Source organism: Phacochoerus africanus, chromosome 2 (assembly GCF_016906955.1).
Source record: "Phacochoerus africanus isolate WHEZ1 chromosome 2, ROS_Pafr_v1, whole genome shotgun sequence".
In the NCBI taxonomy this organism is placed as follows: domain Eukaryota; kingdom Metazoa; phylum Chordata; class Mammalia; order Artiodactyla; family Suidae; genus Phacochoerus; species Phacochoerus africanus.
Window position 1 is genome coordinate 30816055 of NC_062545.1, and position 60948 is coordinate 30877002.

The following is a 60948-nucleotide window of genomic DNA, read 5'->3' on the forward strand; positions in this document are numbered from 1 at the left end:
GAAGCTTATTATAATTTGTCAATAATTAGACTCCTCCAAAGAAATATTTTACATGTATTAAGGACTTAACTCCCCAAAGTCTTCTGATTACATTACCCACTATAAGAATAAAATCTGGGCAGTTTATCATTGTCAATAGGTTTATCCCAAGCGAATAATCTTCCTGAAAAATAATATCACACATTTATGGTAGTAACTTGGTTCTATTAAGATACCTGATGACTTAGAATTTCTAATTTCTAAATTATCCATGTTAGATAGAGGTACAATTAAGAAAGTTTCGTCAGGAGTTCCTGTTGTGGTGCAGCAGGAGTGAATCCGACTAGGAACCATGAGGATTCGGGTTCCATCCCTGGCCTCCCTCAGTGGGTTAAGGATCTGGCATTGCCATGAGCTGTGGTGTAGGTCACAGATGCAGCTCGGATCTGGCATTGCTGTGGCTGTGGCATAGGCTGGTGGCTACATCCCTGATTAGACCCCTAGCCTGGGAACCTCCACATGCCGCAGGTGCGGCCCTAAAAAGCAAAAAAAAAAAAAAAAAAAAAACAGAAGAAGAAAGAAAGTTTTTGTCAATTTGAACACTCTGGGATAAGACAAGAGGTTGGAATAAAAGATTAAAAAGTTGGATCATTTAAAATCTAAAATAAATGCCTAATTAATTTATGAAAAATAGGCAGTATATATTATTGCTTCATCCAATCAGTGGGAATACTTAAATGACAGCTTTTCCAAACAGTTATTTTCTATATTTTTACTTGTGTTTTTGACCACTTTACTCTCTAGAATCAGGAAACAGTTATAACACTTAAAAGGACCATCCATAATACATTTCAAAGTTTACTATCTTGAAACTGTAACTCCCTTCGGGGAGTTTAATATGGCCTTCTTGTATTCTTGCCTTTATTGATATTTTATAAGGGTTACATCCATGAGTGAGGTCTCAGAAATCTGGTAACCAACCAATTTTTCATGACACATGTATAACTCTCTTAGCAATGTGGTCCTAAAACCAGGAAAGTGAAATTTCCGCCATTGTCTTTGGCTACAGCTATGAGTTTCCTTTCAAAGAGACCACAGAGCAGGACCCAACCACTTTAATAATCCTGATAGAACCAGAGAGAGTGAAAATAATAAGCAGAGACAGAGAAGCTTGGGACAAGTTAAACGGTAGGGAAGGAAGTCCACACACATGAAGGCAAAGACCATCAGTCACCAGCATCAATTTTACCCTGGTTTATAAACCAGGATATTGGGGAGAGTGAGGGTTGAGAATAGGAGCTGGGAGGAGGGTTGTTTTTAATATAGTGTTTTTCCTTTCGGTTTTTCCTTTTAATCCTGCGGTGTTGAAAGCACAGCTTTCTCAAAGACAATCTGACCTATAGTCAACATTATAAATCATTCCCTAACCTCATAAGCTGAGGGTCTGCAATGAAGACCTGTAATCAACACTGTAACTCATTCTTCTAACCACAGAAGTTAAAAAAAAGAAAAGAAAAAAAAAGAAAAGAAAAGAAAAAAAGACCCTCTAATATCCTTATGGTCACTTCTAGGAAACAAATATAAAGATAAGGTAGGGTAGGTCTTTTTTTTGGCCTCAGAAAACTTTATATATATCAACACTACTTGAAGCTATTACTTGTTAGTTCAGTGCTCAATACCCTTTTTTTTTAGGGTTCAATATTTTGAACATGAATCCCACAGACACTTTCTGAAATCAATAAAAAATGTAGGGCACAAAGTAATGAGAATATTGTGAACAGCATCGTCAACAAATGGGCTCCCCCTCAAAATTTAAAACAGAATGAAAATGCTGCTTTTAAAATTCCAATTCACGTAATCTGAGATTTTCCAGTTATCTGCAATGATTCCTGCGGGTTAGCCTTCACATCAAACTACCAGCTTACTAGTAAATAGGCGGCTTTCTGCATATCACTTACACCACCAGCCGTGAATCTGTAGGATAGGATGTAAAAAGCTAAGATACAGAGTAGCCCAAGCAAGGGGCCAGAAAACTGTCAAAGACAACAGCTATGAGTTAGAACATAATTAAGAGCAGTTCCTGTTGTGGCTCAGTGGTAACGAACCCGACTAGTACCTATGAAGATGCAGGTTCGATTCCTGGCCTTGAGTTGTGGGTTAAGGATCCAGCATTGCCATGAGTTGTGGTATAGGTGGCAGACTTGGCTTGGATCCCGCATTGCTGTGGCTGTGGTGTAGGCCAGCAGCTGCAGCTCCAATTCGACCCCTAGCCTGGAAACTTCTGTATGCTGTGGGTGTGGCCCTTAAAAAAATAATAATAATATAATTAAGAAAACATGTGACAGAATTATGAAACAACTGTATGGTTCCGGATTTCAGAAACTTTCAGCGTCATTACATTGCATGTGGATCAGAACATTCTAAATGACTGGATCTGGGTGTTGCGTCTTTAAATGGACAATACAAAATAAGAATCCACTGAAGACCAGTTGGTTTAAAAATCAAGAGTTTTGAAGAACGGTTGCAAAAACTGATGTTTGTGACAACGTGGCAAAGAAAAGCTGAAGATAGACTCTTGGTGGTATATGTCAAAAATTTGAAGAGTAGACTAGTTTCTGTAACTTCAGAAAACACAACCGGGAAGTTTTGCTCATGTAATATTTTACTCCACATCGAGCAAAAATAAAGTGGTAAAAAGAAACAGAGGTGGATGACTATTACCTCGAGCATCCAAGCAGAGATTGTGTGATCATGTGCCAAAGGGGATGATGAAGAAATTCTTAACTTTTCACCCAATACTCTGATTTTTAGATCTCAAGGCCTGATCCTTTGCCAAACATAACTTCTTATTTAAAACGTTTAGAGATCAAAAAGCCAGAAATCACATAAAAATCTACGTCCAGCAAATGACAAGATGCCTGTCTATCCTTTAATATCCATTAAGCTTATTCTGGGCTTATGACCTAGTTCAGGGCACATTAAATATTTTTATAGATTATACACTTAAGATAAAATAATAAGAAAAGGCAATAGAATTAGACAGCACTCATATTTTTAAACATGTTGATAACAGCTTAGTAATAATACTTCCTAGCAGGTGAAGACTGTATTATATGCAGTATGAGAAAAAGATTAAATATAAACAGTGGTACAAAATTTGAAGTTGGCAAGAGTGGTACTATCACTAAAATGCATGGGAGATTTCCAGATGCACAAATTTGCTTAGATTGGACCACACACACAGAGGGATAATTCAAATTCCCTTGTTCTTTATACTCTCTTCCCCGTGTCACTAATTAATCCACTGAGTCATCATTTATCTAAATATTTTTGCCCTCGATACAAAAAGGCATAATTTAAGTCCATCTCCTTGGACTCTACATGTTTAAAATCATTAATGTCCTACTACACCAGGCTGTAATTTTAATAATATTTTCCATTGTGGAGTTCCCGTCATGGCTCAGCAGAAATGAATTTGACTGGTATCCTTGAGAACAGGAGCTGGGAGGGTTAAGTGGGTTAAGGATCCAAAGTTGCTGTGAGCTGCAGTATAGGTCACAGACACAGCCTACATCTGGCATGGTTGTGGCTGCTGCTATGGTGTAGGCTGGTGGCTACAGCTCCGATTGGAACCCCTAGCCTGGGAACCTCCATATGCTGTGAGTGTGGCCCTAAAAAGACAAAAAAAAAAAAAAAGAAAAGAAAAGAAAAGAAAATTCCATTCTATTGTGCTTAAGGAATGACTTGTTGGGAATGAATTAGAAGTCTTGAAACTAACCTATGTTCTTTTTGCATGATTTTTGTAAAAGCCCCTTGTACTGGTGATTACATTCCCTCATCACACATTAGTAACAACTCCCAGAGCTGGATTAGTGCTGAGAACAAAAATAACCATCATTAATGTTTGGGATCTACATAGTATTTCCCATTTGCTTCTGTCCTCTCTCTTGATTAATTTTTTCTGCATAGCCCTTAGCAACCCTTGTTATACAAGTCTGAAACCTTGATCCAAAACCCTTCAGACCATTGGTGCTTCAGAATTCCATTTTTTAGAATTTTTATGAAGGCTTTTTGTTGCACTCCCACCCGGTATTGTGACAGCTCCCTGTAATCAAACATTAATATTTCTTCAATGCCGTGCATGGGAATTCATACAAAGACGGATAAACAAAGACTACAAATAGCTTCACCTTGTCCCAGGTCATGTTCTGCTACCAGAGAAGTTCAAGTCAGGTCAGGTTTGGCTGCCAACTCAGTTGGGAAATACCTTTCAGTTTGAAGAGCTTTTTGAATTTCAGAATCTCAGATAAAAGATTGTGGACTGGTAAATATTTATTCTTTGCCTATTTTCTGTCCAGCCTCCCAACTAAGATTCAAGAGCTGCAGGGGCCTGAATGTAGTTTGTTTATCTTCCTCAATGTGTCCCCAAAGTCCAGAATAATGAAAGACACAAAATCTCAATAAACAGTTGTTGAGTGAATGAGTGAAGAAATGAATGGATGAGATGGTCTGGCACAGAGCTCTGGATAATAGAAGAACTCAGTAATTTATACCAGCTCCTCTCTCTTAGGGACTTTAAATAGTAATACACAGAGTGGGATACAGGCAGTGGGCTGAGGCAGAAACTAAGACAAAAGGAAACTACCAACAGAAAGAAAAGGCATTAGCAAAAGCAATGTGGCAATAAAAGGTGGAAGTAAGCAGAAGCCATTAGGTAAAAAGAAGAGAAGGTCATTCATTAGTCGGAGGTATTAGAAATAATAGACAGTGAAAGAGATGGCAGAGTCCACTCTTAGACTCTAAGACTTGGTGTCAGTCATACTCTACAACCTGTCCATTAGCTAAATTGCTATTGTTTGACGCTGCTCCTTGCAACTTGAAACAACACCTTAGCTGAACTACATAACTTTTCTGAGCCTTAAATCTTCACCTATTAAATGATGAGTTTGAAGAAAGCATGCCGGATTTTCCTTCCAAATGAAAGTGTGTACGGCAGTGATTCTCAAACATTCGTATACAAAATCACCTGGGTGATTGCCTAAACTCAGATCAGTGGATTCCACTCCCGCAGCTGTGGTTTTTTGTTTTTGTTTGTGTGTTTGTTTTGTCTTTTTAGGGCATCTGGAAGTTCCCAGGCTAGGGGTTGCAGCTGCCAGCCTATGCCACAGCCATACATCTGCGACCTACACCACAGCTCACAGCAACGAGGATGCTTAACCCACTGAGCAAGGCCAGGGATCAATCCGAATCCTTGTGGACACTAGTGGGGTTTGTTACTGCTGAGCCACAATGGGAACCCCCCAGAGTTTTTGAAACAAGAAGATTTGGGGGTGGCACTTGGGAATTTGCTTTCCCAGGATGATGTGAATGTGCTGGTCTGGGGACCACAGTCTGAGGACCTCTGGTCTACGACACAAGCAGTATTTATCTCACAAAACACATGTGAGCTATTATCCAAATTCCAGTGCCCTCCACAAATGGTTTGAGTTCATCCCTCTGTAAAGGCATAGGCAAGCTTCCCACCCTCTCTTGATATTCAATTTGATTTCCAAATCGGAAATTCAAAAAACAACAGAATTTCTTTTCACCGTGAAGCTGATTTAACCATAAAGCTAACGTCTTTGAAATTAAATGAAACTCATGTTTAATACTGTCTCACAGACACCCAGAGACAGGCTTAACAGAAGGACAGAAGAGAAATATCAGCATTTTTATTCCCTTCGGACCTACTTGTGGCTGCTGCTTATTTTCTGGCAGTTAGAAATCTTTAATTTCAACTGACACACACACAGCCAATCTACGTCCAACTGAGTTTAAGACTCTAACAAGGTTGCTCCCTTCCCTGGCAACAAGTTTTTATGAATTGAAAACTTTGCAGAATGATTTTGATTGCGGTTACCACTGCAAAAAGAAGCTACACGGCTTGATTTTTTTAACACTCAGATGAAAATTAGCATTAGCAACAAAGATTTCCAATGTGGCAGATTCAAAAATAAAGCGTCAGAAAACCTAGAACCACCAAATAAATAGAACGACTTCTTTGGGCATAATTACACCTCAAAGAAAGTAAATGCTATCATTCACTTGCAAAGACAAGAAAATAGGTGTAAATCGCTGTAAGTGCTCCATGGCTCACTGGAAAATGGCTTGGAAAAATATTTTATTATCAAATGACACCTTGGCAAAGCTGTCCACCCAGCTCTCCTGTGGGATGTAGAGATAGCTTGGGGCAATATTGCGGGTGATTGATCCATGGGTGATTAATTATCGCATACAAATACGGGTGTGATACAGCATATAAGAGGCACTCAGGGTGCACATCTGGATCATCTGATGCTCTTCTTAGAAATGAACAGTGGATCCCTGAAGACTGAACTATGCACGGTACCACCCTCAGGTAAAAGAAGATAGAAAAGTAAGGATTAAAAGGTTGACAATGATTTCTTTGTTTTTTCTAAAGCCCATTTATTTTTCTTCAAGCTAAAAGGGCTCTGCCTCTAGGCTGGTGTAAAGCAGCCTTTCCAGGAAGCTACATTCATCACACCAAAGAAAAGCACCACAAAGGAGACAGCATGATAAATACCTCGTTTTGGGATTCCAGGATAGAGTGTCCAGAAATGAGAAATAAGACTTTATTTATCTCTTTGAAGCCTAGGCTCCAGCTCAAATAATATGTTCGGCAAAGTTTGCTTCAAAATATCCAATCTATTCACTGGTTTAAGGCATTAGGTATATTAATTACTTGATGCTTCATCATATTCTAAAAAGGTTTATAGAGTTATCCTCTGATCTAAGACACACATGCAAGTTATTTGTTATGGTGATTGCTTGCTTGGCAGAGACTCTGCCCTTGACCCAGTCCTATAGATCAATGTCAGGCCAAGTGAGATCTCCAGCAAGGGACAGCATGAACCCTCTCACCAAGGTCAGGCTTTTGAAGCTAAAAGTTGGCCCCAGATTCTGGGATCAGACTGACTTGGATTTGAACGTTATCTCCAAACTTAAAGTTGCATGACCTTAAGTAACTTAACCTCTGGAAGTCTGAATTCCCTCAGGCCTAAAAGGAAGCTAATTATAAATTATGTCTCAAAGGATATTTGTGCGTGGAAGTAAGGTATGATAGATAAAGAGTTTATGTCTGGCACATAGTAAGTGCTCAATAAATATCAGTTTTCATTACTATTATTTATATAATTATTTTGTATAGTAGAACTTCTCTAAATGAGCTTCCATTAACTAATTTGCCAGACTAATTCATATTATTCATTCCTTCTATTAAGTGCATAGATTGATTGGTGCTCATTGCATTCTGAATGCTCCCAACAATAAGCTCCCTCAGAAAAAGCGTGTGTGATACCATTTCTGCCAGATGAATTTTAAACCTACCAAAGGCCATTAGATTTATTCCTAAATTCGATTGTGACTGTTGCAATTGTTATTGGAATTTTGTAATTTAATAAATAGTATGTAAAGTAAAAAAGCATAAGAGCAAAAGCAAAGAGTTGTTATCTCTATGGAAGCTAAGTTAAATGCTTTGGAAAGATACATAGAAAAAAGATGATTTCTGAGAGTTCTGGTCCATGGCTCAGCAGTTATCGAACCTGACTAGTATCCATGAGGACACAGGTTAGATCCCTGGCCTCGCTCAGTAGGTTAAGGATCCAGCATTGCCGTGAGCTGTGGTGTAGGTCACAGATGCAGTTGGGAATCCCATGTTGCTGTGGCTGTGGTATTGGCCAGCAGCTACAGCTCCAAATCGACCCCTAGCCTGGGAACCTCCATATGCTGTAGGTGCAGCCCTAAAAAGACAAAAAAAAAAAAAAGACTTCTGCCAAATTGTGTCAAAACTACAGAAAGTTAAAGGAAAAGAGCACAATAATCTAGAAAGTATTGCATGTGCATTGCCACATAAGTATATTTCATATCGTTCTACATTTTATCTTTTTTTTTTTTTTTCCTTTTCTAGGGCCGCTCCTACAGCATATGGAGGTTCCCAGGCTAGGAGTCCAATTGGAGTGGTAGCCACTGGCCTACACCACAACTCACGACAACGCTGGATCCTTAACCCACTGAGCAAGGCCAGGGATCAAACCTGCAACCTCATGATTCCTAGTCGGATTCATTAACTACTGTGCCACGACGGGAACTCCCATTCTACATTTTAAAGAAATGGAAGTGGAAATCATAAAGAAAGCATTTTGGTTGTTGCTTATGAAAGAAAGATACTAGAGTGCTCAAATCAGCAGACCAGTGTGTCAAGAAAACATTCTAGTCCTACATCAAAAGACTGATAATGGAATGTCGGCATATATTTTTAACTTAAAATAAAATGTTTGGTATATGAATATACCTCCCTAGCGATATTTTTAAAAGTAACTAATACAACACCAAGGGTGAACCTTAATGTAAACTATGAATTTGGGGTGACTATGATGGGTCATTGTAGTTTCATCAATTAACTGTAACCAAGGTACCACTCTGGTGGGGAATGCTGATATTGGAAGAGGCTATGGATATATAGGGCCAGAAAGTATATGAGAAGTCTATGTACCTTCCTCTCAGTTTTGCTATGAATCTAAAACTGCTCTTTAAAAAATAACTCAAAAGTGTTAAAAAGAAAAAAAGAAAAGAAACTTGACCATCGCCGGTACCAGCTGAATTAGATACAATATTATTCAAACACCCTTACTCACAAGGCCCCTTCGTAGAGATCTAAATTTAAAAGATTAAGGAAAGGGAGCCACTTAAGCAAGTAGGTAGGGATTTGGTTTTTGTGATTTACCCACAACCTTATTTAGTCACATCCTATAGCACTTCCTGTAGTACATGAGATCCGGGCCAAAAAGTGTTGCCATGAGGTAGCAAGAGGGGGGCATTTGCAGTAGAAGTTCTCAAGTGTTGCTCTACGAGCTGGTATCCTTGAGATTATCAGAGCTCCTAAAAGTACAGATTCCTAAGACCCATGTCCAGTACTTGGATTTAATAGATCTGGGGTAGGACCCAGGAAACTAAGAGTTTTGTTAAGTTTCCTAGATGCTTTGATAGGTAGCCATCAATCTTGAAAAAGATAGATGTTGAGCAGTAATATATAATCTAAGTATAATGCAAGCCACATTTTCTAGCTATGTTTTCAAAAGGATTTTCTGGTAGCCTCATTTTAAAAAGAGAAAAAAGAAAATTTCTTAATAAGTCATTAAGTAATTTTATTTAAATCAATAAGTTCTAATATTTCAACAGTAATCAATACAAAAATTATTGATAAAATGTTTTACATCATTCTCATTTGTATTAAGTCTTTGAAATCCGTGTGTGTTTTACAGCCACAGCACATCTCAATTTGGACCAGACGCACTGGAAGTGCTCAGCTGCTACCAGTGGCTACTTGCTGCCATATTGGAAGAGCAGATACAGATTATTTAAAGGGATAAATCTTCTTAGTGATGTGGGATGTCTTGGTGATCATACTATATTTTAATGGTTCACAGCTACTCAGTGCTGGAGGAAAGAAGGTGATTAGAAAGGTCGTCAGGAGAATGAAACGGCATGGAAGATAAGGGATGAATATGACACAATTCTGTTAACCATAGGTTTTTGAACTGTAAGTTATAAAAACACATATTCAAAGGAAAACCAATAAAACTAATGGCTGTGTAAACAAGAAGAAGGGAAAACAAGAAGGGAAAAAGCTGGAGAACTCAATCTGACAAGAATAAAAAACTGTCTACCACACAACTCCAGTTTTTACATCCTAAAATAGATCTCCTACAGAGTTCATGTTCACCTTTTGGAAACCTGTGAGACAGTAGAATATGGGATAGAAATAACTCTAGAGAAAAAATAAACTGCCCAGTATAAAAGCAACCTGTAGAAGCATTTCAAATGTTTTAAGCTATGTACACACTTTTTGCATTTATCACGCTATAATGTTAGTAAAAACACATTTTGGAGGGTGAAATAAGTCTGAACAAAGAGCTTAATATAGAACTGATTCATATTATCCTTTGGGAATTCAACTAATGTTTTTTTAAGATTTCAACAGTAAAGTTGTTCTAACCAGGAATATCACAGCCCAAAGTGCTGTAAATCAAACAAAACATTTGTGAAGGAAAGCTCCTTAATTCCTCACCAAACACTTGCATCAATGAAAAAAACAATCAGAATAGAACAAATTCAATGTCAGAGGTTAATGGAGATGTGTGAGGTATCAGGTTGCCAACTTTTATTATATAGTATATAAAAAATTCTATAGGAGCCCAGTGTTTCATCTCAAACCTAAAGCTGCACCTAAATTTTACATATGAATCTAACATATGAAATACATTTTTTTTCATTTTCCTTTTACCTAATGACCTCAGATGGTACAAAATCAGCTTTTGAAACAACTATAGAGGAGTTGATAAAATTCTAATAATTCTGTTTAAAACTGCTTTCTTTAACATGAAAATTTATAAATTCATAAAATGATGCTATTGATCCTTCATCTAGAGACACGGTTTTTATTTGTTCATCCAATAGAGGAGCTGGATTTTCACTGCTGTGTCATCTGTACCTTTGCCCAGGTTAGAAGTGGCTAAGGAAATTCAAGATCCAAATTATAAATAAGCAGTAACTTGACAACATGAGCATCTAATTTGTATATTTATGTATTCAAGTCACAATGGCTGTATATTAATGATTGACAAATTAATAGATTTTTCTGTAAATCCTTTAAGGATAAACCCCAAATGTGTTTGAAATCACAGCAACTAACTTTTAGCAAAGTAAACAGATACTCAAGGTATCTCTTGGATAGCTTTAATAATTGGCTATTAATTGACAATTTTCAATTAATAGATTCCACTCAAAATAGCAATCGGTGAAATAAGTGAAATATTATACTGAGAACAAGTGTTAATTTATTAATATGCTATAGTTTGTGCTCATTTTTTAGATTAGTTTTTATTTTTTCATTCAGCTAGTGCTTGCATTTTCCAATGTGCAAAGCCTTTTGCTAGGTGCTGCACTAAGTTTAAATAATAATAAAGAACAATTTGTTTATGTTCAGTCTATGAGCACTGTGCATACTCACAAATACAACCACAAGACCAAGGCACACACATTCAAAAAACTATACCTACTGATCCTTGAGTGACCAGCCTGCTACTGTCCCATCACAGGTCACTGTGAGATTTTCTCCTTGAATTTCTACCATTGTAGAATTGATATAAAATTGCTTTCCAAGTTCTGAAGCATCTCAGGTTTATTTTTTTCCCCTTCTGTTTATTTTAGCTTCCTCTGGCCATGTAAATAGTGTCTCTCATTTCTCCTCCATAAATGGATTCTCCTTTAGAACTATTTTGCTACAGGCGAACTGGTGGTGGCCTGCTTGTTAAGCCTATTTTACGAATCAATATCATGCAAGAATCACAGGACGTGCAAAATAAATGTAACGACAAAGGAGATATTAGGTTGAAGGTGTAGACGCCAAAGAAGTAGAAAAAGTGAGTTACCATCATCACCTTTTCATGAACATTTGACTGGCTGGAACTTGGTATTGAGGAAAGGGCAATATCAGTCTTTAAACTTCTCCAAAATGTATCCTAATTCTTGTTCCTGTCTTTGTGCTGATCACCATGGACTTGGACCATGTGACGTCAGGCTGCTACGTTTTCTGTGTGAAGGTGGTAAGAAATGGCCACAATATGATATATTGACAATATCCTGAAGGTAAAAACGACAGGATATGCTGACAGAATTGAATGTGGAGTATGTAGGAAAGAGGAGGCAAGGCTGGCTCCCAAGTTTTTAGCCTGAGCCATTAAGAGGATCAAGTTATTTCCTGCAAAGAGGAGGAATCAAGAATGGAGCAATTTTTTTTTTTTTTTTTAAGGAAATATCAAAAGTTTGGCTAGAGAAGCCTGTTAGACATTCAAGTAGAGATGTCAAGTGAGCAGCTGGGCCATGCTTTTGGAGTTCAGGGGAAATTTCTGCCACAGAGATGTAAATTTGGAAGCCCTCCACGTCTCTATGGATGAGACCACCAGGAGAGTGAGTGTGAATAGAGGAGAGATCCAGGGAATGAAACCTGAGTTCTCTAATAGGAGGTCAGAGACAGGATGAAGAATTGGTAATGCAGACCAAGAAGGAGGAGCCAGTAAAGTAGCAAGAAACAGAAGAAAGTACTTCAGAGAGGAGGGAGTGATCAACTGTCAACTGCTCCAGAAAAAATCAGGAAAGATAAGGACTGAGACGTGGCCATTAAGTTTAACAACATGTAACCCACCAATGACCTTGACAAGAGAAGTTTCAGAGGAATTTTGAGTGAATTCTGATTACAGAATCTGATCTCTGAATCCTGATTACAGTGGTTTTAAGCTGAACCGGAAGCAGAACCGAAGATGAGGAGTACAGACAACCCTTGTATGGTGGTTTTGCCATACATGGGAATTGAGAAATGGGGACAGTATCTAAAGGGGATGTGGGATCACATGCTTTGCTCATTCACCCTCCTCTCACCTCAAGTCTTCATCACCTCCTTCCCTCAGGCTGATTCTGGCTAGTGACCTTGTTTTCTTATTTCAATGAGAGAAAATAGAAACAATCAGAAACATCAGGTTGCCAGCACAATTTCTAACCTCCTACCTGCATCCTTACCTATTCAACATGAAGCCAGTTGATTTGGTTGAGTACTTTTCTGCAATGGTATTTAGCTATGTGGGTGCAGGAATAGACCAGGAGAAGTACTCTACTAACCAGGGTTGGGGTTTTGCTAGGTGAAGATGATAAAGGGTGCCAGGGACAAGGACAAATTAATTATACATTTAAAACTGACACATTCCGGGAGTTCCAGTCGTGGCGCAGTGGTTAACAAATCCGACAAGGAACCATGAGGTTGAGGGTTCAGTCCCTGGCCTGGCTCAGTGGGTTAACGATCCGGTGTTGCTGTGAGCTGTGGTGTGGGTGGCAGTCGCGGCTCGGATCCCGAGTTGCTGTGGCTCTGGCGTAGGCCGGTGGCTACAGCTCCGATTCAACCCCTAGCCTGGGAACCTCCATATGCCGCGGGAGCGGCCCTAGAAAAGGCAGAAAGACAAAAAGACAAAAAAAAAAAGAAAGAAAGAAAGAAAGAAAGAAAACGCAAAGGACCCCAAATCAAAGAGCTTTCAAGGCAGAAGGCCTAGATTTTCAAAATACTTAAACTCATTTTGTTTCTTAGGTAAAAACAACAAGAACAGCAACAACAACAAAAAAACTCTACACATTGTGAAACACCCAATATGTTAATAGTGTGCAAAAAATTCCTGTTTGGGGAAGTTGCAGTGTGACACAGTGGGTTAAGGATCCAGGTTGCTGCAGCTGTGGCATAGGTCTCAGCTATGGCTCAGATTCAATCCCTGGCTCCAAGAATTTCCATATGCCTTGGGGCAGCCAAAAAATTTCCTGTTTGGGAAATGTTGTTCAGGGTAAAAACTCCAAATGGCCACAATCAATGCTCCTAAATGAACATGCATGCTATCTAGGATGCATAAAGCCACAGTTGAGAGCCCAGGCCAAGAAGAGGAGTCTGAACAGACATAAACTCCCATTGGGCAGAACAGTTTTCTTTGATCTTTCTTAATAATCTTTAGACCAGCTTCTATGAACCCCTTAGGACTGCCTCCCTAGTAAAGTCCATAGCCTATGAAAGCTATTTATAAAACTTTTCTGAGACGGTTACACAAATACAGTCTCAAGCACTGTGTAACAAAAAATTGTAACCTACTCCTCAGGGGATATCTGAGTTTTTAACAGATCTTAAATCTATATGTAGGCTAGGGATTTGCAAGGGAAAAGCAGTCTGATTACACTTTTTATATTTATTTAAATCTGCTGTGATAATCCTGTATCATCATAGTAACCACCATCATTTATGTTCTGCACATGAACTTAAGCACTTTACACGTATGTCTCAGCTAATCTTCACAAAAACAAAAAACTATAAGACAGTATTAGTATTCCTATTTTAGAGAAGAATTGGGGTTTAAATAAGCTAAATGACTTCTCTAGGGTCTCGAAATCACTAATGGGCGAAGTCAGAATTCACACCAAAGACACCCCCTCCCAACCTTTTGGGCTAAAAACCGCTATAATTTATGTGTGCACGAGCATGTGCGTGCGTGCACCTGAGTGCCATTGCCTTCCCAAGTTATCATTTTCAAGTTGATTGGTATAGACACCAATCTGATGCACAGTGGTTGGCCCTACAAACACACCAAAAATTTGTCAAATCCCATTTTAAAGTTCTTGGTATATCAAAAGGGATGAAAATTAGTACCAGTGTCTTTGATCACAATTATTTAGGGTTTTTGTTTTTGTTTTTGCCACACCCACAGCATGTGGAAGTTCCCAAGCCGGGAATCAAACCCACATGACAGCTGTAACAATGTTGGATCCTTAACCCACTGTGCCACAAGGGAACTCCTTGTTTACAATTATGTGATGAGGAGATCCAGTATATTGAAAAAGAAAGATAAAATAGGTTTTAAGATCAACTACTCCCTCCCTTCTATTTATGAAGGCCAGGATAAACCTCTGACTGCATTATGACTAAAGTCTATGGTTTTCATTTATTCAAGCTCACACTCAAGTCATTATTTCTGATACGGTAACCCAGCCAGTGATATAAGCTGCCAAGTGGTAGACTAAATTTCAGGTTCACTTTTGGGTCTCTGGTGAACCCATAAATGCTATATTTATGTATTTGTTAACCCAGGATTTTAATGGAAAAAGAGCTAGCATATGAATAAAATGTTCTGTCTAGTACACGCAAGTCAAGTTTATGCTATTATGCAAGAGTTGCTTTCTCAAAATGGGGGCGGGGGAAGAAGCAAGTACGTTCCAAAGCAGATGATATGCAAACATGAGGGATTTAAAGCTCAAAGGTAAGTGAAAATAAGCAACAGATTCACATTTTAAAGGCAAGAGTTTGGGAAGTAGCTCCTAATCAAGACTTCTAAGAATACGGATTTTTTTTTTCTTTTTTTTTAGGTCCACACCTGCGGCATTTGGAGGTTCCCAGGCTAGGAGTCTAATCAGAGCTACAGTTGCTGGCCTACACCACAGCCACAGCAATGCCAGATCCAAGCCGTGTCTATGACCTACACCACAGCTCACGGCAATGCCAAATACTTAATTCATTGAGCGGGGCCAGGGATCCAACCCAGCAACCTCATGGTTCCTAGTCAGATTTGTTTCCACTGCGCCACGACGGAAACTCCCGAATATGGAATTTTTAAGTGAAGGGAGAGGCTGGAATGCATCTCATCAATTTAAAATAATCCTTTGAATCTTTTCTTTCCTCACCAGTGTAAAGACCTAGCATAGGTAACAAGAAAACTTTTCTATTTAAGCCTTCATTTTCTCCTCCTTTTTCTTAAAACCAATCCATCCTATTGATTTTCCAGATACCCCTCCAATAGCTGGTTAAATTTCCTAAAATTAGCTAGGAAATAATACAGTTCTTTATACACGTAACATAGAAATTTATTTACAGTTACATATATACACCACCTCAAGGAAAGGTACCAAATTGAATGCTAAATAGAAGCTGATGTCTTAAGACCTTGAGGTCTATGGACTTACCAATCTAATCCTTTCTCTCCAGCACTAATATTGCAACAAAACAGGCAGTAGTAGTTCAGGTGCATATGGGTTCTTTTATAGACCTGATACCCAGGTTCCTTATTCATTATCATTAAAATTGACTTGGAAATTTGAGAAGAACTAAGGAAGATGAGTGTCTAGTATTCCTAAAAATTACTACTTCATTTAAAAAAAAAAATGAGATTGGAAATCCCACAGCTGAAGAACCAAGTTCTTTGTTAGGCATGTACAGCTTTCTAAATCCCATAAAAATTTCAACATCTGACCCATTTCATTTTTACAAGGGAAAGAAAGGGCTATTACTCTGGAAAATATGCATAAAAATCTGCAGCATTCAGAGGCATTGCATTAAACAGTTTTATTTCACATTTGTTTCCTGTGTATCCTGCTTGATAGACACTCTGTAGCACCTGCTGCTCTAAGTCGCCTCTTCATCCGCTCCCAGACTTCTCTGTTCAAAAGGGCTTGCTTTTCACTGCTTTTCCAACAGCTGAAGTTATGCTGCCACCTCCTGTTCACTGCACAGAATGTACTGAATGACCCTCAAAAAACGCTAAGTGAAGTTGGATAAAACTACCAGCTAGAAACTGTTGGCTCTTTTAAAAAAAATTTTAAGCCAATAGATTAAAACCAATTTTATTCAAGATGGCAATGACATAGTAACTTTATTTTTTTAACCATTTTAAATCGAAATACAGTTAATGTACAGTGTATTAGTTTCACGTATATAGCAAAATGACTCAGTTATACATATATGTACAAATATGTATACATATATATTTTTTCAGATTCTTGTAATAACCTATAATGGAAAAGAATCTGCCGTAGTAATTTCAAATTTGGTGTTTTAGATAGAAGCTAATCTAGAGAAGTTCTGCAGTCTTCATCTAAACTTTAAGTTGGTAGTTGTGAATTTTATGAGTATTATTTTCATTAAATTTTAATTATTACGTATGATGTAAACATAAAACATTTTAAGACATTAAAAATATCATATGTACTTAATTTTAATATTAAAGTATTCTCAGGAAATCAATTTCTCTCTAATGAATCCAAATTTAGAAACACTCTCAGAGAACCAAGTAAATGGAAGACAAAAGCTAATAAGAGAAATTACAGTCTTTGGAATTTGACCAAAGCACAGACAGATACAAGAAAATACATAAAGGAACTGTTCAAAAGTTTCTTTTCATCTCTAAATTTCAGAATCTGGAAACATACCCACCAGAGTGCCATATCTCCAAAAAAAAAAAAAATTTTTTTTTCCTTTGCTCTTATTATTGCTGCACATCAATAACACTGGCATGTCAATGCCATTGTGTTCCCAAACTGGCTGTTAATTTCCAAATTTGAATGCCTTAATAGGAAGATACAGTTAAACTATATAAGTAGGATAAAATATTTTACTTTGCTGCTCTGAGGAAAAAAATGTCAACACACAAGTCTGGGGATAGATAATGACTATGCGCATTTTCACTTGAATAAAACACTATTTCAGTTGAGATTCCCCAGGGAAAATAACTATTGGGATCCTATCCAGTGCAATGAAAATATAACTTGTCAGCTAATATTCAACTCATTTATACTTATTTTCAACTAATGATTTACAATGTTAGGTGAATGCTGATCTTCCAAAAATCAAACGTGAATGGCGACATTTTCTTTTTTAACTGAAGGAAATAATGCATGAAGCAAGTAAATAAATCCTTTGTACTAGGCTATAGTAACCTGAATATACACCATTTTCCTCTCTTCCCCCTCCTTCCCCATCTCCGTCCTTCCATCTCTCTGCCTGGCTCTGTCTCCATGTCATCCCCCATTCCACTCCTGCCTTGCTCTTCTCTCCCTCACCCCTCAGAAGTACAGCTTGCTTTTAATATGTTACCATCACTTGCCACAAATAATCTGTACTGTTACTTGCAAATGGTCATCATGCTGGAGGGTCCTGGGATTCAAGGGACAGGCAGGTTTCTGCTTCATCAAAGAGTTGTTGTTGGAGTTCCTATTGTGGCTCAATGGTAACCAGCCTAATATCCATGAGGACGTGGGTTCAATCCCTGGCCACGCTTAGTGGGTTAAAGCAAAGGTCACTGCAGAAAATTACTCATCTCTGAACATTTTTAACATATCAAAATAGCAGTTTCATAAAGGTTGTACATCTCAATATAATAGATTACATGGAAGACTTTTAAAAAGTACAAAATTGGGAATTCCTGTTGTGGCTCTGCAATACCTAATCCAACTAGTATCCATGAGGATACAGGTTTGATTTCTGGCCTTGCTCAGTGGGTTAAGAATCTGGTGTTGCCAGGAGCTGTGGTGTAGGTTGCAGATGCGACTTGGACCCCAAGTGGCTGTGGCGTAGGCTGGTAGCTACAGCTCTGCTTTGACCTCTAGTCTGGGAACATCCATATGCTGTGGTGCGACCCTAAAAAGAGGAAAGAAAGAAAGGAAGGAAGGAAGGGAGACAGAGGGACAGAAAGAGAAAGAAACTGTTGTTGCCCATTGTTCGATTGCCCTGATAGGAGAAATGCACTCAGTAGGTTTACCGAAACATAGAAGTTTCTTTGAAGATGAGCTCATTTCTTACCCATTTTATTTGTACTGCCATCCAGGAGGACAGCTTCAAACTGTAACTGAATATTTATCAAAACTCCATCTGCCCTGCAGTCTTACTCAAGACTCCAGATGCAACCTGGAAGGTACCCTTTGAACAAGCCTCACTTCATGCAACAACACTAGGCAACGATAAAGGTAACAAGAAGTATAATTTTTATGGCTTGACCACATTCATTTTTTAAAAAATCAAAAAAAATTAATAAGCATTGTTTCCTCTCCACGATGGTCTCTGAACTTTGCTCCTGCACATCGCCATTATTTGCATTATCATTTTCATGTTTATTTGAGGACAGAATTTCTAGACTCGACATGCCAGAAATTTAGGGTGGGATAGAAAAGGTTTTATTTTCTTCTTTAAATTTATACGTGCACTCCCTCCTGAAATAATGGCATAACTGCATCACTTTATGATCCACGAGTGGGTAAGTACCTCCCAGTAAGACACCACACACACCCAGTTAGCAAAACATCTGCTGACCCCTGGAACTCACCAAGTATATCCAAACATCAAATCTAAAAGAGAAGACAGGATTTTTAATTTGCAGCATTTCGTATGTTAATATTTTATTTTTCCCTTACGGATCTCATATTTATTTTTTTATGTGCATTTTGCTCCATTTAACCTGGTGGCAGCACTGTGAAATATCACAGGCCTTTTACCCTGTATTTTTCTAACAAGCACACCAGGTACAAACAGGATTTTTATATCTGTTTGTAAATTTTAGTTGGGAGCAGCTGAATTGAAAGAAGGAAAAATAAAAAGACAAATACTACATTTGTGTAAGGTTTAATTCACATCACTCATACAATACTTGTGCTGTTGGCATGTGTCTCAATAAATAGGCTTCAAAAAGAAATTATTACAGTGTAAAAATAGTTTCCCTGAATTCATGTGCATTTTACTGTTCCCAGGTCTCATAATAGCTTTTAAAATTATTTTTTCAGGTTCTTAGAACTATGTACCCCATATTGTGATAGGCTAGGCTTCTCTGTCCTGCTCCCTAGAGTGGAGCTGGAGAGAAGGGAAGTTGAGACAGCTTGGCACCATTCAAGTCTAGAAGAGGCCCAACTTGAGAGATTCACTCTTGTTGCCAAAAAAAAAGGAATATGAGAAATTGAAGTGTCAAAAGAGGCTGGGGAGTTTAAACCCACAAATTAACTAAACAGATAGGCAGACCAAATCCATTCATCCAATAGAAAATAGGGGAGCACCTACCACAACAAGCACTATTCTAGGCACAGAAGATACAGTGCAGAGCCAAGTCAGTGCTTTCCATAGAGCTGCACAGTGGACTGGGGATAATCTCCAGGATAGCTGTTCCCTTGATACTCTCCAAATTGTACCCATTTTCCAGAATGGGCCTGCTCCAAACCCTTTTGGTCTACAGATAGCTCTGGACAAATTCTTAGTATAGTAGAAGAAAAAGGGGCCTAACAAAAACATATAAACCACTGTCACAGAGCAAAACTATTTCCTCTAGGAATATGTCATAGAGTTTCAATTTCTTACTTGTATATAAGTTAACTAGTCACCGCTACTGACAAACTCCCAAAGCATATGATGAAATGACCACACTGAGGGAGTGTGGCTCCTCCAATATCACGGCAAAAAGCAAGTGCAACCAAAAGTAGTAAACAAAGGCCAACAATCTTCAAGAAGTGCAAGAATAATCTTTTCCTAAGGGCCCTGCTGAAGTCAGTGGTTCCTCTAACATGAGCTTCTTACCGCCCTCTGCTGGCTAGATCTGAATTCAGTCTTTTAAAGCTGTCCTAAGAGCTATTTTACCAGGCAAGAAAATGAATTCACTGTTCACAAAAACTTTTTTAAACTTTCTATTTTTATTCAAAATTAACCCTAAGAATGTCCTGTACCATTCTTTTATTTCTTTAAGAATTTTTCTTTTTGGGGGGCTTTTTTAGGGCTGCACCCACAACATATGGAGGTTCCCATATGGCTAGGGGTTGAATCAGCTGTAGCCGCCACAGCCACAGCAATGCAGGATCTGAGCTGCGTCTGCAGCCTACACCACAGCTCATGGCAATGCTCGATCCTTAACCCACTGAGCAAAGCCAAGGATCAAACCCGTGTCCTCATGGAGGCTAGTCAGATTCGTTAACCATTGAGCCATGACCGGAACTCCAAGAATGTTTTCTTACTACAAAAATAATTCATGATGATTAAAGAAGAAAAGCAAAATACCCACCTTTAAAGAAACTTTGGCGTATGTGCCTTTTTAGTCTTTTTTTTTTTTTTTTGGGGCCACACCTGCGGCATATGGAGGTTCCCAGGCTAGGGATCTAATCGGAGCTGCAGCTGCAGCTGCAGCTGCCAGCCTACACCACAGCTCACGGCAAGGCCAGATCCTTAACCTGCTGAACGAGGCCAGGGATTGAACTCGCAACCTCATGGTTCCTAGTTGGATTCGTTTCCACTGTGCCACGATGGGAACTCCAAGAATATTTTCTTACTACAAAAATAATTCATGATGATTAAAGAAGAAAACCAAAACACCCACCTTTACAGAAACTATTAAAACCTTAATGTATAGCCTTCCAGTCTTTTTTCTCTCTGAAGGCATGTGCCATTATATCTCTTTATTATTGTTCTACAAAATATGGTCTTCTTGTACTTTTTGAATATTGCCTAAAAATATATTGATACCCTTTCATTCAGTGCATTTTTACGGCAACATAATATCCCATTATGTAGATTTATCACATTTACATAATTATTCCCCCACTTCAACCAAGAAAAGTACTGCTAATAGCTCTGTGGTAAACACACTTACAGCTATGACATTCTTCACTTGGTCGATAAATGAGTTAACTAAAGTCATTCCTTTTTTTTTTTTTTTTGTCGTTTTGCTATTTCTAGGTCCACGCCCGCGGCATAGGGAGGTTCCCAGGCTAGGGGTCAAATCAGAGCTGTAGCCACCGGCCTACGCCAGAGCCACAGCAACGCGGGATCCGAGCCTCGTCTGCAACCTACACCACAGCTCACGGCAACGCCGGATCGTTAACCCACTGAGCAAGGGCAGGGACCGAACCCGCAACCTCATGGTTCCTAGTCGGATTCGTTAACCACTGCGCCACGACGGGAACTCCCCCTAAAGTCATTCTTAATTGATACGTTACAATCCTTCTTTCCCTTTATCGTTAGAAAATGCAAGGTTAACAGAAGTTCCCAGGTTCGCAGGGCCACAGAATGGCCAACAATCTCCACCTCTCACAATTCAGTTTAGTTAGTAAAGAGGAAACCTGAAGCTCAGCTTCTACCTATAAAAGCACTTCTCTGCCTCTTCTCTTGTTCATCCCCTTCCCCAAACCAATTTGTTATTGAAAACAAATTAGAGGAGTTCCTGCTGTGACACAACAGGATCATCAGCATCTCTGCAGCACACAGATTCAACTCTGAGCACAGTGGATTTAAGGATCTGACGCAGCAGAGGTCACAACTGCGGCTCAGATCTGATCCCTGGCCTGGGGAACTCTGTGTGCGGTGGGGATGGCCAAAAATGGGGGGGAAAATTAGGAATGCAGTGATGAAAATAGGGAAAATAGATCAAAAGAAACAAAGTAAAAAAAAAAAAAAACTCTTAAGGAAGGGATGTTTCATACAAACTAGGAAAGAGCCTAGGAAATTGCCCCTTTGGTATATATAGGTCTTTAAAATCCTTAAAAAACCCACCTCCCTGATTTCTAAGCCTTTCCAAGCAAAAGCCAGATCGTAATGCAACTTTCATCAGCAGACTGTGACTTGGCTCTGTAGGTTTTAGATAAAAAGCTGGTTGAAACATCTCACTTGTGATAAAGGTTTTTTTTTGGTTTTATTTTAAAATCTTTATGGTTCTACCTTCAATATATGGAAGTTCCTGAGCTATGGGTTAAATCAGAGCTGCAGCTGAAGGCCAACACCACAGCCACAGCAACACCAGATCCTTAACCCACTGAACAAGGACAGGAATCGAACCTGCATCCCCACAAACACTACATCTGGTTTTTAACCCACTGAGCTACAATGGGAACTCTGATAATTTTAATTTAGCTGTTCTTATGCCATTTGAAGTGTAAGCCGTTTTTTTTTTAAAAAAAGGATTATTTACTTCAGCCTGAGAAACACCAGTACCACCAGTTCTTCTGTACATTGATGTTAGTATTTACATAAATCAGGTCCTTAATACCTGATCATCCTCTGTGAGATTAATCTTCAATTTTGACAGCAACCACCCCTCTGCCCCCAGCACCTAGTCACTGGCAATGGTCAGATTTCACCCAACAGGTGTCTCAGGCTTGGGAAAGCCTGGTGGCCTCTCTTGGGCACTCTACCTCAGCCATGATGCTCTGGCCAGAAATTACTGCTGCAAAATTCTGCTCTGCCTTGTAGACTGAGCTTTAAGAGGACCCTGCCTATGAGGACAAAGCACTAGCTCTCTGGACCATCAGCCTGCCCCTGCCTCAGTCGAGAGTGGTGAAAGCTGTGATCTTATCCCCCCTCCTTGGATAGTCTCTCCTTCCTCCTTCATGGGTCAAGAGTGCAGGAAGGGGTATTCAAGCATGCTTGTGCTTAACATACTCCTTGAGCTCTTGTCAGTCTTCTAAAAAAAAAAAAATATATCAAGCTAGAGTGGTCTTCAACAAGACTACCTCTGCCTAGGGAGTTCCCATTGTGGCTCAGTGGTTAACAGACACTATTAGTATCCATAAAGAGGCGGATTTGATCCCTGGCCTTGCTCAGTGGGTTAAGGATCTGGCCCTGCCCTAGGCTGGCAGCTACAGCTCATGTTCAACCCCTAGACCAGGAACCTCCATATGCCATGGGCACAGCCCTTAAAAAAAAAAAAATTTCACTTTGAGATTACCTCTACCTATTCAATGGATTCATTCCTCAACTACCCAGTTAAGTTCTTATTTTGCAACTTCCGGCGTTTGAAGTTCCCTGGCCTGGGATTGAAGCTGCACTGCAGAAGCAACTGAGCCACTGCAGATCCTTAACTCACTGCACGAGAAAACTGACAAATCCTTGTTTTTAATGGACACTAACATAATATTCCCTTTCTACAATTTTTCCATGGACGTACTGGCTTTTTAAAGAATTTAAAGTGGTTTACCAAAAATACATATAATAGAAATCTTAGTAAAATCAGGACCAACTAGGCAAAAATTTTAAAAGTAGTTGCCAAACATAAACACAGACCTTGGAGTTCCCATCGTGGTGCATCAGAAACGAATCCGACTAGGAACCATGAGGTTTCGGGTTTGATCCCTTGCCTCGCTCAGTGGGTTAAGGATCTGGTGTTGCCTTGAGCTGTGTAGGTTAGACACGGCTTGGATCTGACGTTGCTGTGGCTCTGGCGTAGGCCAGCAGCTGTAGCTCCAATTCAACCACTAGCCTGGGAGACTCCCAGGTACCATGAGGTGTGGCCCTAACCAAAAAAAAAAAAACACCTTGCTTCAAAGTGTTCTTTAAGTCAAAGGAACAAGGATACCCAAGTCTCACTGTCCATGGGCACAAAACATGGGTGCTTCACCTAGATGTGTTTTGAGTACATGGGATATGTCCTCAAACCATTATTTTCCTCAGTAAAAATAAAGACATCTGCTACTGCCCAGGGTACTTAAGTTTGGATGGGCTCCCTCCTGAGCTCCAACTAAGTTATAAACAAGTCACAACTAAACCTCCATTTCTTTGAGCTGGGTTTTGAAGGATGAATAAACTGTCAGGTAAATAGACAAGCACTTAAGACAGAAGCGTACAGATGAAGTCATAAAGACCCCTTGACTGCAATTGGAAGCAGCAAGGGTAGAAAGCCAGTGAGTTGGCGGTGACTGCTGGCCCTTGGGAGGTACTGCTAAAAATCCAAGGTGGAGGCAGGACACTGGAGAGCTCTGGCTTGGGAAATCGACAGGAATTAACAGATGTTGACACTTGGTGCAAAGCCCGGTATATGCTGGATGGCATAACTCTTTCCTCCCCAAAAAACATAACCTTATAAGGTTCATGCTAAAACACACAAAACTTGAAGGGCAAGTAGGTTTTTGTGGGCTGCTGCCTAGTGCACACCTTTAGTCTGGAGCTGATCAAAGACAGTGGAAAAAATGGACCAAAGAACAAAGGAGTGGATGCTGTTCCAGGTTGGCCTTACAGAAGTAAACTAACAGCCTGAACTCTGGAAAACAAGGGACTGAGGCCAAAGTGTACACCAAAAATGAGACCACTGCTAAGTACTGATTTTCCACAATGATCACAGCAAAGGCAGTACTTGGGACAGGGCCAAAGGTCAAATATCTGCACTTCTAGGGTAGTGTTTTGCATATCAGGTCAAAGGGAAGTGTCAGAAAACCAGTGCTAATGAAAGGTAATCTTCAGGGCCAGTGAGTAAATATATGGAAATGTACTCTGCTATAATTCTTTTCTCTAGCCCAAATTATACCAACTCCCATAAACGACCATCAAAGGCTCAAAAACAGCACCAAATACAATAGGAACTAAAAATGGTGAGATGCTGATACGAGCCAACTAAAAATTCAAAGCAAACTGAAATCATTTTCCTTAGAACAGCCAAATGGCCCAGATTATACCATCCAGACTTACCCATATTGTATAAACTACACTAGCGCTAGGCCAACATTTGAGGCCTTCACTCCACCAGTGGGTAACATGCTGATAATCACCTTTTAGTGATATTAGAAGCAGTCAAACATCTTGGAAGACTTAAAACCTATGAATTCCCCAAATGCAAATTAACATTGAGGAACATCAGGTCAAAACCGAACCTGTTGCAGGTTCACAGGCACCCTGTAAGTGTAAGGAAGACTGGCAACCACTAAAGAAAAACTCCCCAGTTGGCCACTTACCAGGGATTCAAATTTTTAAATTCTCATTTAGTCCTGACTCACCATTTCATACAGCAACCAATGATGCCCACTTGAAATACATGGGCCACTATTACTTCTCCTACTGAGATTCTTCAATTATAGATGGAAGCACACCTCATTTCTGTGCCTAATATTTAGCTAAGTGAGTTACAACTAACACCCTGACTTTTATCAAGGGCCATGTGCATAAGCACACCTGGCCATCATGCACCTTCTAGCATCCCACAGCCTAAATCCAATCCAGCCCACCTTTGTTTTTTTCATCTGTAGGACTTAATTCTTCACACCTACACCTGACAAGCCTCAACCCATTCTCCAAGTTCCTGGCTGTTCCCATTATAGCAATGATAAATGCCCACACCCCAGAAATACTGTCACCAAAACCTCACTCTAAGCCTAACCTTACATGGGCTCTTCTAAATGCCAACACTAATGTCACTTAAAGTTTGGAGAACATGCTTCCACTTAAAAAAGCTAGGAGACAAATAGCACGTTTCTAATTATTTGGCAATGACTATCTTTCGTCTTTCACTTACAGGAACCTTATTATATTGACCCAAATAAAAGCCAAAGATGAGAAGAAATAGGAGCCAGTCTTTTTATTTGATTATTTCTTGCATTTGAAGTACTCCTCGATGACATCCTTGGCCTGAGACTCTTTGCCATAGTCCTAGAAAATAAAAAGTGATTTTTTTACTAATATTTAGAAAACTTCACTAAATTGTTAGCACTAGTTATGGTGAAGCTACAAAATGTTAGGTTATGTGCGACCCATCATTGAAATGTCTTGTTGCCATTTTCAGGGACCTTAAAGACTTCAATGTCTTTAAGGCTCGTAACATGGCTCCTCCTATTGCCAGCATTTACTCAATTTCTGCAGAAACACATTCAGGTAAGCAGATTCATTGACTGGCTTTAATTACAGTTCATTTCCCTTTCCCTTAAGACAATAATCGTTCTTTGTATGTTGAGAATCATACATTTTTTACTTTTAAGATATTCTCAACATTTAGATTCAATACAGGGTTAAGCATGGTCACCCAGCACAATTTTCCTCCGCCGACAAAAAAGACTTACCTTCACCACCACACAACTGCAACCAACCACTTTGCGGGGTTTTCCCTCTCTGTCAATTTTACAGAGGCCTACCCATTCCCCTAGTTTCTTGTTGTCATCAACCTATTGGAAACAATAATTAAAAAAAAAAAAATCACCACTAGTAGACATTAATGCTACTGACGACACATCAAATGAAAGGCAGCTGTAGTCAGATAGGGTGACATGGCAGTTTCCTCATAGCAGTTCAGTAGAGGGAGCCAGTTGTCATCATGTACAGCAGCACCAAGACCTCCTACCTAGTTTTTTCTATGGCAACATCAAAATTAACATTTAATTCTGTGGGAATAAAATGCTTCTAAAACTAGCTTTAACATATCTAACAATTGTCAAGTTTGTGAAGTTTTTCACACCTGCAGAAAGCAAAGAGCTCTTTGCAGAATTTGCTCTGGTATGAGTCATTAGCTATCATTATCTGGAAACACGACCCTAACTGGCCCAATTTTCATTAACCTACAGTATTTAAACAGTCAAGATAGCAAGTTAGATGGCTAACTTACCTTAATTAGGTTGATCTGGTGCTCAGCACAAAGGGCCTCCACCAACTTGACATACATTGGCTCGTCACAGTTAGATGCAAGCACACAAAGATGGGCTTGGCGCCTGAAATGCAAAACCCAACAGAAACTAAGTCAGGTCTAAATCCACTACCGCACTTTTACAAGAGTTCTTTGCACTAACCACAGTGACTAACAGAAGCAGCACGTCTGAGAACACAACTTCAAGCTAATGTAGCTGCCACAAAACATTCACTTACTTCCTCCACTGAAACATTTCCGCTTCAGTAATTAATAATATAAAGTTTGTATGTAAAAACTAACTTACTCATTAGTTACCCATTACTAACCCAGACATTAACACTGCTAAGTATTGTCAAGGTACAAATAGTGCAGGAAATCCATACCAGGTACTTTCCAACAAGGGATGCTATTTCCACTGGACTCAACTGGCCAGTGTACTACAGTTAACAGAACAGAAACTCTCATATCTTAGTACCCTTAAAGATCATTTAAATTCACCTCAATTAGATAATTGCTTTGCCAACGTAACATTCCAAAAACCTAACCAATTTACAAATGTCCCACACTCACAATGACCTCTACAGCTAAAACACTTATTGAGTTCACCTAAAAATCCAGGTACTTCTGCCATATTAATAGTTCAAAATCTACAAGTGTTAAATGAAGGTTTTTATGGATTCCCTAGTTAACAGTGCATTAATAGCCCCACAACCTACAGGTTTGTCAGACTATTAGATTTCACTCATGAAAAGAGTGAAGGGGTATCCGACAATTTAAGTCATCATTCAAACGCTGTAGTTCCATTTTAAGAAGCAAGGGCGCACCCCCATTCCACACCTACACCCTTTTAAGTGGGCCGTTAAAAGATCTAAGTTGATACCTTTTCCTAGGTTTCCTGTAGAACGGATGCCATTCACAACTTTTGTGCTAACAGCATGAACTTCACGCTCTCTTCCCTTGGCTGCAGTTTTGTTCCAGATCCAACACCCCACAGTATTGAGACTGATACACGTACTTGTCTAAGGCTTTGGCAGCTTCGCGAATTCCACGTGCTAGGCCATCATGGATGAGGGCGGTCTTCAGCACCTCTTGTAGAGCAGTATTAACGTCCATTACACCTCCAGCAGCAATGCTAACACGGAAGAGTTAAAAAAAAAAAAATCAAAAAACCTCCGCACACCATCTAATGCTTTGGACTAAACAGTCGTTGGCGAGATAGATCATAGCCACGTAGAGCGCCACAGCAAACCCAGAACCCACGCTGCAGGCTCGCGGCCCGCGCCTCGCCCATTTCGCCACCCCAACCCTGAGCTCACCCTTCCTCGGCCATGGCGGTGGGTTACGGGTGGAACCGAATCTTGAGCGCACTGCGATAGGAGGAAAAAAAAAAAGAAAAACCTGGTTAACAAACTGGGTTTAGGCTTAAACACTTATCGACAATCTCATCTGAAAAACACTGAGCCACACTCCGCAAACACCACTCTCGCCTTGCTCTACTCACCCCGAGCCTCCGCCTCCGCGCGACTCGGCGGCGGCAGGGAAAGAGAATGTAGGCCCCCGCATGACGGTATTTAAGGGTTTCCAAGGACCCCTAAGCGCATGTGCACTCCCTCCCAGGGAAGAGGTGGCTTTAGCAGTGCCGGGCCTCGAGAATTTCTGTTTCCGGATTGAGGCGGTTCTGTGGCAGGGGTCCTACTAGTCTTCTGACTCTGCTCGGCCGGTTTTAGGCCCACGCAACAGGCACTAACGCGGGCAGCTTCCCAAAGCTTTTCCACGCCGAGGGTGGGGCCTACGGAGACCCAGAGAGCTCGTCCTACGGTGCGCGAGAAGGGCCAAGCCCTTCTGCCAATGTGGTCTTTCAAGGCCCCCGAGTCTGGAGCAATCGCAGCCCCAGTTTTAACGCTTAAGACACCGTGATTGTAATTTCGACTCCACTAACTGGGCCTTCCCTGAGCAGCACACTCTCTCACTTCGCTCTTTAAGTCACTCTGAATGCTGGTGAATTTATCATTCTTTGGGTGATCTGCGCGCGCCCGTGCGTTTTCATAAAACGAAAGTCAACACGTTTTCGTTACTTCTAAGCAAATGGAAAATTCCACTTTCCCGCCGGCTGTTAACTGGAACGTCTGGCCAGCCAGGTATTTGGTAATGGTTTTCTAACGCAGTTGGTTCTAAACGAAGTTTGGGGTTTGAAAATAAAAATAAAAAACACTAAATTGTCCCCTGAATTCGTATTCCCGCCCAAATCGGGATTCAGCAGGTGCATTTGAAACACCTACAATGTAGCAGACGTAGAGACAGGCTCTGGGAATATAGAGATGAAATCGTGGTCTTTGAGAAATCTGGCATTCATTTCGCCTTTCTGGACTGCCGAAATTAGGAGTGGAATCCAGTTTTAACTCTGACTTTTCGGGAAGCAGCATTTTGAAGGTTACATTGATGGGCCATTCCCCCACCAACGCAAATACCTGAAATACAGCCAAATGTAATTGGCACAGTCCTTTTTCTCCTGTTTAAACTTACTCTCCTGACAAGTTGCCAAACCAGTTAGCAATTATTAGGCGTTTGATAGGTGTCAGCACTATGCATACAGTGAACAGCAAACAGGTAACTTGAGTACTGTGAAGATAACAAAAATAAGTTACATAATAAGAGTGTGAGGGAGAATTAGCCAGAATGATATACTGGAATTTTAATAAGTTGATACAGTTCATTTTTAGCTTTCAAGTGTTCATTTTTAAGTGTTGAGCCAGCTTCTTTCCATCCATAAGTCATCCTAAAAAAATTGTTCACTTTGCTTATTCATTTAATTATTGAGCTTTTTTTTTTTTTTTGCTTTAAAAAAAAGCCCTGCAGAGTTTATAACGATGAAAATACTTATTCTTGCTGCTCTAATGTTTGTGGTCAAATTAAATACTTCTTGGCAGATGCAATTTTTCCCAGTATAGTACTAACCAAGCTGACTGGGTTTCTGTTTTATAGCAGCTCATAGTAACCTATTCTGTAGACTCAGGTATGGGCCTTAATATTTTCCCTTAATACATGCCTTTTCTATCAATTTGAAACCTCCCTTCCTAGAACTGGAGCTACAATTTTGTTTTGATGTCTTAGTTATAGAAGTGGTTCTAATACCAGAGATGAGGTCAAAGGGCACACACTGGTGATTCAAGGATTATCTAACGTAGATTCTAGTTCCCTATTTTAAGGTCGCATCCTCTTGATTTTAGATATTGCCCAAGTTGAAAGACAAACTAAATAGAGCCTAGTAGCTAGAGTCACTCTCTGACCAGCAGATTATAATACTTTGAAAACGTACACAAATGTGTATCTAAAATACATATGAGCAGTTCCTCACCATGATGAACCCAACTAGTATCCCTGAGGACTCAAGTTCCATCCCTGGCCTTGCTCAGTGGGTATTAACTAGATCCTTTAGTATCTAGTGTTGCCATGAGCTGTAGTGTAGGTCACAGACATAGCTTGGATTCTGGTGTTGCTGTGGCTGTGGCGTAGGCCAATTCGACCCCTAGCCTGGGAACCTCCATATGCTGCGTGTGTGGCCCTAAAAAGCCAAAAAAAAAAAAGGTTTCTTGTAAACAGAGGCATCCCTATAAATATCACTTTTCTTCTTTGCTTCCTCCTGCAAGCTCCAATGTGACCCCTAGCCCAGTAACTTCCATATGCTGAGGGTGTGGCCCTAAAAATCAAAAAGTAACAATAAAATAAAATACATGTGAAAAAAATTCTGAAGTTTGTTTTAGAAACTATAATGATAATAAATAATTCTGTTTTGTATTTTCTATATGCCACTTTATGTGCTAAGTCATACATTTTCTCCCTTAATCATCACTGAAATTCCATGGAGTAGTGTTATTAGCCCCTCCTTTAACAGGGAAAGAAACTCAGGCTTGAAGACTTGCCCAAGATCACACAGCTAGTAAATGTGGAAACTGATATTTGAACCCAGTTAACTTCTAATCCTTCAGCTGTTTGCTTGATTGCCCAAATGTGGGAGGGAGATCACAGAATTCAGGGATAACTTTTTTTTTTTTTTTTTTTGCTTTTTAGAGCTGCACCCGTGGCATATGGAGGTTCCCAGGCTAGGGGTAGAATTGGAGCTATAGCTGCTGGCCTACACCACAGCTCCAGCAACGCTGGGGTCCAAGCCACATCTGCAGCCTATACCATAGCTCATGGCAACACCAGATCTTTAACCCACTGAGTGAGGCCAGGGATTCAACCTGCATCCTCATGGATACTAGTCAGATTCGTTTCTGCTGAGCCACGACAGGAACTCCAAGGATCTCTTTACATCTCATATTTGGCAATAACATGCCTGGTTCTACCTAAAAGTCCTGAGTCAGGACAGGGAATGTTGCAGTGTTAGGCAGAAAAAGAGAGCAGTAGAAATTTGAGTTCCTGAATCATCTAAGTTTAGATGTCTTCCTTTGCTGGGACTGCCACAATAGATATCACAAACTGGTAGCTTAAATAACGAAGTTATTATCTCACAGTTTGGAAGGCAAGAAGTTTGAGATCAAGGTGTCTACAGGGTTTGCTACTTCTTTTTTTTTTTTTTGTCTTTTCCTCTTTTCTAGGGCCGCACCTGCAGCATATGGAGGTTCCCAGCCTAGGGGTCTAATTGAGCTGTAGCCGCTGGCCTATGCCAGAGCCACAGCAAGGCGGAATCCGAGGTGTCTGCAACCTACACCACAGCTCACAGCAATGCTGTATCCTTAACCCACTGAGCGAGGCCAGGGATTGAACCCGCAACCTCATGGTTCCTAGTCGGATTAGTTAACTACTGAGCCACAACGGGAACTCCAGGGTTGGTTACTTCTAAGGGCTGGAGGGGCAACCTATTCCAGGCCTTTCTCTGAGGCCTGAGGTTTGCCAGCAGTCTTGGTTTTCCTTGGCTTGTGACAGTGTAACTCCAATCTTCACATGATATTCTCCCTGTGTGTATATCTGTCTGTGTCCAAATGTTTTCCTTTTTCCACCACAGCAACACTGGATCCAAGCCGCATCTGTGACCTACACCACAGCTTGTGGCAATGCCAGACCCTTAGCCCACTGAGTGATGCCAGGGATAGAACCCAAATCCTCATGGGCCCTATGTCAGGTTCATAACTTGCTGAGCCACATGGGCACTCTACTTTTTTCCTTTTTTTATAAGGATACCAGTTGTACCGAATTAGGGGCTCACCCTATGCCAGTATGCCCTCCTCTTAATTAATTACATCTAGAACAACTCTATTTCCAAATAAGGTCTCGATACGGGATGCTGGTGCGAGACTTCAACATACATATTTTTGGAGAGCATGCTTCAATTCACAACAGATGTCCAAGAAGAAAGGGATGTGAAACAGATTAAATGATAGAAAAGATCTTTGAATCAAACTGCAAAAAGCTTACTTGAAAGACCAGAGCTGGGAGGAGAAGCTAAATCAGTACGCAAAAATTTTCTGTCCTGGGGCTCAGCTGAGCTGATTCCAAATTCAAGCTCCCTTTGTGGCCTTTGGCAAATGGCTTATTTTTCTGAGTCAGTAAAATGGTGATAATACTAGAATACTGTTGCAAAGAGTGAAAAGAGATAGTCATCGAAAGGGTTTACCACTGCGCATATGAAGCAGTTACTTACTTTTATGATGAACTTCATATGAGAATATATGGAAAAGTTCTAAATAATGCCTTTCTCCTGTCCTAAAGCATCTAGGACTTGGTACAGTGACTTGCACATTGGAGTGACTAAAATCTATTGAATGAATTCATGGAATGGAATAAGATGAAAGAAGCATCTGAGTTGTTGGCATACCTAAAGGAAAGCCATATTGACAACTGTTATTATAAATTAACACCTGTTGTGAGTGAGGTGGAGGCTTTGGGCATCCCAGAAAACCCCTTTTAATTTGAAAACTTTTCAAATGTCTCTACCCTTTGGGGTAAAAATAAGTCCAGTGTTAGGAAATGGCAGCTAAGAAACAGAAGAAAACTCAAAAAAGTATTATCCCATCTCCACTCAACAACATATAGGTCTAGCCTTGGCTTACAGAGCATATGGTTTTAAACATACTGAAGAAAAACAGTTGTAGCAAAGAAAAAGAAAAAGAAAAAAAGCCTGGGCCAAAGAAGGTAGAATCCTGTTATACAAAGGGATGAACCAAAGGAGAAGAGTTAGTGAGAGAGAAGAGATTGTAACCAAGCAGGACCCTGGGAGGCCTTCCCAGCCTGGACCCCGACTCATGTCCTCCCCCTGCCTTTTTATCTACAGAAAAACTTTAGTCAAAGAATCCAGTTAATCAGAGGAGGGAGAAAATACAGAGAAAAAGGAAAAAAGTCAAGCAAGACAGAATAATGGTAGCTTAGTCATTCAGCAAAGTCTAGGACCTTTAGTTCTTCAAAGACTATAGATAATATTCTGAGCCACATCCTTGGAGTTGTTTGGCAGGTGCTGAAGCCCCCATCAGGTGGAAAAAAGTCAACTGTAGCTGCCCACAAGCGCGCAGACCCCACACTGGCTAGACCCAGGAGGCTAATGAGGCTGACTCCCAATGATCCCACCACCTACCAATCAGGAAAATGTCCATGAGCTGATGACACCCTACTCCTCAAACACTACAAGACTTCTCACTACCCCCTCCAAAGGTTGGGAGGCGGGCCACAGTCCTTGAAGCACCAGCCTGCTGTGTTCCCCTCCTTGCTTGGCAATTAAAGCTACTTTTTCTGTTTTTTCCAACTCTGTCTCTGTGTTTCTATTTGGCATTGGTGCAGTGTACAGAGGCAGCAACAAGAATAAAAAAAATAATAATAAAGTAGATGAATAAAAGAGGAATAGCAATTTAAGGCTGTAAGTAGTAGCTTATAAAATTAGTATGTAAGGACTTCAATTGAAAACCTAGTTTATTAAAGGAAAAAAAAAGGCTGTGGGGGGAAATGGGGCTAATTTGTTGCATAGCCAAGTAAGAAGCCTATGCAATAACTTTCGTATTCTGAGGGCTTTGTGTAGTTCTTATCTAAGCCTTACTCAGAATGTGTCCTCAGGGTTGTTTTTCTTGCTACCAGATGTTACCAGAGCTGTTTGAGTTCAGTGGCTGCTCACTACAAGGCTGATCTAGAATTGTGGGAACTAACATACTGAGGAAGATAATTAGAGACAGCACTTAAAGTGTATGAATAAACTAATTACAGACCATCAACACAGGCAGTTTAAAATGAAATAAATAGTGGCTAATAGAGTGAGCCCTAAATTAACATTAAATTTATTCACTTGGGGTTCACAGAGGACCTGGGTGTGCAGGATTCCAGGCCCCAATGCTCCTTCCTTACAGGCCAGCTCTGCTGTTATCTGTGAAATGTTTCTTTTGAAAAATGGGTCCTGATGCTCCTAAATGGATTCGACAACCACAGTTCTTCTTTGGAGCATCATTGGAATGAATCCAGGACCGCTGGTGTCCTTAAAACTAGAGCTACATTAAAGAAAAAAAAAAAAAAAGTGTTAGTTGTATAACTGGTTCTAAACACCCCCCCAACCCCAAATGAAGTTAAAGGGCAGACTGGTGATTCAAGAATTCTTTTTTGTCTTTTTAGGGCTACACCCTCGGCACATGGAGGTTCCCAGGCTGGGGGTCCAATCAGAGCTATAGCTGCTAGGCTACGCCACAGCAACGCACGATCCAAGCCAAGTCTGCATCATACACCGCAGCTCACAGCAATGCAGGATCCTTAACCCACTGAGTGAGGCCAAGGATCCAACCTGCATCCTCACGGATGCTAGTTAGATTCGTTTCCACTGAGCCACAACAGGAACTCCCAAGAATTCTTTTGATAGGTTCTCTTCTCTATCGTCTTCCGACTGTATAGTCTTGGTGGAACAAACTTGGAGAATTTCCATCACCTGACTTCAAACATACCAGATCTTGTGATGGCAGCAAGTAAGTGGAAGAAGCTGTCACCACCTAAGATCCCTCTGGTGCGGTGGGCAGCATTCCAGGGGAGCAGGAAGGAGCTTCTGACTGCAATGTCTGCTGCCTACCTCCAGCAGCACCGGCGCACTTGATGTCTGGCCAGCAGTTTTGCTGTAGTATGTGTACTGGGTCACTTCTGTGGGGTGATTTTAGGCACGAGCTCTCTAAGTGGTGTGTACAACCCTCCTGATAATACTATGTACCGTCTAATAACCTATGCTGAATTCATCTAATGCTTAAATGAGCAAGAGTTGTTTAATAGCACCAAGGAAACTTGTCTGATAATACTATGTACTGTCTAATAACCTATGCTGAATTCATCTGATGCTTAAATGAGCAAGAGTTGTTTAATAGCACCAAGGAAACTTGTCTGACACAAATGCTACAACGAAAAATAAAGAAGGATGAAAGGGTTATGGGGCTGTATGATGGATACAGGGGTGAGAAGGAACTTCTCTGAGGCAGTGACATTTATTTATGTCTTTTTAGGGCCACACCCACATGGCATATGGAAGTTCCCAGGCTAAGGGTCGAATCAGAGCTATGGCTGCCGGCCTACACCACAGCCACAGCAAGACCAGCTCTGAGCTGTGTCTACGAACTATACCACAGCTCACAGTAATGCTGGATCCTTAACCCACTGAGCAAGGCCAGGGATGAAACCTTTGTCCTCATGGATACTAGTCAGATTCATTTCCACTGAGCCACGATGGGAACTCCTGAGGAGGTGACATTTAAACAGAGAGCATATTATGCCCTTTTCATTTGTAAAGAAAAAATGTTTCATACATCTGTATATGTCTAGATGAGTATATGAAATACAAATAGATAATTGTTGTAGGCTGATAATGGCTCCCAAAGAGATGTCCACATCCTAATTCCTGAAGTTGCAAATGTTACCTTATTTCAAAAAGGGTTCCCTGCAGATATGATTAAGTTAAAGATCTTGAGATGAAGAGATCATTTGGCTCAGCGAAATTGATGTTGAAGTTCTGGTCTGTAGAAGTTGTTTTGTCATGTTGTTTTGTTTTTGTTTTTGGCTGTGCCCTGAGGCATGTGGAAGTTCACAGGCCACAGAAGTAACCCGGACCTGGATCCTTAACCCACTGAGCCACAAGGGAACTCCCAGGACTATGTTTTTTGTTGTCGTTGTTATGGCCACACCCAGGGCATATGGAAGTTCCTGGGGCAGGGACTGAATCTGAGCCATAGCTGTGACCTACGCCACAGGTGTGGCAAGGCCAGATGCTTTAACCCTTTGTGCAGGGATCAGACTTGCACCTCCCAGCGACTCAAGCAGTCACAGTCAGATTTTTAACCAATTGCACCACATTAGGTTGTGTTGTTTTAAGCTAACAAGTGTGCAGAAATTTTTTATAGCAGCCATGGAAAATTAATATGATAATAAATTCAACTGTAACACTAAGGATCTGGGAAGGAGGGTGGGAGGGAGAGGTTAGAAGTGATGGGAAGATAGGAGTAAGAATATGCGTACCATAAACTCTCTCTTTTTTTTTTCTTTTTGCCTTTTCTAGGGCCGCTCCCATGGCATATGGAGGTTCCCAGGCTAGGGGTTGAATTGGAGCTGTAGCCACCGGCCTACACCAGAGCCACAGCAGCACGGGATCCGAGCCACGTCTGCAACCTACACCACAGCTCACAGCAATGCCAGATCCTTAACACACTGAGCAAGGCCAGGGATTGACCCCGAAACCTCATGGTTCCTAGTCTGATCCGTTAACCACTGAGCCACAGTAGGTACTCCCATACCATAAATTCTTTATGTAAATTAAACATAGATACAAAATAAGAATATGCTTTTTATTAAAATATATACAAACAAGATATTTATATTAAATGTGTAAGAACGATTGCTGATGGGGAGGGGAAAGGAAATAGGGATAGAGGGAAATGGATGACAACAGAAATGAAAAATTCAGTTGAAAGATTGTAAGATACAGTTAAGGAGACTTCCTATAAGATGGAGCAAAAAGAGAAAGATACAAAAAATGGAAGAGAAAATAATAAATAAGAGAAGCAGTCCAGTGACCCAAGGGCCACATAAAGAACAGTCCAGTAAAACAGAAAAGGGAATATAGTCATCAAAGAAGTAATTCAAGGGAGTTCCCATCATGGTGCAGCAGAAACAAACCCGACTAGGAACCATGAGGTTTCGGGTTCGATCCCTGGCCTTGCTCGGTGGGTTAAGGATCTGGCATTGCTGTGTCTGTGGTGTAGGCTGGCGGCAACAGCTTGGATTTGACCCCTAGCCTGGGAACCTCCACATGCCATGGGAGCAGCCCTCAAAAAGCCAAAAAAAAAAAAAAAAAAATTTAAGGAGTTCCCCGATAGCCTAGCTGTTAAGGATCCAGCGTTGTCACTGCCGTGGCTAGGGTTTGATCCCTGGCCTAGGAACTTTTCGATGTCATGTGGTGCAGCCAAAGAAAAAGAAAAAGAAAAGGAAATTATCCTTTTTTAAAAAAAGGGAGTTCCCATCATGGCTCAGAGGTTAACGAATCTGACTAGGAACCATGAGGTTCCAGGTTCGGTCCCTGCCCTTGTTCAGTGGGTTAAGGATCCAGCGTTGCCGTGAGCTGTGGTGTGGGTCCTAGACACGTCTCGGATCCTGTGTTGCTGTGGCTCTGGTGTAGGCTGGAGGCTATAGCTCTGATTAGACCCCTAGCCTGGGAACCTCCATATGCCACGGGAGCGGACTTAGAAAAGGCAAAAAGACAAAAAGCCAAAAAAAAAAAAAAGAAGAAGTTCCCAGGCTCAGCAGTAACCAGCCCAATTAGTATCCATGGGCATGAGGGTTTGATCCCTGGCCTCACTCAGTCATTTAAGGATCCAGTGTTGCCGCGAGCTGTGGTGTAGGTCGCAGATGTGGCTCAGATCCCATTGTTGCTGGAGCTGTGGTGTAGGCAAGCAGCTACAGCTCTGATTTGACCCCCAGCCTGGATACTTCCATATGCCGCACTTATGGCCCTAAAAAGCCGAAAAAAGAAAATTCTCCTGTATGGGTTGATGTGAGATTGGCGTGCCAAATCTGGGTAAAATGAGATTGGAGAAACTGGCAGGGATTAAAACATAAAGATTCTGGAGGCCACTTTAAGAAACCTTTGCAAGCGCTAATCCTTCTGTTTAGAAGGACTCTAAAGCCTCTCCTTCCTTACCTGCTCACTGGGGAATTTTTACATAACCTTTAAGATCCACTCTACCACCACTTCCTCAGGAAGCCATCTCCTGGACTCGTTTAGCCCAAGTAAATAGTTCTTGCAATATGTTTCTCTTAGAGAACTCACTGCATTATAATCAAGTGTTAATCAGTGTCTATTTTATCTGCTAGAAGGAGGTATGTATGCTACTTAAAAGCAGAGGCTGGAGCCCTCCCCCCCCCCATCTTTCAGTTGGGACAAAGTAGTAACTCAGCAGTCTTGAGTTACTTTGTTTTATCTTGGCCCCAAATTAAGAATTTCCCACTCCTCAAACTTTAAACCTGTGAAGATAAGTGAAGCCTCAACTTTTTTGTGCCAGAAATTTGTGTTGGGAGAGAGTAACAGAGCAGTAATCATGTTCCCATGCCAAGCACACCGCACACTTTACCACCTGTGCTCACCACCACTCTATAACACAGGCATTGACAAAACAGTTACACAGATGGAGAAACTCACCTTGTCGCTCAAAGTCACAGCTATCACTGTTTTTTCTTGATATCTGAGCATGTTGATTGGTTTTAGGACCCCAACACAGATGCTCAAGTCTCAACATGAAATGGCATAGTGTTTGCATATAACCTAAACTTATCCTCCCATTTGCTTTAAATCACGTCTAGATTACATACCAATACCCAATACAATGTAACTGTTATGTAAATAGTTGTAAATACAATTTAAATGATACGAAAATAGTTGTTACTGCTTGGCAAATTCAAGTTTGCTTTTTTGGAACTTTCTGGAAGAACTTTTTAAAAAGATTTGTCTCCCCTCTCTCCATGGCTGAATTACAGGAAGGTGGAAAGAATATATGGAGGGCCGTTAGTAAGTGCCCTAGATTGCACCTCAAGCATCTGCCTCCAGAAGGGTTCCTCCCAGCCCCGTCACCATTCATCTTCAACATTCAATACAATTCTTGCAGAGTTTTCTAATCCAGATGCTTCACCTCAGCTAATTCATTTCCAGGTTACTAATGTCTGGCTTCAGTGATGACAAACACAGCATCATTTACCCACTACGAAGAGTAACTCATAAAAAAATGAAAAATAAAAAGTGGGTATGAACCTAAATTTCAAATTCATATTTGTGCTTTTAGGTAGTCCTCATCTTTCCTGTGTCTACATAAGCTTCCTTTCTTACTTCTAGCTTCCTAAATTTTATTCATCTTAGGGTAGGGGATTCAACAATATGCGATATAGACTCACTATTTTTTTTTTTTCTTTTCCCCTCCTGCAGGAGGAACAAGGACAGGGTACCCAAAGCAGAGGCCATTAGCAGTCTGCGCCTTAAAAAAAATAAAAGTCCTCACTCCGCCCCCTTCCGTCCCGCCCCGCGTCGCCTCCACTCCTGAGATCCAAGCAGTCCTCCCTGGTTGCGCGGAACTCCCGGCCTCGCTGCGGGCCTGGAATTGGGGTACGGGGCCGGCGGGGCTGAGTTGTAGCCGCCTGCTCTTCCACTCGTTGGAGGTCAAGTCCAAGGGAGCAGGCGTGGACCCGGGAGCCGCAACTCCGGAGCCCACGCAGGGCATATGGACGCGCCGGGGGACCCCGAAGGCCCACGCCCCCCAGGAGGTGACGGAGAGCCACCGGGCCCGACGCGCCTCGGCGGCTTGGGTCCTGTCTCTTTAACAACGACTGAAGTAGCTTTAGCTTGGTTTGTTACCGAGAGGTTCGAAAAGGCGGGGGTCTGCGGGTGGGTGGGGGTCAGCGTGTGGTTTCTCCCCGGAAGGGGTTACAGTTTGGGGACTGGATATAGTGAGGGTGCATGCGGTCTCTAAAGGCTTTTTTTCTCTGTAGCCCTGTGTGTTTAAGAACGCATTCATATAAATATGCTATTAGACAAGCGAAAATCATTGCATTTTGAGCCCCACTGTTGTCCCCAGCCCTTTAACTTTCTCTCGGTTCCCTTCCTCATCCACTGCCAATATTTTTACAAAGGATCTTAAGACTTCCTCATGTTGCACAGATTTTTTTTTTTTTCTAGACAGCCACCTCTGGAAAATAAAGCAATTCAAATATATTTTTCTTATTTAAATTTCTTTTTTCTCCAAAACCATTTCATTTAAAAACGGCAGATCGATTTACTGGATGTTTGAAACTGTGTCATTGACCGGGTGTCTAAATTAAATGGAAATTTAGCCCTGAGAATAAGTAGTAAAAGAGTTGCTGCTGGAGTTGTCATGTGGCAAAGGGGGTTAAAGATCTGGTGTTCTCACTGCAGTGGCAGGGGTTAGCCCCTGGCCTGGGAACTTCCACATGCCATCGATGCCACCAAAAAAAAAAAAAAGAGTTGCCACAGAAGACCAGTAATTGGTGTAAAACACTTATTGATGTACAGAAATGGCACTGCTCTTTCCCAGAACTGCCATTGTACGTATTACTACTTCTCCGATGGAAGGATTTAACTTCTTTTCTCCCACTTACACTTGACTTCAGTAGGACCCTCTTAATAAATAGCTAACACGATGTGCTTAAAACATTGTTGAGTCTCAAGTTAATAACTTCTGAAGTTACTTGAGGAAGCACATGGCACTTCAGAGAACAGTACCTTTTGGAGATCACCCTGTGGCCTCATCCTTCTTGAAGGAAATTATTAAAGGTGAAAGAAACAGGCCTTATGGTGCATGTGAAACAGAGCAGATAGTTTTGATGAATTTTGCCCTGAAATTCTAATAGGGAATAGTATGTAAATGAAAGCGATAGGTTTTTGAAAATTGCAGTGATATTCAAGGATTGTGTTACATTTGATCAAGTGGTTTTTATTTAGAATAGCCCTGAGCGCAGCAAAAGTTATCTTTGGGGTGCATTGTCCATGCGCAGAAGCGATATTTCTGTACTTTGATCAGTAGCCACAATTACATGTCTGTAATTGCAGCCTGTTTGCCTTCAAGGTGATGGTCCTCCAGGAAGTGCAAGGGAGACACCCAGCCGGCTTTCGAGAGAGCAGATTTTTGTGCTGATATCAGCAGCTTCCATTAACTTAGGTTCCATGATGTGCTATTCTATCCTTGGACCCTTTTTCCCCAAGGAGGTAAGACATTTTTACCTTGTGGGCTATTAATGTTTTGGTTTTTGGTTTTTGTTTTTTTTTGTCTTTTTGCCATTTTCTTGGGCCACTCCCATGGCATATGGAGGTTCCAGGCTAGGGGCCAAATCAGAGCTGTAGTTGCTGGCCTGTGCCACAGCCACAGCCACAGCCACAACAATGCAGTATCCAAGCCATGTCTGCAACCTATACCACAGCTCTCGGCAACTCTGGATCCTTAACCCACTGAGCAAGGCTAGGGATCAAACCTGCAACCTCATGGTTCCTAGTCGGATTTATTAACCACTGAGCCACGATGAGAACTCTGATCTATTAATGTTTTTAAAAAGCTTTGAAATTTTTTGACAGTATGGAAGATGTAAAAAGAAAAAAAAAATCTGTATATAGTCCTGAAATTAGCAAAGTTAATAGCATGTTTTTAGGGAACTGCAGACAATGGTGTGGCTTGGGCCTGGGATGCAATGAGGTCTGAGGGTAGCAGGCGATTAGCAGGCAGGTGGGAGCTCCAATGCAAGCATCCTTCTGCACAGGCCAAAGACTCAGTCAGTGAGAAGCCTTCAGAGGTATTTGAGCAAGACAGAGTAGACTGAGCAGAATGGGTTTTGGAAAAAAATAATGATGGGTGGAGCCTGTGGGATTAAGATGGATGAGTAAGTGGACCAGCCTGTTAGAAGGGCGTTTCCCAGCTCAGTTGGAACTCAGTGGGGGCAACTAGTGTGAGATTCTTCTTAGTGAAATATAGGAATAAAGGAAAAGTAGGAGTTCCCGTTATAGCTCAGTGGTTAATGAATCCGACTAAGAACCATGAGGTTGTGGGTTCAATCCCTGGCCTTGCTCAGTGGTTTAAGGATCCAGCGTTGCTATGAGCTGTGATGTAGGTTGCAGACCCCGCTCAGATCCCATGTTGCTGTGGCTCTGGCGTAAGCTTGGCAGCTACAGTTTCAATTAGATCCCTAGCCTGGGAACCTCCATATGCCGCGGGTGCAGCCCTAGAAAAGGCAAAAAGACAAATAAATAAATAAATAAAAATAAAGGAAAAGTAGGCTCTGGGTATGTGCATTTTGTACTTATTTATTTATCTGTTTACTTCTTAGGGCTACAGCCACGGTATGTGGAAGTTCTCAGGGTAGGAGTAGCGTTGGAGCTGCAGTTGCCAGCCTATGCCACAGCCACAGAAACTGGGGATCCGAGCCACATCTGTGACCTACACCACAGCTCACGGCAACGCCAGATCCTTTAACCCACTGAGTGAAGCCAGGGATCGAACCTACATCCTCGTGGATACTAGTTGTGTTTGTTACTGCTGAGCCACAAGAGGAACTTCTCGGTATGTGCTTTTAAAATAAATGTGTTTTGTTTTGTTTTTGATGTAGTTTTTTTGCTTACAAGAGGCAGGGGAGAGAGCATTCTAACTTTAAAAGTAGTAGATGTGGAGTTCCCATCGTGGCGCAGTGGTTAACGAATCCGACTAGGAACCATGAGGTTGCGGGTTCGGTCCCTGCTCTTGCTCAGTGGGTTAACGATCCGGCGTTGCCGTGAGCTGTGGTGTAGGTTGCAGACGCGTCTGGGATCCCGCGTTGCTGTGGCTCTGGCGTAGGCCGGTGGCTACAGCTCCGATTCGACCCCTAGCCTGGGAACCTCCACATGCCGCGGGAGCGGCCCAAGAAATAGCAACAACAACAACAATAACAACAACAACAAAAAAAGACAAAAAAAAAGTAGTAGATGTGAAGAGTGGGCTCTTTTTCATTTCTTATAGAAGCCGTATATTTGACAAATAAATGCCTTGGCAAAACATACTCATCCGCTTGCTTTTTCATTCTTCTTCCTCTAAGCTAGTGCTCAGGACATCAAGGGAAAACAAAGCCTTCTTAACTCCTGGTGTGGGATTCCTACTTGTTCTTCCTTTTTTGGTTCCCCTCCTCCTTTGGCAGAGGGTCATAAGTGAGCTAGAAATTGCCTTTGATAGCTATTCTTGTCTTAGTTGGTATTGGCATGACAATCAGAGAACCAAACTGAACAGGCCTTGGGGTGATTCATGGGCCAGCGCAAGGAGCTTCCTGTCCTTGAATTTTTGAACTGGCGAAGTGGATTTTTTTGGTGGTGGTTTTTAGTGGCATTCAGTCCTATAACTAAATGTGATACTGAGTAGAGAAACCTTCCAGCCGTGTATTTCTTCTTTGCTGTCACCCTCTGTGAAGGCAATTAGTGTGAGATTCTTCTGACCCAGATGTGTGTGGGTTTTTTTCCCCACCAGCTGGGTGCCCTACCGTTCAATTCAACTCTGACACTAAACCAAATTAGCACATACCCCACAGGTTAATGGCTCAGTCCCACCAGACTGCCTCCCACTTCAGATGCCAGTCTCAAGTAGTAGGTCTCCGCATTACCTACTTCCGTCCAGCTTGGCTACCCATCAGAGCTTTCCATGACACCTTCCACCACCCTGATTCGATGATTTGCTAGCATGGTTTACAGAACTCAGGGAAACACTTGCTTAACGCTGACCATTTAATTATAAAAGGATGTGATAAAGTACACAGACGAACTTTCAGATGGAAGAGACACAGAGGGCAAAGGATGTGGGAGGGGGCACAGAGCTTCCGTGTCCCCTCCGGGTGTACCATGCTGCCAGCATCTCCACTTGTTCACCAACCCACAAGCTCCCTGAGCCCCACACTATAGGGATCTTTATGGAGGCTTCATCAGGTAGGCTCAATTTCCAGCCCTCCTCTGGGGATAGGGGTGTGGGACTGAAAGTTCCAAGCTCTAATCATGGCTTGGTCTTTCTGGTGACCAGCCCCCATCCAGGAGTCTGCCAAGAGTCACCTCGCGAGAACTCCTATCGCCTAGGAGACGCTGAGGGATTTAGGACTTTAGGTGTCAGAAACCAGGGTCAAAGACCAAATATCAGAACAGTATTGCTCCTAGTTGTCTTATCATGAGGAAATTACAAGGGTTTTAGGACCTCTGTACCAAGAACTGAGGACAGAGACCAATGTATATGTTTTCTCCTATCTCAAAGATACCAGAAAAGAAGTATGTCCAGATCAACTGTTTGCTTAGTTCCACAGGTAAAGCAGAGCCCAGATTTCCTCATCTAAGGTTTTTTTGTTTGGTTTATACTCTAATTCTGATGTTTGCCAGCTAAATCTGACAATTCTTTCTTTTCTTTTTTTTTTTTTTTGGTAGCATTTTATTGAGGTAGAATCCATATGCAAAATGTTGCACAACTTAATATATCCATCTTGATGAATTTGGACAAAATATGTATACGCCCATGATATCATCACCACAATCAAAATACTAAACATATTCACCACTTAAAATATTTCCCTTGTGTTCTCTTGTGGGGTTTTTTTCATTTTTCTTTTTTTCTTTTTTTGCGGTGAGAACTTAACATGAGCTCATCTTTTTTTTTTTTTTTTTTGGTCTTTTTGCCTTTTCTTGAGCCGCTCCCATGGCATATGGAGGTTCCCAGGCTAGGGGTCTAATCAGAGCTGTAGCCACCGGCCTATGCCAGAGCCACAGCAATGCAGGGTCCGAGCCATGTCTGCAACCTACACCACAGTTCACGGCAACGCCAGATCCTTAACCCACTGAGCAAGGCCAGGGATCGAACCTGCAACCTCATGTTTCCTAGTTGGATTCATTAACCACTGTGCCATGACGGGAACTCCAACATGAGCTCATCTTGCTTGACAGAAACTTTATACCCAAATAGCAATAATTCCCTACTTTCCCCTTCCCAAAACCCCTGGCAATCACCAGTCTAGTCTCTGCTTCTATGAATTTACTGTTTTAAATACTTCATATAGATGGAATCATGCAGTGTTTGCTCTTCTGAGACTGACTTATTTCACTTAGTGTAATTTCCTCATGGTTCATCCACGTTGTTGCAAATGCCAGGATTTCCTTTTTAAGGCTGAATAATACTCCCTTTTCTGTATATACGACTTTTTTTTTTTTCTTTTGTCTTTTTAGGGCCATACCTATGGCATATGGAGGTTCCCAGGCTGAGGGTCAAATCAGAGCTGAAGCTATGCTGGCCTACACCAAAGCCACAGCAACACAGGATCCGAGCCTTGTCTGCGACCTACACCACAGCTTATGATAATGCCAGATGCTTAACCCACTGAGCAAGGCGAGGGATCAAACCTGCATCCTCATGGATGCTAGTCAGATTCATCTCCACTGAGCCACAATGGGAACTCCTATACCACATTTTCTTATCCATTCATCTGTCGATGGACGATTGGGTTGTTTGAACATCATCTTGGCTACTGTGAATAATGCTGCAGTGAACAGGGGGTGCACATATTTCTGAGTCACTGCTTCCAATTCTTTGGAATATATACTCAAAAGAAGGATTGCTGAACTATGTGGTGGTGCTATTTCTAATGTGTTGAGGACCCTCCATATTGTTTTCCGCAGTGGCTGCACTATTCTACATTCCCACCAACAGTGTATAAGGGTTCCAGTGGCTCCACACCCTCACCAACACTTGTTATTTTTTGTTTTTCTCAATAATTGCCATCCTATTGGGGGGTGGGGGGATCTGCTTGGGCTGTGGGATGGAAATCCTGTGAAATCAGATTGTTATGATCATTATATAACTACAGATGTGATAAATTCATTTGAGTAATAAAAAAAATATATGGGAAAAAAAATTGCCATCCTAGCCGGTGCAAGGTGATATCTCATTGTGATTTTGATTTGCCTTTCCCTGATGATTCATGATCTTGAACAACTTTTCATACACCTGGTGACCATTTGCATGTCTTCTTCAGAGAAATGTCTATTCAAATTCTTTGCCCACTTTTATTTACTATTTGTTTATTTATTTTTCTATTTAGGGCTGCACCTGTGGCATATGGAAGTTCCCAGGCTAGGGGTTGAATCAGAGCTATAGCTGCCAGCCTACGTCACCGCCACAGCAACGCAGGATCCGAGCTGTGTCTGCCTCCTACACCACAGCTTGTGGCGATGCTGGATCCTTAACCCATTGATCAAGACCAGGGATCGAACCCACATCCTCATGGATACTGGTCGGGTTCTTAACCTGCTGAGCCACAACAGGAACTCCCCTTTGCCCATTTTTTCTTATGGGGGCTTTTTAGAATCTTGTAGGAGATTCTTATATATTTTGGAGGTTAACCTCTTGTATAGAGGTGGTTTACAAACATTTTCTCCCATTCTGTAGGCTACCTTTTCACTCTGTTGATTGTTTCCTTTGCTGTGATGATTTTTAGTTTAATGTAGTCCCATTTGTCTAATTCATTTTGTTGCCTAGGCTTTTGGTGTCAAATTGAAGAAATCATTGCCAAGATCAGTGTCAAGAAACCCCCCATCCCCATCTTTTCTCTAAGGAGTTTAACAGTTTCAGATCTTATGTTTAAGTCATTTCTTTTGCATTCATTTTTTGAGTGTTGTAAGATATGGGTCCACTTTCATTCTTTTGCATGTGTTTATCCAGTTTTCTTAACAGGACTTGTTGAAGAGACAATCTCTTCCTCATTGTGTGTCCTTGTCACCCTTGTAGAAGATCAATTGACCATAGGTGTGTGGGTTTATTTCTGGGCTCTCTATTCTGTTCCATTCGTTTATGTCTGTCTTTCTGCCAGAACCATAGGGTTTTAATCACTGTACCTTTGGAATTTATTTTTGAAATCAAGAAGTGTGATGCCTTCAGCTTTGTTCCTCTGTCTCAAGATCTTAAAGCCAGCAGTTCATAATAGGCTTGATGACTCAATTATTTTCATGTCAGAGACTAGGTTTTACTGTAGTTTCCTTTCCTTCCTTACCATGTTTACTTTAATATAATAATCTCTGAAATTGCTACGCAGATAAAGGTTACAAGAAGATGATGCTCTGATTGAATAGCTCCATTTTTCCATATTGTTTCCTTTTTTCTTTCTTTAAAGGCTGAAAAGAAAGGAGCCAGCAACACAGTTATTGGTATGATCTTTGGATGTTATGCTTTTTTCGACTTGCTAGCCTCTTTGGTATTTGGAAAATATGTAAGTATCAAAGTTCATATGCACATTTTAAATTTTTAAAATTATGTAATGAGTTATTCTAATTTACTAATCTAGAATTTCCACTGATACAGATATAAACACCATTATATTTTATGAATTGTGCTTCTGTGGACAGTTCCATTCTTTGGGTTGATTGATATTTAACTTCTTCCATGTTTGTAAACAGTGGGTGTTGTCATTCCATTAAGGAATTATTGGAGTTCCCATCATGGTGCAGTGGAAATGAATCCGACTAGGAACCATGAGGTTGCGGGTTCAATCCGCGGCCTCATTCAGTGGGTTAAGGATCTGGCGTTGCCGTGAGCTGTGGTGTAGGTCGCAGAAGCGGCTCAGATCCCATTTTGCTGTGGCTGTGGTATAGGTAGGCATCTACAGCTCCAATTGGACCCCTAGCCTCAGAACCTCCATATACTGCGGGTGCAGCCCTAAAATGACCAAAAAAAAGACCAAAAAAAAAAGAATTATTATACTCTTTTGTTAACTTCACATGTCTTCCCCAAATCTTCTGTTTCTTGATACAGTGGATTTGTTTATATCAATGTAGACTTGCAGCAGTCCTCAACTTACCACTTTTCTTTGGCATTTATTATAGCTTGTACACATTGGAGCAAAATTTATGTTTGTAGCAGGAATGTTTGTCTCAGGAGGAGTTACAGTGCTCTTTGGGTAAGTCGTTCTCTGATGTATTTGGAAACTTGAACCAATTTCATCATTTATCTTCAGTTTAAAATGTTACTGGTTTCTTTAAATCAATCAGTACCATTGATTAAATGCCTGGCATACAGTTAGTGGTGAAGGGAGTTGGATGATGTAGAGAAGAGAATGAATGACATTGATCTTAAGAAAAAAGGCCCCTAGCAGATCACCTTTAAGCTGGCTACTGAATCTGTGCTTTAGGACTCCTGAGATTGTGAGTGACACACTTTTCTGAGTCGCAAAAACTTTTTTGACATAAGCAAAAAAGTGAATTTCTTACTTAAAGAATCAGCTGATAACATCAGGATACAAATGTTAAGATAATGTCATCGGAAGTCTGATGACATATATATATTTTTTAAATTAAGGGCTGTACCTGTGGCATATGGAAGTTCCCAGGGTAGGGATCGAATCAGAGGCTGCAGCTGCTGGCCTACACGCAATGCCAGATCCTTAACCCACTGAGCAAAGCCAGGGTTCGAACCCACATCCTCTTGGATACTAGTCAGATGCATAACCTGCCAAGCCACAATGGGAACTCCCAGATTTTTGGTTTTGTTCCTCTTCTTGTGCTTTTTTTGTTTGGAGGAAAACTTGAAATTACAGTTTTTCTTCTCTATAGGTTCTTGTCAGAGTGGCTACATTTTTCAAAAGGTCTATTTAGTATTATCATTTAAGGCACCAATTATGTCAGTAGAAAAGAGCAAGTTTTTCTTATGAAGCTGTTACTTGGATTCAAATTCTTCCCACAAAAGTATAACAAAAAAGCCCTTTTAAAAATTCATATCCTAGGAGTTCCCGTTGTGGCGCAGTGGTTAATGAATCCGACTAGGAACCATGAGGTTGTGGGTTCGGTCCCTGCCCTTGCTCAGTGGGTTAACAATCCAGCGTTGCCGTGAGCTGTGGTGTAGGTTGCAGACGTGACTCAGATCCCATGTTGCTGTGGCTCTGGCATAGGCTGGTGGCCACAGCTCCGATTAGACCCCTAGCCTGGGAACCTCCATATGCCACGGGAAGCGGCCCTAGAAAAGGCAAAGAGACCAAAAAAAATAAAATAAAAATAAAAAAAATAAAGAAAAAGAAATTCATATCCTAAAGGAATTTATTATCATAACTATGGTTGAGGTACTACTGTTTTCAGTGAGTACACTTAAAAAGAAAAAAAACCAAATCATAACCAATTTGGCATTTAAGAATTGTCTTATTCTTTTTTAGTGTATTGGACCAAGTACCAGAAGGACCAGTGTTTATTGCTATGTGCTTTCTAGTGAGAATAACCGACGCAATAAGTTTTTCTGCAGCAATAACTGCATCATCTTCTATCCTCGCAAAGGCTTTTCCAAATAACGTGGCTACAGTAATGGTAGGTATTTTTATACACTTTTCCTGTTTTCCTTTTAATGTAGGCTAAAATATTTGCTTGACCTTTCAGGTCAAAGCTGGGGGCCATTCTTCTAGACCTGCTTTTTTTCTACTCTCTGTTTTCGTTACCTTTTACCCCAATTTCTGCTTGTAGCAGCAGACAGCCAGTAAACACACCCTTAGTCTTACTTAGGTGCTTTTCCTGGATGTTGAAGCCCCTGAATGGGCAAAAACAAATATTTTTTAGATCTCTTTTAAAAAAAACCCTTAGAGTTCCCATCGTGGCTCCGCGGTTAACGAACCCGACTAGCATCCAAGAGGACTCGGGTTCGATCCCTGGCCTCACTGTTAAGGATCTAACGTTGCCATGAGCTGTGGTATAGGTCGAAGATGCGGCTCGGATCTCATGTTGCTATGGCCATGGTGTAGGCCGGCATCTGTAGCTCAGATTAGACCCCTAGCCTGGGAACTTCCTTATGCCTTGGGTGCGGGCCTAAAAAGAGAAAAAAAAAAAAAAAACCCTCTCCAGTGGTATATTGCCTTCTCTCTGTAGCCTGGATTATGGCTGGGTTGTTTGAAGCATTCTTCTGCTTTAGAAAAGAGTTGTCCCTAGTGGTCAAATACTTGATTTATGCTAGAGTCTTTGCTCCACTTTTCCCAGATTCAGCAAAGGGATCTTAGAGACCAACTTGAAGTCCATAAGGGCTTCTGTGAAGTCAGTCTGCCTCTTATTTTACCATAGAAATCCAGAGCCTGGCAGCATCGTATTGATGCACATTCTCATTTATTGCCTAGATGCCTCGACATGGAGTGTTAGTGACACACCAGATTCCTGTCCCAGCTCTTGACTGCTGCTTCCCTGTCTCAACTAGGCTTTCCCCGTAGCTTCCTTCTCTGGACGCAGGCATCCCTGAAGGACTCATGGTTTGCATATCAGAACAAGCACCCCCGCTCAGAGCATGTAACTGTCCTTTAAACTTCAGGGTCTAATCAGCTTGGTACCAAGGTTGCCCTTATTTACCCATATTAATACTACAGTTTGAATGTTTTAACCGTCAGACAAACTATTTGCTGTATAAATATAAATCTTCATACTTTTTATTGGGTATATATACATATATATTTACCTACTTCTATAATCATATATATGTATGCCTGGATAGATTCACTTTAGGTTCTATAATCATTTGGCGTGCAGTGCTGGTCACTGTGACAGGTGTACTGTTTATATTTCCAGGAAAAATATTTATCAGAAAGGGTTCAGAATACTAGTCTGTGGACATGCTCTGTAAGACAGACTTTTGTGTCTAAACATGTTTGGAGTGTGGATTTGCTGTCCTGCAACTAGGGCTGGCCACTTCACATTAGAGCTATTTGCATTTCATTTTATGTGTCAACAAAACAGCCCTCTTTCCCATAGGATTATTCATTTTTCTCATTGACTGGTAGTTGCTCTCCTGTTGTAATTGGAAAATTAGTCCTTTGTCAATATTTTTTCCCTATTCTTCATTTGACTATTGATTTCTTTTGCCGTCTGGAGTTTTTCATAGTTTCGTGTGATCAGATTTATCAAATTTTTCTTTTGTGTCTTCTTAGTTTTTATATCATAATTAGAAAATCTTCCCCACCATAATAATTAGAAAAGAAAAAACCTCTCATATTTTGTTTTTCTAGTAATTGTATGGTTTCAATATGCATGTTTAAATTTTGGGTCCGTCTTGAGGGGGGCAGTGTGTGTGTGTGTGTATGTAAATCGTGAAGTGATAGAATTTTTTTTCAGATCCTGCCCATTATATCTTTGTTAATTTTTCAAACAAAATATATTGACTCAAGTTTCTTTTGTTTTTTCACTTTTAGGGAACTCTTGAGATTTTTTCTGGACTGGGATTAGTGCTAGGGCCTCCTTTGGGTGGCTTCTTATATCAGTCCTTTGGCTATGAAGTGCCTTTCATTTTTCTGGGATGCATAGTTCTCCTGATGGTACCCCTCAACATGTGTATTTTACCTAATTATGGTAAGACCTCATTTATTACTCATTTTAAAAATCTCAAATTTGAGTATTTTTATGCCTTTGTTGGAGTCCAGTTTTAACATATATGCATTTTTATTGTATATAATCCATAGTAGAATTCCTAGAACATACTGAAAGAATCGATTCCCTTTTCATAAATGTTGATGTAGGGAGTTCCCATTGTGGCTCAGCGGGTTAAGAACCAGACTAGTATCCATGAGGATGCAGTTCCAATCCATGGCCTCGATCAGTGGGTTAAGGATCTGGCGTTGCCGTGAGCTGTGGTGTAGGTCGCAGACAGGGCTCAGATCCCACGTTGCTGTGGCTGTGGTGAGGCCAATGGCTACATCTCAGATTAAACCTGTAGCCCGGGAACTTCTATATGCTGCAAGTACAGCCCTAAAAAGCAAATAAAATAAAATAAAATAAATAAATAAATAAATAAAAATTTTAAAAAAGGAAAATGGAAATGGCCTCTAGGTTTGAATAACTTACATTCAGAGGTAAATAATACACAATTTTATGCAGTGGTTATTTTGATTACTGGATAAGGATGACGTTACCAATTTTACTTTTCCAAATAGATTGAAAGGCAAAGTCAAGCAGTTTTCATTCCTCGAATTTCTTCTTTCATTTTCACCCCCCAAAGAGTCTGATCCAGGGAAACACTCCTTCTGGAAACTCATCACTTTACCCAAGGTGGCCTTTTTATCCTTCGTCATCACCTCACTCAGCTCGTGCTTTGGCTTCCTTGATCCGACCCTGTCCCTCTTTGTTTTGGAGAAGGTGAGTAGCCCCCAGTGATGAAGACCTCTGCCGTGTGGCCAGTGGACATAATTGCTTGCTCTCGGGCCCTGCTTGGTGGAAAGTGCACTGGTGGACAGTCAGCATCACTTGGGAGCTTATTAGAAATGCAGATTCTCAGGCCCCATCCCAGTCTCGATGACTCAGAAATTCTAGGGCTGAGGTCCAAGAACCTCTTTTAAGAAACTAACTTTTGTGCATAATAATGTTGGCAAAGCACTGGTTTACATGTAAAGATGCTGTGATTCGTGGAGGATGATTATAGTCTGTTTAATGTTAAGCGCTACAAAGTGAAAACAGACTAGGACTTCTGACCTCTGGTTAGGTTTTTTTTCCCCCATAGAAAAAAAGTAATCCATTTACAAAAGACAAAAATCAGGAAGGATTCTGAGTGTTAGTAGTCCACTAATGGTGGATAATCAGAGCTGAAGGAGTGGCAGAGGAAAGGTTCAATGTTTATTGAAAGAGTAATTTAGCCATGTAACTTTAATACAGGATTTCCTTTACAGTTTCATTTACCAGCTGGATACGTGGGACTGGTATTTCTGGGTTTGGCGCTGTCCTACACCATTTCTTCACCGCTGATGGGCCTACTCAGTGATAAAATGCCAGTATGTACACTTAATTGATATTTAGGAATGACTTTTGTATGTTTATTACAGATTATTATTATTATTAACTTATTTTTTACAGCTGCACCTGCAGCCTATGAAGTTCCCAGGCTAGGGGTCAAATCGGAACTGCAGTTGCAGGCCTACCCCACTGCCGCAGCAACCCCAGATCTGAGCTACATCTACAACCTACACCACAGCTTGTGGCAACACCAGACCCTTAACCCACTAAGCAAGGCCAGGGATTGAACCAACATAATCATGGACACCATATGAAGTTCTTTACCCACCAAGCCACAACGGGAGCCCCAAGAATTACTTTTGTATGTTTAGACTGGTGGTTTTCCATCAGTATTTCTGGAACTTTAGAGGTCTGTGGATTAGAATTAGCATACTCACTTATTAAAAACTTTTTACTTTTACTGAGGTAGAGTGGACAAATAAAATTGTAAGATATTTGGAGATCCCATTGTGGTCCAGTGGAAACAAATCTGGACTATGAGCATCTATGAAGACACAGGTTCGATCCCTGGCCTAGCTTAGTGGGTTAAGGATCTGGTGTTGCTGTGAGATGTGGTGTGTAGCTCACAGACGCAGCTCAGATCCCGAGTTGCTATGACTGTGGCCTAGGCCAGCAACTGTAGCTGGAACCTTAATCTGCTCTGCCACAGCGGGAACTCCTAGCACTTTTTAATAACATGCCTTTTCTAGGTGTTGTATCTACTTGGTTTTTCCTTGTGGTGACTGCTTTTTAAATTGTTATATATTGTTCAGGAAATCCTTGTCCTTTTTCATACCTTGTCTGGGAGTATATTGTCCTTGCTTTTGTGTTTTCTTTATATTCCTGTATTATGAAAGGCCCTTGGACTAAGTGTTTCTTTGGACTTTCTTTACCATCTTTAGCATCTAAGGAAATGGCTTCTAGTTTTTGGAAACTTAATCACAGCAGGATGCTACATGTTCTTAGGACCTGCTCCAGTCTTGCACATGAAGAGGTAATTTTTTTCTTCTTCTTCTTCTTTTGTGCTTGTGGCCAAATAGCACTAGGAATTATTTCAAAAATTTTTAGTGTAACACGGATATGCTTAGTGTTTTTGAATCTTATTTAATTAATTACTGGATTTAGGACTATACTGAATGATTTGTTAGACTGACAGTATTGCTAGATGGCAGCAGTAGAATAAGCAAATAGGAATGTATTACGTCTGTAACAAATGAGAAAGATGCTTATTCTCCCTTTGTGTTTCAGTTGCACATTTGTACTGTATTTTAAATATAGCATTTGTTATCTTCCTGTAGCTGATTATTCTTAGAATATACTTTCGTTTTTTTCTACTCCCTACCCCATGAGGTGGGGGCCAGATCATTTTGCTTCTATGTCATCCTTAGCATATAGTAGCTGCTTACTAAAGCTTGTTTATTATTATTTATTTATAAAATAAAATGAGCTGCTTAGAGCTTTTTAAGTACCTCTGGGACAGAGTGTGATATGGAAAAAGCAAGGATTTCAGAGTCTTTCAGATCTGGGTTTGTATTCTGGCTTTGCCACTTACTTAGTATGTGCACTTGGGCCAATCATTTAACTTCCAAGAGGCGTCAGTTTTCTTATCTACAAAAAAAACCCACCAGTAATAGTAGTAAGATAAATTTTTTTAGGCTCAAGATGGAGCGACTCCTGCCCAGGAGGCCGCATCAGCAAACCAAAACTTAGAATACTTTTATAGGTCCCTGTAAATGCTCCTCTTGACCAGAAAAGCCATCCATTCAGTCGGCCAGTCCCCAAACACCAAGCCAACTCTGGGCCTCCTCACCCCAAACAAGGTTGACCAATCAGATTTCTGTTTTTCTCCTCCTTGTTCTTCGCTCTTTATCCTATAAAAGCTTCCTGCCTTTTGTCCCGTTTTACAGTTCTCCTAGACTGTCCACTTCATGAAGGGTTAAATCAAGTTTGTTGGCATCACCTAAATTGTTTTCTTGAATCCCTTCTAACAAACTTAATGTGGCAAGGTTGCTGCAAGGGTTCCACCAGGTAATGGATATTAAGTAACTGACATAGTGCCCAACAGGGAACACATAGCAGTTTCCTGTCCTTCTTTGACCACTTACCTTCTGTGCCCTTTTTCCATCAATGTTATTTCTAAGCCAAGCGACTGACGGGGCAACATTGACACTGACATTTTATCCAGTTTTGAGGGGCTGTTATATGGTGATAAGAAAGCAGGTTGACTCCAGACATGTGACATGTGTGACCAAAGATGTTGGGATATCAGGATGAATGGATTTTCTTTCCCCTCAAAACATAAGGCCCTAAAGGGTGCTGTCACTGAATGAAATGAGATCGGATGGGAATGAGGACCAAGCTAGTCGTGTATTCTGTGCAACCAAACTTCTGCCCTCCTTGGTGTCAAGCTTTGTTGTCTCTTTAAATGCTAATAGTTTTTTAATTTCCCTCCAAAACTCTTTTGCAGTCAGCTCTGGCTGCTGGTGCTGATACTAGTCATAAATGGTGTCTCTGCTGGAATGAGTTTAATTCCAACTTTCCCGGAGATTCTCAGCTGCGCTTAGTAAGTTACCTCCATTGCTTGAAGAACTGTATTGTCAATAGCAGTAAACATCACAAGCATGGATTTCTCAATTTTGTAGGATGCTGGATATTTTTTTACCACACTCAATCTTCATGATTTCATGTCACACAGTATTGTGATATAAATAGTATGTATAAGCGAAAACAATAATATACATGATAATACATAGTAATATGAATAGAGTGATAGGTAAAATGGGTTGCGGATAGAGCCTTGGCTTGGTGTATGCCTTGGTACAGGTATACTTTTAAAAATCCAAAGCACAGCATCGTTTCCCTCTCATAGAGGAGATCCCTACAAGGGCACAGAGTGACCAGGTAAGATGATGTTGTACCAGTTCCAATGTATGGGTTTTTTTTTCCCCCACACCACCAAGTACTTCTCTGAAACCAGCTTGGTGTCCTACAGTTCACCTAATTCTGACACTGTGTACCTGGAAATGGCAGGTACAGGCGAAGGGCTCAGTCCCACAAGAGAGCCTTCCGCTTCCCATGCCAATTTCAACTGCAGGTTGTTACCGATGCTTCTGATCGACTGGCTGTAAATCAGAGGTTCTCATGGGTTTGATTGATTTGCTAGAGCAGCTCATAGAACTCAGGAAACCAGTTCACTCACTAGGTTACTGGTTTGCTGCTAAGATATTAAAGATACGAATCAACAGCCAGATGACAAGATACATAGGACAATGAGGTCCCAGGCAAAGGAGCCTCTGTCCTTGTGGAGCTTGGGGTAAGCATGGTGGCACGTGAAAGCATTCTGGTTTGTTTCCCAAGATGAAAGCTTTCTGAATTCAGTCCTTTGGGGATTTTATGGAGGTTTCATTACATAGCAATGGATACATAGCAATGGATTCCACCTCCAGCGCCTCTCCCCTCTCCATGGAGGAAGGGTGTGTGGGACTGACTGTTCCAACCCTCTAATCACATGTTGATTCTCCAGGCATCCTGGGTGCTGGTCCCAGAGTCATCTCATTAACATAACAAAAGACACTTTTTAATGGCTTTCATCACTTAGGAAATTGCACAGATTTTAGGAGCTCTGTGCCAGAAATAGGGAAGAAGACCAAACATAAATTTTTGTTCTAAACCACAGTACCACACCAGACATCGGTCACTTGGCCACCACTCTTTTTTTTTTTTTTTTTTAGTAGGCATGATAACACAAAGTGAACTTGAGCAGGGAGAGTACTGATGGCTGTGCTGTGCCAGTTCAACAGTTCTCATAAGAATAAGGAGCTGCCTTTGTATTTCCTAAAAGTTGCCCATTGTTCTCTTTACATGTTCATCTCATTTTAATTGGTTAATTATATACTTTAATAAACATTTGATGCAAGTGGGTCATGATTCTTAATAATATATCCTATATATGCAGTTAAAGTATTTTTATAAAACCATGGCATAAACATAACTGTGAGAGTGTCTTTAGATTAGCATTTTATTTTAGAAATGGAGTGTTCTTGCTGTTGGGTTTGTCCAGATTATCCCTGGTTTGTTTTACTTTATCTATCATACAGTATTCTTCTGTTCCATGCACATTTTGCTTTTAATCACAGATATACTCTTGTTTCTCTTTGCAGTGAAAATGGGTTTGAAGAAGGATTAAGTACCTTGGGACTTGTGTCAGGTCTCTTTGGTGCAATGTGGTCAGTGGGGTGAGTAGCTGTTGAACTTCTTTTACACTTGCAAGTTGGGAAATAACCATCCCCATTTTATAGATGAAGAAATTCAGACACCAAGAGGTCAGATGAGTTGTCAGCAGATACTGGGAGGTCAGATGAGTTGTTCAAAGGCACACAATTCATTTAGGACATTGTTCCATTTCTAACCCACACCCTCTGACTACAAGGTCAGTAGTTATACTAGCAGTTTTAATACCTAATCAAAATGGTCCCATATATTTTGTCTTACTTTAGTAATATTTTAAAGTTCCTTTAAGAGGAGCATGTCTCAGTCTTGAAAATATGTTTATTTATTTGTGCATTTATTTTTTACTCTCTGTTATACCAGAGGGATACCTGTAGGCTGGCCAAGTAGATATTAATAAGGAGGTACTGAGTTATTTTAAATACAAATATCTAGAAGGGTAGAAAGAATAATATAAAGATTCTTTTGAATGCATGTCTTCTTTTTTAAATTTTCATGGAAAGTTATCAACTTTTCAGAAGCAGTTATAATTTTAGGATTGTTTAAAAATTTTAAACATGATCATTATGAGGTAGAATTATTTTCCTTCACCTACTACTCTGTCCAGGAATCGGCTTTTTTCTTTAGTACTTATACTTTCAATATAATGAATTGAATAGGTTATGCAGCCTGTAAGAAGTAACTCTTCTTTTTGTGCTATTTAATACTCTTTCTTCTTTTCATTGTTAGTGCTTTTGCAGGACCAACGGTGGGGGGAATTCTGTATGAAAAAATTGGTTTTGAATGGGCAGCTGCAGTACAAGGGCTCTGGGCTCTGACAAGTGTGAGTAATTAGTCTTTTATTTTTTATTTTCCTTGTGTTTATGGAGAAACATGACTTGGATAATTGATATTAACCAGTACCTTTAATTCTGTTAAAGGGACTCCTAATGGGAGTGTTTTACCTAGTGGAGCACTCAAGGAGAAGGAGGAGGTATGGTCAACTCTTGAGCTTTTTTTCTCCCTTTAACAGGTTGTGGGGGAGTTCAGTGGTGATGAACTGACTAGTATCCGTGAGGAGGCAGGCTCCATCCCTGGCCTCGCTCAGTGGGTGAAAGGATCTGTGTTGCTGTGAGCTGTGGTGTAGGTTGCAGATGCGGCTCAGATCTGGCATTGCTGCGGGTGAGGTATAGGCCGGTAGTTGCAGCTCCAATTTGACCCCTAGCGTAGGAACTTCCATATGCTGCAGGAGCAGCCTTAAAAAGACAACAACAACAACAAAAAAAAAAGTTGGCTTGCAGGAATGGAAAAGAAACAACATTTTTACATGCATTTTTCCAGTTAGGAGACTTTTGGGCACCTTGAGCCTCATCGTCTCATAGACACATTTTACGAGAATAGTTGGGTAGAGATGTAGGTACTGAGGTTTTTTTGTTTTTTTAAGGTGAGAAATATCGACCTTGTCTTCTTTCCTTTAATGTAGATCTAAATTTGAAAATGTCCTCGGCACAGAGGAGGAACGGACTGCTCTCCTGCCAGGTGAAACATAGCCTTAGGAATCCCAACTGATACAGGGCTGGGAGGCGCACGCACCTGGTCTTGAACAGCAAGGTTGGAAGAATTTTCTTAATTTTTATATGCAAAACTCCATGGACCACACAGCAACATCCTGGAAATGTTAACATAGTTTTGGATGATTCTATGCTGGACTGTACTTAGGTTTGTCCTGAAAAGCTGGCCTGCTGAACCAGCCATATTTGAAACCTTAAATATGAGATGAGCTGTTGAAGATAACAAAAGTCTGTGGTTTTGAGTGACCAGACTTGACCTTGAAGATGTTACTGACTCTGGGTTTCCTATTTGCCCTCTTTACATTTTTTCTAAGTGCGCTACTTGTGTGAGTGTACCTTTTTTTTTTAATTAACAGGGAAAGAAATGATTTGATATCTGTAAAAAGAATATAAAAGATAACTCAAAATATGAAGAATAATGACTGTGAAATCTGTTTTTAAAATATTTGCTTCCTCTCTGTTCCGAGATGTTTTTGTTCAAAGGCTAAATTTCAGCCTACCATGTAAAAATTCTATAGCATATCCTGGCTCTAAGCTTTTCTAACACTTTTGTTTGTGTGGAAGATACAAGAATAATATGACTTAATACTTCCAGTCTTTTAACAGGCTTTGAATTATGATCTGGATTTATAAATAATAATTGGTATAGTATTAATTTTCCTTAATGTCTCTGTTTCAGCTCGGTATACACATACATATATATATATATAAGTATATATGTATTTTTTTTTGCTCATTCCCAGAGCAAGTGAACCCACAGTAATGTTTGTTCTCTCTTCGGCAAGGAGTTGCTCTGACTTCATGTGAAATCCATGCTCTTGTTTGAAGTGAGTGAATCTGCTGTGCAACTCTTATACTTCCTAGTTTCCATAGTGTAGGAGCCACATTTACACACCCCTTTAATAGAAGAAATGTTTTTTAAAATATCTATTTATTAATTTAAAAATGTTTGTTGAATACCTTCTTTGAACTGACACTGTGCTTGGTGTTAGGGATTTAGCTGTGAATAAGATAAACACAGTCTCTGCCTTTATAGAACTAATATTCCAGTGACAAACAATAAATAAATACCAGAATCTCTATTATCTTACAGAGATGCTATGAAAGAAAAAACCTGGCAATATGAAAGAGTAGTTGGAGTTCCTGTCGTGGCTCAGCAGGAACGAACCTGACTAGTAGCCATGAGGACTCGGGTTTGATCCCTGGCCTTGCTCAGTGGGTTAATGATCCCACGTTATCATGAACTGTGGTGTAGATCTGGCTTGGATCTGGCATTGCTGTGGCTGTGGTGTAGGCTGGCAGCTGCAGCTCTGATTCGACCCCTAGCCTGGGAACTTCCGTATGCCATGGGTGTGGCCCTCAAAAGACAAAAAAAAAAAAGGAAAGAAAGAAAGTAATTGAGAGTAATTGGCTGGGCTTGATTAGGTGTGGGGATCCTGAGAGAAGCCCTCTCCATGGAGGTGGGGCTTTTGAACCGAGATCTGAAGAATGAGCATATGCAGAAGGGCTTGCCAGTGGTCAGAGAGAAAGTCAGGGCCCACGTGGCTGGAGTCTGGTAAAGAGAGAAGTTTTTTAATGGAAGACACTGGAATTTACTATTTCTGGAAGGTCATTTTGCATTTGTGCGTACAAGGTCAGTGGTGATGCTCATCCCCGGAGGTAGATGGAGATCTTTGGAAGCTTTGAGAGAGACATCAATGGTTTGGACCAGGCAGGTGGTGGTAAAGTGGGGAGAAAAGGATGTCTTTGGAAGTGGAACCAACAGGACTTGCTATTGTGTTTGGGAAATGAGGGAGGAATTCAGCATGACTCCTAGTTTTTATGTTTTTTGGTTTTTAGGATGACTCCTAGTTTTGGCTTGAGCATGTAGGTGGTCAGAGGTGCCTCTTAGTGAAATGGGGAAGAATGGAAGCAAAACAGATCCCAAAGGGGCAAATTAAACCATGACAGGACACCTTTTCACACTACCAGAAGGGGAAGCAAAATTAAAAGGCTCATAATACCCAAGTTGGATAAGAAGGACAGCAGTTGGACCTAGGAACCAGACCATCTCATAAGACTGCTGGGCATTAGTTGCCAAAATTGAAGATTTACAAATCCCAGGAATGCTTCATTCCCCTCTATAATTCTCCCAAGTCCCTTGGTCTGATCCAGTGCCCACCAAGCAGAGTGGCCTGTCACCTCGCCCCTGCTTCCTGGAGCAGTACCAGGACAGAGTGTGACCCCAACCCGCTGCACTCGTGGGGGGTGCAGAAAAGCCAGGCCTCCATCGCATTGGTTAAATTGCCCTGCTCCCCCCTCCCCCGCGCCGCCCCCCAGTGCTTTTCTTCCGTAGATGCAGACTCTGGCTAGCCCGCTGCCCCTCCCTCCAGTGGCCGAGGATGGGGCTGAACGCCAGCAGTTCCAACTTCTGCCGCTCGAGGCCGCTATTAAAGCACCGCAGGAATTAGCTGGTAGCTCACCGCGGGATCACGGGCGCCTGGCTCGCTCCGCCCCCAGCCGGCGGCGCCGCATCACTTAGGACAGTCAGCGTCTAAACCGGCCCTGTTGGGAGGTCAAGGTCAAGGCAAAGATTCCAGTCCTCCTGGGGAGATAGCTTCTAGTTCCCACTCCCAGCACTCAGCTGTCAATACCTACTGTGGGTACCAGTGTGTTTAAAAAAGCTTTGTACAAAACCAATTTTGCCCTTTTCCAT

The 60948-nt window shown here is 41.0% G+C and overlaps 2 protein-coding genes and 3 non-coding genes across 8 annotated transcripts; 1 reads left to right on the plus strand and 4 right to left on the minus strand.

The window, feature by feature from the left end:
• Positions 1 to 25676: 25676 nt before the first annotated feature.
• Positions 25677 to 28315, minus strand: RPS12 (ribosomal protein S12). Its single transcript, XM_047758427.1, has 6 exons — positions 28231 to 28315; positions 28046 to 28096; positions 27745 to 27861; positions 26709 to 26811; positions 26170 to 26271; positions 25677 to 25762 (listed from the first exon to the last, which is right to left on the minus strand). The coding sequence occupies exons 2-6, from the start codon at positions 28057 to 28059 to the stop codon at positions 25700 to 25702; spliced, it is 399 nt and encodes a 132-aa protein (XP_047614383.1). The 5' UTR covers positions 28060 to 28096; positions 28231 to 28315; the 3' UTR covers positions 25677 to 25699.
• Positions 25878 to 26008, minus strand: LOC125121770 (small nucleolar RNA SNORA33). Its single transcript, XR_007133633.1, has one exon. It is a non-coding gene; the product is annotated as a small nucleolar RNA SNORA33 (small nucleolar RNA).
• Positions 26353 to 26429, minus strand: LOC125121780 (small nucleolar RNA SNORD100). The gene has a single exon (XR_007133642.1). It is a non-coding gene; the product is annotated as a small nucleolar RNA SNORD100 (small nucleolar RNA).
• Positions 27448 to 27520, minus strand: LOC125121744 (small nucleolar RNA SNORD101). The gene has a single exon (XR_007133608.1). It is a non-coding gene; the product is annotated as a small nucleolar RNA SNORD101 (small nucleolar RNA).
• Positions 28316 to 28547: 232 nt separating the features above from the next.
• SLC18B1 (solute carrier family 18 member B1) lies at positions 28548 to 60233 on the plus strand. Of its 4 annotated transcripts, none has more exons than XM_047758450.1 (15): positions 28548 to 28867; positions 39142 to 39573; positions 40796 to 40935; positions 46875 to 46970; positions 47584 to 47657; positions 48903 to 49050; positions 50907 to 51063; positions 51710 to 51846; positions 52374 to 52475; positions 53379 to 53470; positions 54944 to 55039; positions 56637 to 56711; positions 57433 to 57526; positions 57624 to 57676; positions 58166 to 60233. In XM_047758450.1, exons 3-15 carry the CDS (start codon positions 40894 to 40896, stop codon positions 58230 to 58232), a joined length of 1233 nt encoding a protein of 410 aa, XP_047614406.1. In that variant the 5' UTR covers positions 28548 to 28867; positions 39142 to 39573; positions 40796 to 40893; the 3' UTR covers positions 58233 to 60233. The 4 variants fall into 4 exon arrangements, with proteins under 4 accessions (XP_047614406.1, XP_047614415.1, XP_047614396.1 ...); XM_047758459.1 differs by having other exon boundaries at positions 39142 to 39558; XM_047758440.1 differs by having other exon boundaries at positions 39142 to 39476.
• Positions 60234 to 60948: the final 715 nt, after the last annotated feature.

What these genes read in the sequence shown, in the direction of transcription:
- RPS12 (XM_047758427.1), bottom strand. An exon ending in GCTGCCAAAGCCTTAGACAA is followed by an intron (nt 26,812 to 27,744) that starts GTACGTGTATCA and finishes TTTGCATTTCAG; the next exon opens with GCGCCAAGCCCATCTTTGTG. An exon ending in ACCAGATCAACCTAATTAAG is followed by an intron (nt 26,272 to 26,708) that starts GTAAGTTAGCCA and finishes TGTTTCCAATAG; the next exon opens with GTTGATGACAACAAGAAACT.
- SLC18B1 (XM_047758440.1), top strand. Translation starts at nt 39,434, where the DNA reads ATGGACGCGCCGGGGGACCCCGAAGGCCCACGCCCCCCAGGAG. An exon ending in GACCCTTTTTCCCCAAGGAG is followed by an intron (nt 40,936 to 46,874) that starts GTAAGACATTTT and finishes CTTTCTTTAAAG; the next exon opens with GCTGAAAAGAAAGGAGCCAG. An exon ending in CTTTGGTATTTGGAAAATAT is followed by an intron (nt 46,971 to 47,583) that starts GTAAGTATCAAA and finishes CATTTATTATAG; the next exon opens with CTTGTACACATTGGAGCAAA.